General features: G+C 38.1%; 5 protein-coding genes across 12 annotated transcripts; 2 read left to right on the forward strand and 3 right to left on the reverse strand.

Annotated features, from left to right (window-relative positions):
* Positions 1-9,210: 9,210 nt before the first annotated feature.
* Positions 9,211-11,139, reverse strand: LOC148878406 (fasciclin-like arabinogalactan protein 7). The gene is made up of 2 exons (XM_088954232.1): positions 10,745-11,139; positions 9,211-10,253 (listed from the first exon to the last, which is right to left on the reverse strand). The coding sequence occupies exon 2, from the start codon at positions 10,188-10,190 to the stop codon at positions 9,420-9,422; it is 771 nt and encodes a 256-aa protein (XP_088810358.1). The 5' UTR covers positions 10,191-10,253; positions 10,745-11,139; the 3' UTR covers positions 9,211-9,419.
* Positions 11,140-17,386: 6,247 nt separating this feature from the next.
* LOC148878407 (rho GDP-dissociation inhibitor 1-like) lies at positions 17,387-21,649 on the reverse strand. 6 transcript variants are annotated; one of them, XM_088954250.1, is made up of 7 exons: positions 21,062-21,649; positions 20,935-20,976; positions 20,611-20,810; positions 20,439-20,505; positions 20,000-20,218; positions 19,732-19,856; positions 17,387-17,902 (listed from the first exon to the last, which is right to left on the reverse strand). In XM_088954250.1, the coding sequence occupies exons 3-7, from the start codon at positions 20,788-20,790 to the stop codon at positions 17,825-17,827; spliced, it is 669 nt and encodes a 222-aa protein (XP_088810376.1). In that variant the 5' UTR covers positions 20,791-20,810; positions 20,935-20,976; positions 21,062-21,649; the 3' UTR covers positions 17,387-17,824. The 6 variants fall into 6 exon arrangements, with proteins under 6 accessions (XP_088810376.1, XP_088810366.1, XP_088810379.1 ...); XM_088954240.1 differs by having other exon boundaries at positions 20,611-20,800; positions 21,062-21,628; XM_088954253.1 differs by having other exon boundaries at positions 20,611-20,819; positions 21,062-21,202.
* Positions 21,650-26,718: 5,069 nt separating this feature from the next.
* On the forward strand, positions 26,719-32,521 carry LOC148878408 (uncharacterized). Of its 2 annotated transcripts, none has more exons than XM_088954288.1 (6): positions 26,719-27,378; positions 29,114-29,225; positions 29,356-29,527; positions 29,610-29,800; positions 31,069-31,214; positions 32,175-32,521. In XM_088954288.1, exons 1-5 carry the CDS (start codon positions 26,942-26,944, stop codon positions 31,189-31,191), a joined length of 1,035 nt encoding a protein of 344 aa, XP_088810414.1. In that variant the 5' UTR covers positions 26,719-26,941; the 3' UTR covers positions 31,192-31,214; positions 32,175-32,521. The 2 variants fall into 2 exon arrangements, with proteins under 2 accessions (XP_088810414.1, XP_088810405.1); XM_088954279.1 differs by having other exon boundaries at positions 31,069-31,210.
* Positions 32,522-42,249: 9,728 nt separating this feature from the next.
* Positions 42,250-45,977, forward strand: LOC148878409 (uncharacterized). The gene is made up of 8 exons (XM_088954308.1): positions 42,250-42,565; positions 42,682-42,775; positions 43,433-43,552; positions 43,645-43,693; positions 44,056-44,155; positions 44,322-44,383; positions 44,540-44,598; positions 45,684-45,977. The coding sequence occupies exons 1-8, from the start codon at positions 42,414-42,416 to the stop codon at positions 45,786-45,788; spliced, it is 741 nt and encodes a 246-aa protein (XP_088810434.1). The 5' UTR covers positions 42,250-42,413; the 3' UTR covers positions 45,789-45,977.
* A 46-nt stretch (positions 45,978-46,023) lies between these two features.
* Positions 46,024-53,878, reverse strand: NHX3 (Na+/H+ (sodium hydrogen) exchanger 3). 2 transcript variants are annotated; one of them, XM_088954297.1, is made up of 14 exons: positions 53,475-53,878; positions 50,916-51,034; positions 50,711-50,808; positions 50,482-50,541; positions 50,317-50,363; positions 50,035-50,229; positions 49,389-49,435; positions 49,228-49,294; positions 48,425-48,525; positions 48,108-48,209; positions 47,307-47,448; positions 47,124-47,186; positions 46,910-46,993; positions 46,024-46,816 (listed from the first exon to the last, which is right to left on the reverse strand). In XM_088954297.1, the coding sequence occupies exons 1-14, from the start codon at positions 53,631-53,633 to the stop codon at positions 46,541-46,543; spliced, it is 1,560 nt and encodes a 519-aa protein (XP_088810423.1). In that variant the 5' UTR covers positions 53,634-53,878; the 3' UTR covers positions 46,024-46,540. The 2 variants fall into 2 exon arrangements, with proteins under 2 accessions (XP_088810423.1, XP_088810429.1); XM_088954303.1 differs by having other exon boundaries at positions 46,116-46,832.
* Positions 53,879-70,959: the final 17,081 nt, after the last annotated feature.

Below are 70,959 nucleotides of genomic sequence, written 5' to 3' on the forward strand. Positions count from 1 at the left end.
GAGTAGGCGTCCAGGAAGCTTAGCAACTCGTTTCCCGAGGTCACGTCCACTAGGCGGTCAATTCTGGGGAGGGGGAAGCAATCTTTCGGGCAAGCTCGGTTCAGGTCGGTATAGTCGATGCACATCCGCCACTTGCCGCTTGCCTTTTTTACCAACACCGGGTTGGCCACCCAGCTCGGGTAATGGACTTCCCTTATGAAGTTTGCTGCGAGGAGCTTCTCGACCTCCTCGTCAACCACTCTCCAGCGTTCTGGGGCTAAGTTGCGTTTCTTCTGTCTAACGGGTCTGACTACAGGGTCAGTATTAAGTTTGTGAGTTATCAGTCTGGGGCTAATGCCAGGCATGTCGGTCGCGGACCAGGCAAAAATATCTAAAATTTGAAGTAAAAAACTCACCAGTTCGGCTCGTAGGGGGTCTTCGATGGAAGCTCCAATGCTTAGTGTGAGAGTTGGGTCCGTAGCTGAAGTCGGGATTGCGACAGTTTCCTCCGTGGGCGAAGCTCGGTCCTCACCTTGCTCCACAGGCCGCTCCAGTTCGAGGTCGCCGACCGCCTTGGTTTTTCCCTTCAGGGCGGAAACATAACACTTGCGGGACTCGAGCTGGTCGCCCCGCGCTACCCCTACACCGAAGTCCGTAGGGAACTTCATGGCCAAATAGTAGGTGGAGACCGCCGCCCGTAGGATATGCGTGATCGGCCGCCCTATTATGGCATTGTATGGGGAGGGGGGCGCGACTACCAGGAAATCATGATTGAGTCTGACCGCACAAGGCCATGTGCCGACTTCCACAGGGACAATTACTTTTCCAAGGGGCCTGACTTCCTCTCCGCTGAAACCAACCAGGGGAGTGTTCGCGGGCTTCAGCTTGCTCCTCTGTAACTGCAGCTGGTCAAATGCTGATTTGAAGAGGATTTCCGCTGAGCTGCCCGAATCTACGAGTACGCGCCTGACCTTGAAGTCGCTGATCCTTAGTTTAATGACAAGCGCGTCATCATGGGGGTAGTGGACTCCTCACGCGTCGTCCTCCGTGAAAAAGATTGGTTCTTCGGTCTTTGGTCTCTTTGGGGGGTTTCGTTCTTCGAGGGCCGCTTCGTGAACTGAAGTCCGGGCTGCTGCCGAGGTACACCCCGCTACCACCGAACCTCCCACTATTACATGGATGGTTCCCTGAACTGGCCTCTCTTCCGGAGGCTGGTTCTGCAACGGTTCGGCAGGTCTGTTGCTAGACTCGGGGGCATCCTTTTCGTGCTCCCCTTGCTGAGCTGTTTTATTGTTATTGTTGTGCTGTACAAAGTTTCTCAAGTATCCGCGTCGGATGAGCCCCTCTATCTCGTCCCGGAGGTTATTACACTGTTCGGTGCTATGACCATGGTCTCTATGGAAACTACAATACAAATTCTTATTTCTCTCGTTCGGATTTCTCTTTAGGCGAGGTGGCCACTTAACGTACGGAGCGTCTTTGATCGTCATTAAGATCTCTGTCCGCCTCGTGTTTAACGGCGCGTAGTCCGTCCGAACTGCTAGGGGGCCCGGAATGATTGGTTCGGCTTTGGCTCCCGGGTCGGGTTTTTTCTATTCACCGAGTTGGAGAGCTCGCCTTCTCTCTTTCTTTTGTCGTTCCCGCCTTCGGTTCGTTGGTTGATTTCTTCCTCTGTCCTCATGAACTTATCCGCGAGTTTGAGAAATTCGGCCACGGTTGCGGGCTGGTTGGCCACCATGTGCCATTTGAATTCTTTGTGCATCACCCCTCTTTTGGCCGCCGCGAGCTGCACTACGGGGTCCAACCGCGGTATCTGCAAGCATGCTTCGTTGAATCGCTTGATGTAGCCCCGAATAGATTCTCCTTCTCTTTGGACTACTCCGAAAATGCTTTCCTCTGTTCTGGGGCACCGTTGGCTGGTGACGAAGTGTGTAGTGAAGACTTGCACGAACTGGGCCCAGCACTTTATCGACCCGGGGGCCAGGTTCTTGTACCAAGTGCGGGCTACCCCTCTGAGGGTGGTGGTAAAGGCCACGCACATGCCCGACTCACTGGCCCTGGCGAGGTGCATTTGCGACTAAAAGGCGTCAACGTGGTCGTTGGGGTCGAAGGACTCGTCGTACTTGTCCAGAGGTGGGAGCTTGAAGTCTCTGGGTAATGGGACCGCCAGGAGTTCCAATGCGAGGGGGGAAGGAACGGAGAGAGCCGGGGCAGCCCCTACCTCGTCCGAGCTCATGTCTTTGCCTCTGAATTCCGACAAGGCACGGGTAGTGGTTCGGCGACTTCGCCGGCGCCTTCGCCGTTGAGCAGGCCTTGTACTGGCACTGCTGGCCTCCGTGTTGCCGAGCTCGATGGGCCCGAAATGCTGGTAGTCTGCCGCCAGGGCGCTGAATCGGTTTTCGGTGAGCGGGAGCTCGGGCTCGGAGCGCCGGGGTGCCGACCTCGCGGGCGAGGTTCCCGACCCGCCCGCGGGTTGCGAGGCGGGGATGACATTTTTCTCTCTTCGACATGGGGACGAGGCCTGACTGTTGGGGTGGTTCTGGGGCCGGGAGGCCTTCTCCTGGTTGGGGCGCCCATCCTGCGGGGAGGCCTTGACCGGCCTCGGAGCGGGATGGCGAGGTGGAAGTAGTGGTTGGTTCAGTGGCAGTTGGGGGAACTGCTGTTGATAGTGATACTGGGAGATGTTGTGCAGCACTTGGTGCTGGTGAAGCTGGTGTTGCTGGAACTGTTGCATTTGGGCTTGCATTGCCCGCATGCACTGCATCAGGTCCTCCAACCGGTTTTGGCTAGCTGCCAGGGGGACGGCAGTTAGTTCAGTGAGGGTTGTCTCAATGGGGAGAGGAAAGGGGATGCTTGTGGTAGGAGGGTTTACGGGTGCCACTGCTTGTGGCGCGTTCAAGCTGGGGATCCCATCCGCCGAAAGGGAGATGGTGAACTGTCCAACGCACACTATGGGGACTTGAAGTTGCTCCCTGGCGGCGTTTGTCTCCGTGCCACGTCCAGTGTTGCTGGAGGAGGCCATGAGTGTTGGGTTTTTTGAAGAAAAGGGGTTATCGAAGTTTGGAGGGAGGCTTTTTGAAGCGTGTTCCCACAGACGGCGCCAATTGATAGAGCGCGATCCGGCCGGTCTTAGCTGTCCGCTGCTTTGCTTCCGAACGGGGTAGCAGGGAACCTGAAACTCAGGAGATGGAGAAACTCCGGGGGGAACCCGGTGTAGAGGCTCCGAAGCTCAAGTTAGAATCCTTCAAAAGCAAGGTAATACTAGATAGCGCAAAGTTTGCATACCTCCGTTGTCGGGGGGCAGGGGGCTCTTATAGTCACTTCGTGCACTCATCCCGGGGCCCTTGTCAGGTCAAGTATGATTACCCTTGTGCTTGTCAATTCGGTCGTCGTCCTTTCTGTTGAGACAGAACCGTCACTGCCTAACCGTCATCTAACCGGAGATGGCGGTGTCAGTGGCGGTGGCAGGTGGCCGTTTAGGGTGCTACCGCCAAACGTCAGATCTCAGTCAGACGTAGCGCCCTTGGGCACGAACTTCCTTAGTGTCAGGCGTGGTACGACTTGTTTGGTTTTGGTGTCAAGTGATGCGAAGTGCTGAGCGAGGCGGTCTTGAGCTCGGAGGTATCTATAGGGCAGGTCAGTTCGGCGAAGTGTATCCCGAGCTGTTACAAGGTGGGTCAGTTCAACGAAGTGTATCCCGAGTTGTTACAAGGTGGGTCAGTTCGGCGAAGTGTGTCCCGAGCTGTTACAAGGTGGGTCAGTTCGGCGAAGTGTATCCTGAGCTGTTACAAGGTCAGTTCGGCGAAGTGTATCCCGAGCCGTTACAAGGTGGGTCAGTTCGGGCCCCCGGTAGGGAGTTCAGTCCGCTCGTGTCCCCTTGTTCCCGCCTAGGCTTGGCCCCTTTTGCCGAGTTGTTGTTTCTGCCACGTGTCACGTAATAGAGAGGTCGGGCCAAATCTTCCTTCATCAGTTATAATTTTCAAAATACATAAATATTAATTTTAAAATATGGAATAAAATGTATGAAATTTTAATTATATAATTTTTAAACGTATAAAATGTATTTATGTTTTCAATATCTATATATTTGATACATAATTATATACATATTTACAGATAAAATATGTTTATTTTTTTGCTTTGAATTTCCTAAGCAAGAACTTCTTAAATACAAATTTCTATTTAGCTAATTTTTTACCATGTCATGTTTACATATCTCTATTTTCAGAGAAAAGAAACGATGAGAACACAACAACCATTTTATTATTTATGTAAATAAACTGAGAGGGTGTTGTACCACATGAATGTTGTTGTTTTCTTGCTTTTGAAATGGCCACATCAACAACAAAAAAAAAAAAAAAAAAAAAAAAAAAACAAAAAACAAAAAACATGTCCTTGAACTCTATTTTTATTTTGAAAAACAAAAATATATTGGTCTTGTAGAAAGAAACAATATTTAAAACAAAATATCAAATTTTAGGTATAAAATTATATGATTTATGGAATTTGACATTTATTATAATCAAGGTTCAAAGTATCAATACACCCTGATACGCTAGAAGGGGTGTATCAGTATTTTGTACCTAATGCATCACATTTTTTTATTTTTTCTTTCAAAATTTCAGAATAGATTTCTTTTAATATTATTTAAATATTAAAAAACATTTCTTAAAATACATAAAAAAACCATTTTGGGAGGTCACCCTACAATACGAAACACCTGATATGTGGTGTATTGTGTCAATACTTTGAACCTCGAATATAACTAGATCAAAACATGTTTTTCTATTTTTGGTTTTAACTTTTAAGAACCAATTTATTTTCTAATCAATTGGTTTTGTTTTGTTTTTTTAAATCACAACCAAGGTGCTATACGTACCGCATCATATTATTTTTTTTAGTTTTTTTTCTTTCAAAATTTCAGAATAAATTTCTTTTAATATTATTTAACTATTAGAAAATACTTTTTTGAAAAATACCTAAAAAAATCCGTTTCAGGATGTCATTGATAAAATCGTATCGATACCTTGAACCTCACTCACAACAAGAGAAACAATCCATTTACGAGTCATTTTCATCGCCCTTAGAATTGTGTCAGCCTTTTAAAACCACTCTTCTTCTCCCTTTGAATTCTTCTTGTGGTCTATGAGTCAATGCCGTTTGTTCTCTTTCTATTTTGATTATAATCGATCATCATTTTCATTTTCCCTTGTAATACCCAACAAAAGAAAAGGGAAAAGCCCATTGATGAAAGTAGTGGGAGAGTGGATCATGACTTAGATGTAAGAGGGGGCTGTTTGAGATTTTTATTTTTGATTGGGGGACTGTTTAGTAAAATGAAAAAAATGTGTTAAGAATGGGAAAAAAAACTTTTTTTTAGCTAATGCAACAAACTCTTCCTCTTTTCTCTTTTCAGACATAAGAGAACGTGAAGACAATCAATCATTGGAGAATTAAGGTATGGATTAATCTCATTCATTCTTTGGCATCAAAACACTTTTTAGGTTAGTTTTTTTCCCTTGAGTTATCATTTTTCATTTTCCCGTGTATTAAACTTAAAATTAGGATTTTTGCTAGATGATCATTTTTTTGGCCATTCTCCAACAAGGAAAATATTTTTAATAGAGACCTCATGACATTAGGATTCCAATTAATCCAACCTTGTGTCTATTAGATCTGTGGAAGGAAAGTTAAGTTAATTTTGGATTGGAACATAGTGAACGTTAGCCAACTTTAGGCTGCCAGAAAGTGGCATTATGGTGATGTATTTTGCTAAATTTTGGTTCTAAGTTGTAATTGTCAATGAGATCTTTGAAATAGTACATAGAACTCCTCATTTAGACTTTTGTACTAAAAGTTATTATTTTTTTTAAAGTTGGTATCCTAAATATATTAAATCTAGGAATCCGGAAAAATTTTAGCTACCATCCAATCTTAGGCCACTAGAAAGGGGTTATCTGATGATCTCTTTGACCATAGATGATGTTTAAATTGTAATAGGACGTGCGACCTTCATGACAATATATCACACTTGTGAAATGGTTATTTGAGTCAGAACGGAAGTTATGAGCTTTAAAAGCTAGGTCCAAAAACACAGTAAATCTGGAAATTCTGAGAATTTTGGTCGACAACCCAAGTTATTGTAAATCAATCATTTTGTGTTATTTCTAAATGGGACTCAATTCTAAATTTAATATGTTGTGAGAAGTTTATGTTGGAAGAATAAATTCTTAATTTAGGTGGTTGGGGTGTATGCTATAGATACCAGAATTTGGTTTTGTAAATATGCAAATTAAAAATTGGAAATCTGGAAGTCTCAAACCTAAGTTAGTAAACTATCTGAGGTTTAGGTAGACTAATACAATAAATTAGAAGCATTTACATAATAAATTTAGCAATATTAAAAATTATTCATTGATTTATAGGCTTTTGGACATACCGTGACTGACTTATATTGGTACTTTGGAATTGGTGTATTGAGTAATTACTTTCATCTTTTAGATATTTTTTCTTTCTTTTTGCATCAACTATCATTTGAATTAACAGATAATATTTGTTTATGTTTATTTAAATTAGGATCAAAGCATATTAGTATTACGAATTTAGAATATAAATGAAATATATTTTTTTTATTTGCTAACTATTGTATTACATTAATAACTATTTAAAACTTATTTGAATCCTTGTTACCCTTAAAAGAATTCATGTTTTTAACTCATTCTTTGTTTAGCTATATTATGTTGAATTCTTTTTGTGTGTAGATTAATGTATTTATTATATTCTAATAATATATGACTACGTTTTATACCCCGTCATTGGAGATGAATACATGGCATCTTGGACAAGTTCATTATGAATTTGGCCTCTCACCATAGGACATATATGTGGTCCCTTATCACTGCAGTGAAAGTTTGGTCCCAATGTACTGCTGAAAAGGCCTCTCACCATAGGATCTATCCTCACAATAAGTCTTCATTAGAATCAGCTAGACGAGTGCAGATCCCCTCCCATCTTAAAGTGGACCCCAATTTTATAGTGAGATGTGTAGATACAGATTATATTAAAAGAATGTTGAGAAGGTTTTTGTTGGAAGGAGATCTCAACTCCAACTAGACACTTTACCAATAGTCTAGGTGGCAACTGACCCTTAGTTGAGCATTTGGCTTTTGTTATGACATTGGGGCTAAAACCTCATATCACGGCCTTTGATGGATTGCTGTGGCCCCACCTTGACGCTATTTCATCTAATTCAAGGTGGGGCCACAGTGATACATGGAAGGCCATGATGCATCAAAGGCTAAACCCAAATTGTGGAAAACTGCAAAAGAGGATTGTTACTTGGCTAAACTTTGAAATTGGAGGTGTTGGGAGATTGACATCGAGGAACTGCACGGTGGGCTTTCACATGCACCCTGTGCTGTTCCCATCCAAAAGCCCCTTCTGGCGGATAGCAGTATAGCAATCTGCCTCCCTCCATTGTCTGCCAATTTAATTGCCGAAGTTGCATTACAGAACCAGATCACATATGCTATATTACTCTGCACGGAAAATTTTTTTAGGGAAAATGACAGTTCAGCCCAGGGTCAGAATGTATAGGCCCAAAGTGCAATTGGGGTAGATGCAGTGCAGCTTGGAATTGATGCAATTTACGGGCAGGTATTAGTGTATAGAGTGGAAGTATTTAACATTTTAAATAATTATACGTCTGCCTTAGAATTCATAAATCTATAATGGGCCTGTTTGTACTTTTTAGTTTTTTCTATTTATGCCCTGCCAACAGTACATTACTATGGCATATCTTACAATAGAAGATGGCGTGTGTGGTTGCAATTAAAAGTAGGTAAAGTGTGTATAAGCCCGTATTCTTGAAAAAATCTTTCTATGAAATAAAATGCGAAAATATTCTCAATGCAAGGCTATAAAAGCCGTTCAGACAGCCGTTGCACAAATAGGAAAAAATCTTTCTAGTAGGCAGGAAATCCGATTTGATGTTCTTATCTATGTTATGATCCATACTGGTTTCTTCACTCGTTCCATCCCATTATCATTTTGGGCTTTCATTCACTATTGACTTCCACCCTCACTGGTGTGGTTGATATGTTTAGGGCTGGCATCTCGATCTGACAACCCGCAAAACAAATGGTGGTTTTTCTATAATTACATTAAGATTCAAATCTGTTGAATTTCATAATAATGTCATATCTAAATTTTAATGAACCCTTTTGTCAGGTCCAAATTTTAAAAATTTCGGATTTGAATGAACCCTTTTCTCAGGTCCAAATTTTAAAAATTTCGGATTTGAATGAACCCTTTTGTCAGATTCAAATTTTAAAAATTTTGGATTTGAATGAACCCTTTTGTCAGATTCAAATTTTAAAAATGTTGTCTATTTAATGATCAGATCGGATGTAGATCTAATCCCATAAGATTACATTAAGATTCAAATCTGCTGAATTTCATAATAATATGTCATATAATTTACGAGTAATAAATCTATTATTTCCTATTTATACAAAATTAACTGATGTTTTTTTTATATTTTGACAAAATTAATGAAATATTAACTTTTACTTAAACAAAAAAGTGAAAAACACAAATCAGGGATCCCAGTGGCTGACAGCCTGACACCATCCCTCCTTATCCACAGTAATGGAATAGATCTCCGGGCTTCATCTATTAATCTATGGTTGGATACTATTGAGGCCGACAAGACCATCGGTAAACATGTCAACGGTTGTCGAGGGTTTGATGCCGTGGAGGCAATACAATTTTCCAAACTCTGAAAGGAGTGCCGTCTTCTGTTTACAATTTACAGACTTCTGTTTAGTCTTTTGATGGATCAGATTATCAATCAGAAATTCTGAATCGCTTCTCGATACACTTGTTTCTTCATCTTATTATAACTAATATGGAACACTGAATCTGTACCTACAACATTGCTAATCCCAAGGTGCTCTTGATCTAATGGTGGTCGAAATGCCAGAGACCGGCATACCAACTACCATGTGAACAGTGCAGTAGTGCAGAGGCACTACTGTGGTTGATATTCTTCGTTTTTTTTTTTTTTTTTGATATTCATCGTCTTAGTTTTGACTTTTGACTTTTGATTCAATTCAATGCTGGGAAGAAAGATAATCAGTTTTTAATTAAAAATCAATTACCAAAATTGATGAACAGAGGGAATGAAGAAGATGAACTTTAATCTGTAAGAAAACATGGTAACAGTATTCATTGAATGCAGGAGAAGAAATCACATCTTTAAACTGCTAAATTTCAAGTACATATTATGTTCAAAAAAATGGGCTCGAAATCAAAGCAATTGAGACAAAGATGAATACACAACACACACATTCTCTCTCTCTCTCTCTCTCTCTCTCTCAATCTCTCAATCTCTCAATATAATTTATAAATTTAAGCACTCCCACATAACAATTTCTCTCTCACCAGAATAAGATCAACCCACCCGACATTGCCAAAACCAAGTAATTCAAGACACCCCAGCTCATGATCCGATAAGAGGACGATTTGGTCGGTGAAGATTTGGGAGAAGACCCATCTCCGGTGAGGCTAGTTGGAGCATTTGCAACTGGAGCGATGTCAGGCATCGGCGCCGGAGCCGGTGCTGGAGGTGGAGGAGTGCCAAATATCGCTTCGGGAAGAAGTACCTTGTCGACCTGATACACTGCAACTGGATCTGTCGAATGTACACTGCTGGTCACCTTGGTGCTTGTCCATCCCGAGCCGATGTGAACGGTCCCTGAAACATCTGTGAAGTTGAGTGCGTACTGTCCACCTGCAAATGTGCTAACAGGGTTTGCCACGCTCAGGTTCTTGAAGTCCGCTAGGGCGTAGTATTTGGGTAAGGCGTGGAATAGGATTAGTGACTTCAGCTGTTCCTGAGTTAGATTTGTGAGAGATGGCTTCTTAAGAGATGAGAAAGCCTCATCTTTCGGTACAAAGATGGTTATTCCTTGTTCTGTATTGTTGGCTTGGTTCTGAAATGTTTGGATGACTTTGGTCGACTCCAGATAGTTAAGGAAGGTGTGGAATGGGCCGGCAACTGTCAGTAGATCGGTAAGATTGACGAAATCCGGTGCAGGTGCGGGTGCCGGTGTCGGCGACAGTAAAGGAGATCCAACAGCTTGAGCATTTGCAGAAGAACTCAACAACATTAGTACACCACTAACCATGAAAATCATTGTAATTTCCATTTCCGCTCTCCTTTTCGTTTTTCTCCTTTCTTCTTTTGTTATTCTATCTATCTCTCCAAATTCCTGTAGTAACCAAAACCAATCATCATCATGATCAGATCCCACTCTATCTACTCAAACCCATTAACTGGAAACACCCGACAACTAAAATGCATCGGGTGAGGATTACTACAACTCAACGGAAAAATGTCGATCAAAAAACAGTCAATGGGGCTTAAAGTTTATAGTTTTGTGTTTTTAGAAGAAGGGGAAATGTTTTCTAAGGATCAAAACCCCACTATTAAGGCCAGATGAAAGTCCATTTTAATGGGTTTTCTATGTTTTCTCTAACCATTCATCAAGTCTCTGAAAAAACAAAAGCTATGAAGGATGAAGATGAACGAACAATCAAAGAAAAAGGCAGATCTTGTTCAACTTCAACCAACAATAAGAAGAAAAAAAAAAACCACGGAGAAAGAGAAAACATTAACATAAACAAGCACAGATGAGCATCTAACAAAAACCTCAAAAAAGCTTTATAGATGCAATGAGAGATGAGATTAAAGTAGACAAACCTGACTAAGAGGAATTCAGAGAGAGGCAGGGCTGGAAATGCAGAACAGAGAGAAAATCTGGGGACTATATAAAGATGGGTTTGAAGAAGGGAAGTAATATAGAACTGGGAAGGCAGCTGGTGAGGATGGAGAAAAGGGTAGGTACGAATTACAGAGATCTGCCAGGTAAGTTTCTTGATGCATGGAGGGTGGACTTTATAAATCAAACAGCCCATGGAGGGTGGAAAGTTCAAAACAGCCCATGGAGGGTGGACTTTCTAAATCAAACTCCAACTAATCACTTCTTTTTACTTTGCCTAGCAGACCTTGCACTCTACCCTACATTCACCACTGTCAATATAAACGCATAATAAAACTTCTCATCTCACCAATCTCTCTCTCTCTCTCTCTCCAACTTCTCATCTCGACTTGTCATGTAGCCGTGTGCGTATCAAAAAAGTAGAAGAATTGATTGATCAATTCCACCGGTTGTTAGTTGGCCCATACTGTATCAGTGTGCGGCCACAGCTGTGTCAGAGGGGAGAGGCCCAATTACGAGCAGCCTTTGACCAGTTCCACAATTGCAGTATCTTGGCGATTTTGCTTGGGTCTGACTTCTGGTGCTAACAATTGTGTAAATCAATTCGTTCTCTTAATTAGGGCTGCAAACGGATCGAATTGAATCTCATGTAAGTAGATCCAAAACCGATCCATTTTATATTCAGGTTCAGTTCAGATCATATTCATCACATATCTTGCAAATTGGAATCGAATTGGGATTATAATCGGATACTGAGCAGTAAAAATAAATTAAACTAAAAAGAATCAAAATATTATATATTATTAATAAAATAAATTAAAAATGATTTTAATATTATTTTTATAAACGAAATAAATTGAAAATTATTTATATAAAACTTGAACCTATGACAATTTATTCAAAATACGACATTCAAATCAACTTTATTGATAGATATAATATGAACTTTAAAGATATATGAACATATATATTTAGATCTAATCGAATCATACTGTATTGGATTGGATAAAGATGGATTCATATTCAAACCAATTATAAACAAATCAAATTTGTATCAGCCTTAAATAGGATTGAATCCCAATATAGGCAATCAGATACTGTTTGTAGCCCTGTTCCTAACAAAGAGAGGCACGACTCAAAACACTTGCATGAAGAGATTCAAAACAGTTCTCAAGGTATATACTTGCCATGTTTCTAGAATCATGTGTCAATGGAATTAAAACCAATGTTCAGAGAAGGGAGAGGTTCGGAGGTTTATGGGTCAAAGGTCCAATCACGGTTAAATCAAAGATTAAACTGTGATGACGTGGTATATATATATATATATATATACATATATTTGTAGGTCATATAAATACTACAATAAATGTTGTGATGGTTTCATAAAACCAGGACTGGTTAACCAGTTTTCCAATTAAATTAGTCCAATTAGCTTGCTTTGACGGTTTTTCATGAGCTATGGTTTTCAGTGTATAATTGAACCAGCCAAAGGGCTGGTCACAATTTAACCAATTCAACCGGTATTGTGATAATAATATTATATTTTATAATAAAGAGTCCAGTGTAATAAAATCATGTTATAATGATATTTTGTATTACATGTGCACAAGAATACATAAAAATCATGTTATAATAATATTTTGTAATAAAGAGTCCAGTGTGGTGCATTTATGATTATTTGTTTGTTATGGTTAAATCAAGATTGCAAGCATCATATTAGAAATGTCACATTGATTTACTTACTTTTCATTAGTTTACATTTCACAAAATGTAATTACCATCAAGACTTTAACAACGTTAAAGATTTTAGTTGTAATTAAGGGTGTTCATTCAATCAGTTTGGTTTGGTTTGATTATAATAAAAAACCCAATCAATATTTTGGTTTAATCATTATCATGAACCCAATTGAATGAACTAGATGTTAGAACCTAACCAATATTTTGGTTCAGTTTTTAAATTAGTTTAGGCCCGTAAATTCACAAATGATGTAGATTTGTGTTTTTCATAAATGAAGAACCTAAGATTTCATGATAGCAAGAAATTTTTTTTTCTTTTCCAACTCACAATGGGAAAGCAAGAAGAAACAACATACGTGAACTAAATACACCGCTACTGGTTGCAAACTTTCAAGCTTCTTGCTAACAAATGCAATCACAATAGCAATCAATGGGCAAAATAGGCTTTGCCAATTGCCACTCCGGCAACTAGTAGTGTTGTGGATGCTGGTGGCAATGAGCAGGCAATAGCAGACAACAGTGGCAAAGAGCAATAGCATCAAAAGCAGACCTGCTCTTTCTCACTCAATCAGGCAGGGAGCAATGACATCTTTGTTTTCATATTTGTATTCGTACTCCTTCCAAAGTAATGATCCTTAGGCTCAGTTTGGAAGGAGTACAAATACAAATATGTAAAGTGCAAAATCTTACATTTTGTATGTATTTGTACTGTACATATTTGTATTTATACTCCTTCCAAACTAAGCCTTAGAGTTAATGGGTGTTAGATAGGTTCTCATCGACTTCAACATCCGAATAAGTCTTGGGCTCAAACAAATCAAGGCAGATACTTGTTTTGGTCTCAATGTGGTTATAAAACTTAAATCAAAGTATTATATCATATATCTTTTATCTTTACATCTTTACCCTTTTATCTCCATACACACATGCATATGCTCATAGGTGTCCCTAGCTTTTGGAATTTTCAATGCACAAGAAATGCTCATTCTCTAAAGTTTGAATTTGAAAACAAATAAAGACAAAATTGATATTTTACATTTTTATTTAATATTACTTATTTGATAAAAAGATACAAAAGTACTTTTGTTCAATAATTGGAAAACAAGATATAGCAAAAAATGTAATTTTACATTTTTCATTTAATGATTATCTATATCTATACTATTATTAAAGGTGTGAATAATGGTGTGGAACTTTTGTTTGACTAAGTTATCCCAATTTTTTAATTTGTTCATTGTCTAATTTTAAGGACAAAGATGTAATTTGAAAAATCACTTTTCTCATTCAAGTCCCTCTCATTAAGGCTAATATTTAACTATTAACTCCCATTAACATTCATTGAATCATTTTCTTTACTAGAATACCCCTATTTTTGAATTTGGTCTCTTTCTAATTGTGAGGGCACAAAATATAATTCAAACTACAACATTTTTTTTCATTCAATTCCCTCTCATTAACTTTTATCTTAGGATATTAACTCCCATTCTTTTATTGAATCTTATATTTAAGATATTATTTTTATAAAATAAAAACAAATAAGTTTTATCAATTAGATCTACATCCAATACTTTTAACGGTATAAAATACATGTTTTTTAAAAATTGACCCAAAAATGGAACCATTTTTTCATCGTGATGGCAAGTAAACAATTCAACCATTTGAGTAAAGTGGGCTAATTCATGATGTCATAATTAAATAAAAAGCTTTAAAACATAAATAAATAACAATTATAAAAAAACAGGCACATTTCCAATGATATATATATATAATTATTCTTATTGATGTTGGAATGAAATATAAAACTAAAACCAACCCAAAAATGAAATTATTTTCCTGGTGGCAAGTCAACAGTTTAACCTTTTTGGTCATATGTGTCAATCATTGATTTCATAATTAAATAATAAAAATTAAAAAATATAAAAAAGGATAGAAACTTTATAGAATGCATTTGGACACGTCTCTTATATTTTATATGAATCATATTAAAAATTAGACACGATAAATGATAATTGTTTTTAACTTTTTATTGATAATATAAATAAAATACAAAATTCACAATTAACCCAAAATGATTTTTTTTCCTTTTTGGTGGTAAATTAATTGAATGTTTCAGGTCAAATGTGTCAACTCATGAAGTTATAATTAAGTAATAAAATTTAAAAAATATAAAAACATAAAAAATATATAAATTATGTAGAAAACATCTGGACATATACCTATATTAATGAATCCTAACAAGTGTGAAAAAAGAATAATTTTTATAAATATAAAAATATAAAAAAAACGCATTATATACTACCATCATCATCACAAAATTTATACTAATATATCATACCAAACCAAATCGACTTATTCAATTTGATTTTTTGGTTCGGTGGCCAAATTTCAACACCTCTAGTTGTAACATGTCATTTTATCAATGGTTATCGTTTTTTTCTCCACAGTGAAGTGCAATTCATAAACCATAAAATTTGTCAATAATAAGATCCCCTTTTATCATTATCACTCCTTCCTTGCCCTGATGACCGGTTAGAGTTGGCCTAAGTTGGGCCAACCCAACCCAACATGCAGCCGATATCCCATAAGCCATGCATCCGAGCGGACCAAATTAAGTTGGACTGTTGGAGTAAACCCCATCTACGGTTTGGATGGTCTCCACTCCCGGCCATGTTCTGATAATTATGGAGACCTTTATAGGATCAGAGGTACGGTGAATCGGTGATTCGGTGATGCCCAAACCAAAATATCAGATGACATCTCGTGATAGTTCTCGTGAGAAAAAAGAAAAAAGAATCAATTTACTTATTTATTCTTAGTTTAGTGTTAGTGGGACCCCACACCCCTCTCATCTTTTATTTATTTATTTTTTTCTTGGTAATGGTAATGGGCTCCAACGTCCAACCAGCTTTAGCTGTTGCTCCCAGCCGACGCTACTCCATTAACTTCCCGAGTAAAAAAGGAGAATAAAAGGATTTGGAAAACATGCGCACACAGCCACACACAGACAACCCTCTCTCTTCCCAGCTCCCCTTTAAACAAAAAAGCAACTGTTTTTGTGTCGATGACACAACTGAAAATGATTTAAGAAGATGTAATCAGAAAGGAGCATTTATTTGGGTTTGTTTTCTTTCTCCTCTCTTGATTAATTACCTAAATTAATCGTGTAGCTAATAGATGTAGTAGGTAAGTTACAGGAATTGTGTTAACAAAGCATCTATTAAGATCAGATGTCTCCCACTGTCTGCTAGAAATATCCCAAGAGATTACCTCATTCACCTTGGCACGTTTTATTTTTTCTTTAATTTTTGGTAGATGCATCATTCATCATACATGTGACACCTTAGTGTAAACCCTTTTATTAAAATTCTGTCTGTCTTCAGACTCATATAGTTCTTTGTAGAAAATTCGAGAACCATAAGACTACTAATTAATGATAAAACATGCTTTTTAATTTAAATCTAGACTGTCGGCATGGCTAGTTTCTCCCAAATTGATAAAAAAGAATGAGTAAAATGCATTAGTTAGCTGTCTGTCTGTATTTCAGGGTTGTAACTTGTAAGCAATCCCAAATGGAATTGAATTAAAGCTAAGTTGAGTTGAGGTGGAGATCTTCTCCTACTCCCACTTTATGACGTTATACTGCACGCCACATACAGTCTACATACCATGGAGACATGGGCGAATGGACCATCTCTTGGAATCATTGTTGTCTTGTAATTAATTTCCTTTTTCTTTTTCTCCAGCAGTTGTTTGATTACTGTGGAGAAGAGAAATTAATTATCAGATTTTTGTAAATTCTAAGTTTGATCATCCAATTGAGATGGGCTATCCGCCACTGTGTTAATAATAGTTGGGAGGAAGTTTAAGGGTCATCTCCAAGAAGAAGTCAACATGGGGATGGGTGTTCACAAGGGGAATTTAGGATTGGATTGGACCAGCACATGTCATAGCTGTTCAACAGGGGCCCAGTACAATGGAAGGAACTTCCAACCCTGTCTTTGTGAGATCAAACCCGTCCAATAAAAGACCAACTTAACTAACCCATTAGTTGCTTAAAAAGAAGTTTTATTCTGCAGTCTGCACCAGCTCAAAGGTGTATAGGACAGAAGAGGTTCATTTCAGAGATTACTACCTTTTTCCACAAGAACTGATTTTGTAGGCCTTGCTCAACCACACTGTTAAGGGTTCTAAAGGAGGCATTGGAGGCAAAGAATGACTATGCATGGTTAAAGTTCTGAAAGGACTTTTGATGGGTGGAACTGAAAATAGAATAGCTGATATAGACCTTGGTTGAGATGAACTGATGGCTGATTTTCAGGAAAAAAAGAGAGAGAGAGTGAGAGAGTGAGAGATGAATTGGTGGCTGATGCTCATTCATTCTTTCTGGCTCTGCTTTGCTGGGGGGGTGAGGGTTAGGATGGGGTCCAATAACCACCAGTGGATGCAGTTGCTGCTTTACACTTCCCTCTGTAAAGCACTTCACATGCAAGGGTGGGACAATCAGATTGGCCTTTTGGCATGTGCCTCTCCTACAAATGGTTCTACAGTTCTAAGCCTAATACTAGGCCAATCATGATATGCCATGTCAGCTTCATTCATGGGTCCCACACATCAAGGTTACATTTGTTTAGAGGATTCAAACTCAGTCTGGCCCAAGCAGAGAACACCACTGTCAGGTGTTCCTTGGCCAACTTGTTTTTCTTTCCTAACGGAAGCTACTGGACTGGTTTATATCATATTCACATGATATTGATCATTCAGAAGTCATCAGATTCAGTATCTGTCAAAAAGAAATGCAGTTACATCTTTCGCATGCCTTTGAAAGGAAAATGTAAGGGGAGAAATGTGTAAAAAGGAAAAGCACAATAGCCATGCACGAGAAAAAGTAGAAAACAAAGTGAAAAAATTATGTCTCAGCTAGCTTTAACAGCTTTGTCATGACTCATATGAGTACTACTGCTGAACAGGGATAAGATATAGTTACCCAACGGACCAAATAACCATACTGCCTTCAATTTCTAACGTCCACTATACAAATGGTTAAAATGCTAATAACATAGAAATGCAGCTTCATAAACCCAGTCTGGGTTACCAGAATGCAGGAAAGAAAAAACAAAAACAAAAAGGAAAGGTAAATCTTTGACAGGCAACTCTCTTATTGAAGTGAAGCGCCCAAATTTGATTTCTTGCATTCTTTTCCCTCTTCTGCTTCATTATTCTGAAACCAGCCTCATGCAAGATTGCTAATTGTTTACCCCCTATCTGAATTAGAACGTAGTTGAATGAAGACAAATCTCTGAAAGAGATTATCAAAATACTCAGTTTTAAGTTGATGGCCACTCTCTCCGGATATCAAAGGTGTAAGTCAAATCCAAGTGGCATTTTTTGTCATCATCAACAAACTAAGACAGAACAAAGATGAAAAAGGCTGATCAGATAAAAATCATTATAATAACAATCAGAAGAGTTAGGATAAAGAGCAATGGCATTTAATGCATATATATAATTAAACACAGTATGCTTGACAGACTCCAAGATTACACCTACATTAGTCTTTTTGCATATGTGATCCTTCAACTAATTGATTAAATTGCTCAATTACTGCTTTCCTTTTTTGGATATGGAAAATGCATAGCCTCAGTGGTGATTTGTAACCTCACAAATCAATAGTTAAAAACCACACTACAGATTGAAAGAAAATACAAGGCCAATGATCAGGAAAAGAGTTTCATATTTGTGTTGGTTAGTTTGGGGCATGCCCATTGCTAAAGGGTGGTCGAAAAACTCAACTTTTAATTCATTAGTCAGTGTAGCACTCATACAGATCACTGACAAGTTATGGACTCCTATTTTGTTCTCAAGGATGTGAATAAGAACTTTTTCTATAAGGTTTATACTAAGAAAGGCAGATTCAAAATCTCATGGTAAACACAAGATGCAGGGGATTTTTTTTTTTAATCCATGAGTACATAAAAGCTGATATCATCCCATTTCACAAGCTGACAACCAAATTGGGGGGGAGGGTGGGGGCAAAGCACTTTTGATGTTTATGACTTGTGGACTATAAGCCATCAACTTTATGGCTGCAAAATAAATAGCTTAGTATTTGGAAGATTGCATGAATAGTGGCATATAGGGAGTAAGCTTTTGTTCATCATCTTTTTTTTTTCTTTCTTTTTGAAAACGGTAATGTATAATATTGTATTAAGTATCACTATAAACCCTTGTACAATGAGATTCTATACATTAGTTTATAGGGTATTAAGATCCAAAAAAGTCTATAGACAGAAAAAGGTAAGCATATCAGTCATTTCTTCCCAGAACCAAATGGAACCAACCTCAAACCTACCCTACCCAATAGGGTCCGGTTCCAAATTCTTGATTCTAGGGTCTAGGGGCTTACCCTATCCGAGCTGACCCACCCTGAGAACCGGCCTTAATTGGCCTTGGAACTGAACTTAGCTTTAAGTAATGTAAAAGGTAATATTTACAAAGTTTAGGTTATAAATAAGTTTTGAACTATATATTAATATATGATGATAATCTATAGATTAAATTATGGTATGTTTTTTCTTTTTCTTTTTTCTGTTAAGAATAGGTTCCATGGGTAGACCCTAGAGTTGACCCCAAAACTGATCTTGACAGGGTAGGTTCTAGGTTCTGCCTTGGAACCAAACCTAACAGACCACCCATGGTCACCCCTAACAAAAAAGATTGGCTGAACTCCCCACTGATAATCTTGCTAGCAGAGAGCCAGTTCTTGATGAGACAAAAAGCTTTTGTTCATCATTCATGCAGTGCTTTCCCTTTATGAAATGCATAGGTCAAGAAAATTTAAGAAATAATGAGTCAACAAAACCTTTCAAGTACTGTAATCCTAGAAATACCAAACAAGGTGCTTCACTAACCAGTCAGAAATGTAAGGCACATGGGTAGCTCGGTTGTGATTGAATTTCAATGGCAATTAATAATAGTGAACCCAAGTTAAAGCTTAAAACCTTAAACCCAACTGAAGGCGAGGTCATGATATAAACATTAATCACCATGATAATGATCGGATAAATGAGCATTGGATCTGATCATATGGCTGACTTCTGTGGACTATAATTTTATCAATGTCTCCTGTTCACATTAGTCCTGTATACAGTATGTTCAAACACGCCTGTACGATGAGTATATATATTACCTATGATAAGCTAATGGGAACAGAATGTCATCAGGTTGAATTTACCTTAGTTTTTGCAGAATATGATCCCCTAGCAAAAATTCCTGAAGGGGTGGTCTCTTCTGGCATCTCATGTGTGTAGGGCTCTGCCTGAGGACTGAATGTCCCAAGCATCTCTTTCACGCTGTCCACTGAAATACAACAGGAGAGATAAAACTGTGATACTTCTTCAATTCCATGGATAGAAACCTTATTCAATTTACCTCCAGATTGGTAATGAACCAGAATTATCTTCTGGTGGAGGAAGAGGTCGAGAGGAGGAAATAAAACATACCCCTGACACCAGCTTTCCAGACTGTATTTGAGTATCTTAGGCCGGAGACTAGGTTGTTGCTAACCATGAAGGAAAACTTCAGACGGTAACGGCTGCCTTCCTTGAGAGAAAACCATAAGCCCTTGGGATTTCCGGATTCAGGGAGAGGAAGAACAAGTTCATTTCTACCGGGGGACAGGATTGAAATGCTCATGATCTTAACATCTGGTTCCAGACTTTCTACAACAAAAGAAACCAAGCAAAATTGAAAACATAGTCACCCCAACTTAGTAGAAGATGAATATAGAAATCAGTTACAGGAACAAATGCAAAGAACTAATTCCAAGATATAGATGATCATCAATTAATGGTGAAAATCTCTCAAGATGAGAGAGAGAGAGAGAGAGAGAGTTCACAAATACAATTTAAATTCTCGTGGCCTTCAGATGAAAAAAAGTACCTCCAACAGCATTGATATCCACACTGCCAAGAAGCTGTTCCTTCCACCTTCGCAGGCTTTCATCTTCCTGAACCATCAAATACGACAAGCAACAAAGAAATATGAACTCAAATAGACAACATTACTGAAAAATAAAAAGACATGAAAGCGGAAGGCTTCAATAGAAAGAGACCTTATCCTTCTCAATCTGTTCTTTTAGTGTGAACTGAGGACCAACTTCTATCTTTGCTACTTCATCATCCTCATCCTCATCGGTTGCATAACCAGAAGCTTCAGCCTCTTGAGTCTTAGTTGCGGCTTCAGTCACTCCAGTCTTAGTTGCTTCTGGGAGTCCACTCTCCTTGTCACCCATGTTATTCGAACTTGAAGCAGCTCCAACGTCCAAAGACATCAACGAATCATGAACAGTGAGACAAACCGAAAAATCCCAGGACAAACCAAAATACGGTGAAAACCAACCATCAAAGGCCAAAGAGCCGAAAAAGAAAAAGAATACCGGCACGAGAGAGAAAATCAACCACCTCGCCTAGAAGTAGTTCTTCATGGGAAAAACAAAAGAAAAGAAATGTGAGAAAACCGTTGGAAAAGAAAACAAAACAGAGAAAACACCAAAAAAGAAAAACCTTTGTATAAGATAGGCCTCTGACAATGAACTCGAAAAGGCAACCGTACTGTCTAGTGTCCACCAAAACTCACGGCGACGGATAGACCTTCCAAGGAGTAGAAAGAACCCAACAAGCGAAAAGAAAAAGTAGAGAAGACCCACGCCCACGCACACGCCCACCAAGCAAGAAAAGACTCTGGAAATTCGGTATTTACTTCTCCAGCTGTGTGTAGGTTGATTGTTGAGGCTCTCGGTTCGTCTTGCATAGAGACGATGCTGGAGCGGAATGGGCCATTAAATAAAGTGAGAAATGGTCATGTGGTGATCCGAAATTCTGAATATATGAAGCTGCGGGGGAGGGGAAAGAGAGAGAGTATAGGCAATGGAGGCAGAGAGATCGTGTGGATCAATTTTGCACTTCCCTCCGCGCAGGCCGCGCGGTCCGTTTCAACCCCCCCCCTCCCCCCTACCAGAGTCCCGAACTTGCCTCTGTTCGGGTGGACAATAGCTACCCTTTGACCTCTTCTTAGGGATCTCTACGTTGTGATCATTTTGTATCAAACATGAAACATCCAACCATTTCCATCTGAAATAAAAGAACATGATTACTAATTAGTCCATAAGATAAAACAAAATAAATGGGACCTTTTTACTCATCCATAACCATAAACATGCATTAGAATTAGTAATAACTACACTTGTTTTAAGTGGGGCGTGGAGTCTTCCGAAGAATTTACTTTAGAGAGAGCTCCCCTTCATTGAATGAATCCCACTTTAAAATAACGAGATCGATGTTCATGGTTTTGTGTTATCACGAATCTGATGCACTTTTTTTTTTTCATACGCTCCCTACACTAATAAATCGTCTATCAGTGCGTGACAAGTGTTCTATTATATGCATGTAAAGACCTTTGTGAGAGTAACTGAATTTTAAGACTGTCACGAACTGATTGCTCAGTGTAGTAAATGCGAGTTGAAATCAGCTCTCCACTAGACTGCCCTCACAACGGTCTCACAGCACATTCCCGCCGTGTATTAGAAATATCTCTCATAATAGTATAAAAAATGATGATGTCCCAATATAAGGTGGGATGTGCTATGGGACGTTGTGGGGCTGATTTATTGATAATATAAAAAATGAGATGTTTTTAATACATGTGCTGTGAGACTTTGCGGGGGGCTGATTTGATCTCAAAAAATGTATGAGAAAAGTGTAATTGATCCCAACTCCACAGATAACTGAGATTTTTTGTGAAAAACAAAGAGATCCTTAATTTAGGTGAAAGAAGATAATTAATACAAGAAAACCATAGACAAGGCTTGAAACAAAATAACATGCAAAGGTTAAAGGCAAGGGCGAATAGGATTCCAGATTTCCAGCTTCTCATGACAAGAGCAGAAGTAAAAGTTAGGGCATCCTGTGATGGGTACGGCGGGCTGTAACCTGGTCTGGTTTGGCTTGCATCCAGCGTCAGCTACATCCAAATTTCATTTGATTATCAAAATACAAATACTAATTAATGTAATCCGGGTCTGTTTTACCATCTTTAAAATTTAAAAAGAAAACTAAAAATAAAAAACGCTCTTTGACTTATCCATATAAAATGAAGTGATATACGTGTGAAATAAATTCATATTGTACCTTGGCTCAGTGTTGAAAGAGTGCAACTACGAATACGTACGATACAAATACAAGGTTTATACTATACAAGTAGGGAATTTCCCTGTAGGATTAATCCTACTTTGGATATGTGGAAGGACCTTTTGCTTGATCAAGACCCACTGGACTGGCCACATGGACTTATCAGTCAAGAGTACATCAGCCATTTTCCCCACCTTGTATTGATTCTTATGATAAATATTAGCCATTCAAAGTGATAGTTTTTCAATACAGAACTTGTATAGGCCTTGTTTGGTTTATTGTTTTGGGCCTCATTCTTTTAGTATATGTTCGGTATAGATGCTGCATTTACAGTTGATGTGTGGTTTGAAGTACCATTTTGCCTTTATTTTTGTTTGGAATCGTTGCTGCTAGGTAGGACGTTTCCTGGAGCAACAACAATATTTTTTGTTTGGTACCATTGCTCTAGGAAAAATTTTCAACATTGGTACCCATTATCTAGTGCCACATCACTGCCCTGTTGGCAACAATGAGCTGCCACTCCAAGAAATGCCAAATTTGGTGTTGCTCCAAGCCATGGCTTCCCGATTTTTTAGGCATGGCTTGGAGCATCGTTTTTTATGGAAAAACGGTTCCAAAAAATGCCAATTTCTTGGAGCATCGTTTTTTCTGATGTGGTGTTGTTGCTCCAGGAAACGACAACGATGCCAAACAATCCCTTAATTTTTGTTGATTCTAGGTAAGAATGAGCAAGAATGAATAACATTAGAGTGTTTGGTCACAAAATTCTTGCCATGGGCTATATTCTCTTTAGAATGAAAAATCAACCCATAACACAAAAGTTGAGGTAGTCTGCACCATGAAAAATAATCATGCCCATTTTGGTCATTTTCATTATTCGAGGAAAATATGCCTACAAAATTGCTGCCATAGATGTTTACTAGCGCACTATCGTGCAAATACTTTTACAAAAGCACTTTCATAAAAGTACTTTTACACAAGCACTTTTGTGAAAGCATTTTATGAAAACACTTAATAAAAGTACTTTCATAAAAGTAGTTTTACGAAAGCATTTTTATAAAAACACTTTTACGAAAGCACTTTTATGAAAGTATTTTTTAAAAACACTTTTACGAAAGTACTTTTTATAAAAGCACTTTGATAAAAGTACTTTCATAAAAGTGCTTTTAAAAAAGTACTTTTGTATTTGTATTTACAAAAGTACTTTTATAAAAGCATTTTTATGAAAAAACTTTTATTAATGTATTTTTATGAAAGCACTTTTATATAGGACATTTGTCAGTCTGAAAAGAATTCATTTTTAGGAAAAAAGTGTTTGGTTCATAGTAGACTTGTTCATGGGCCAGTCCAGTTTGTTATTAAGTCGGGCTTGGTCATAATTTTAGGCCTACGGGCTTGGGCTCAGACCTGACTTTTTTTTTTGGGTTGGGCTTGGGCTTTTCTCAGAAAAGCCTGGCCCAAGCCCAACTTGATACTATGTATCAAATAATAAAAATATATTTTATTTAATAATATATATATATATATATATATATATATATATATATATATATAATCTTTTTTCTTTGTTCTTCTTCTCTTTTTTTCCAAGTAATAGTGAGATGTTTATTATTTTTGAGTTTTGAAGGTTTTTAATGTAAACAAAACACTTTTCTTGTCGGGCTTTGGGTTTTATATGAGGGTCGAGCTCGGGCTCAAGACTTAGGCCCGATAGTCAAGCCGGGCTCAGGCTCGAGCCTAAGTATGTTCTATTGATACATATACAAAGCCCAGCCCGGCCCATGAACAAATCTGGTTCATGATAATATTTTCTCATTCTACCTATTTTTATCATTCTTGTCCATTTTAGAATTTCATCTTAGATAAGAATGAGGAAAAAAAAAGAAAATTAAACCAATCATGGCCTAAAAGGCCTGCCTTTACAAATGTAGCAAAGTTTTTTTATTTTTTCCCTGAAAGAAGCCTTTACGCTAATTCATTGCACCAGAATCATTATCTAATACAGGCCTTAGAAAAAATAGGAGGGAAGGACCAAAACTAGGTCCTAAAAAATTGTACATCTAAATTTAGCAACAGAATGTGCTAATCTATTACCCATATGTGGATCGTAGGAGGCAACTATGTGTTGAAAATCAAGCGGAAGTTCCTTGGAACAAATGAAGTGGTTTGGTTATTAGTGTCATGGGCTAACTTGTGAGTTATCTCAATGGCTTTTATTTTTTGTATAACATTCTCCCCACAATTCCATTGATCAGCCCATTTTAAGGGGTGCTCTTTTGGTGGTTGTGTTTGTATTTCATTTGTTTCACAAATACAATCAGTAATTGGAAAACCATTTTCATTTTCTTGTTGGTTTTAGTATGAAAAATAGCTTTTTGAACATAACCATATCGTTCAAAAAGAAGACTAAATATACCCAAGCGATTCTCTATGCATTTTGGTCATATTGTTATTACTATATATATATATATATACATGTAAATATATATATATATATATATATATATACATGTAAATATATATATATATATATATATATATATATGCTAACATATTATATGTATTTTTACCTAATATATTATATTTTTAACATACTATTGTTATTCGTATATGACAAACAAACAGCAGTATGGTGAAAGTTGAATGACAGGAGATGAATTGCTAGTATACACGTGTATTTATTTATATTTTTCCTTATTTGACCATATAAATTGACGGTACTGTCGATGAAGGACATCTAGCATCTTTGCTTTCCCTTTTCTTTAGTGAAAAAGAAAAGATGAGGGGTCAATTTGGTTTATTGTCGGAATCCAAATCAGAATACAATATTCCCATTTGTTTGATTTAGACAAGAATTATAATAGGAATTGAAATTACCTGGAGTAAAATTTCTTTCCCAAGGGAGGAAGAGGGAATGGCCATTTTGCCATTCCACCATTGCTCAAATAGAAGAATGCCATTCCCCTAGAAATGGAAATGGGATTCCGACTCTCTTCACCTAAACAATTGACCATTCCAATTCTAATTCTAGACCCATATTCCCGTGAACCAAACACTCTAAATATAGGATATAGAAAATTTGAGAAAAACAAAGATAAATTTGTTTAATTTGTAACGAGAACAAATTTGCCTACTTTATGAGACCATCTCTCTAGATTTACTCTTAATAACATCAAACATCATTTATCACACTTAGAAATGTGTATTGTGTCCTCTTTGGTAATTTAGGAATTCTTTTTGGTCTCTCAGATTGGTCCATGACAGTGGCGAAGAGAGACACAGTAAGTAGTTAGCCAACCCTACTGAGCTCTATGCCCCATCATCATCTGTCCTGCCTAACAGACAACCACCACATGCTAATGCTACCGAACCTGTGCCCCTATCCTCTGGGAACAATGAGATATATATTGGGCCAATCATGATGTGCCACGTCAATTGATATATCCACGTGCGCAGAGCTGATGTGGTGTACAATGTATTGGCCCAATATTACGTGTAAAACCAACCGTAGACGATTTCAACGGGAAGGTGGAAAACTTCATACTTGTTCTTCAAATACATAGTCGGATTTAGATTCCATTTCCAAGACAATGAATACAGGACATTGATCTAAATTAATTAATACTTTTGTCTTTAGTCTTCACCCAAGAAAAGATCTAAATTTTTTTGAAAAAAAAAAGATTTAAATACTGAACAATAACACTAAAGGAGGGAACGCTCTTTTTTACGGTGGATAATAAAGCCACGTCTCTATTATTTCTACGGTAACATATAGATGACATGATTTTAATATTCAGGGTGAAAAGGAGCATTCCCTCCTTTTTTTAAAAGGAGAGGGAGTGAACTCAGGACTTGCAGTATTACGAGTGACAGTTGTTTGCAGTAGGGGTATCTTAGTAATTTAGAACCAATCGGTTTTGATTTCTCAGCGACAGGACAAGGTTGTTTGTATTGTTCTAAAAAGAAAGTACGTCATCAGCAACTACACTTACTTACAACCTTACCCCTCATTTTATCTCCCGAGATCCTTTATCGGTTTCGGATAAAGCAAGGGCATTGTAGTCATCCCACTTTGAGAAACTTCAAACATAACCAAAGGGGGTTTCTCGTCATTTCAATATATAAAGAAAGAGAGAGGGGCGAGAGAGAGAGAGAGAGGCGGAGAGAGAGAGAAAGGGGAGAGAGAGAGAGAGAGAGAGAGCAGGGCCTAGAGAGGGAACCGTTTTTTCTGTTATTATATGAAGTTTCAGCTCAGCAATGGTGTCGGACCAAGAAATAGCAAACGGGGTGGAGTCGCTTCTCCGTCAGTCTGACCCCAACGCCGTTACCTCCGTTAACGGTGTTGTTCAGCAGTTGGAGGCAAAGCTAGGGTTAGACCTCTCCCACAAGGCGGGATTCATCCGAGACCAGATCGACTTTCTCCTCCGATCACATAACCAGCCCCCTCCTCAACCCAAAGAACATTTTGCCCTCCAGCACCACCCTCAGTTTCACACCACGCACCCCCAAATTCCTCACCATTTCACCCTTAACCCCCACCGTCACGAGGAGCTCAACTTCCGATGTCGCCCTCCACCGCAGCCTCAGCCTCACCAGCAGCCGCAGTGCCCACCGCTGCCGCATCTTCCGGTGACCAAAGCCGATGCTTTTGTTCAGAACTCTGCAGCACCCGCCCCCGAAGTGCCAAAAGAAAGGTTCACTTTTTATCCTATTTTCTTTCCGAATTCTAGTTTTGTGTTTTTTTCCCGAATTTGACGGAGAAATGTTGGCTTTTAGTTTTTTCTGGCGCCCTTTCAATTTTAGAGTTTCTCTTCTCGGGTATTTTGAAATCTGAATTTACAAAATTTGTGCTGAAAAGTCAAAATGGGCCCATTATGTGAAATTAGGGTTTCTGAGCGTGTTCTTCACTTGTCTCCATATACAGTATATTCCTTTTGGTTTTAGGGACCCGAAGTGTTGTACCTTTGTTGGAATCTTCATCCTAGTGCTTATGGGTTGTTTTGTAAGAGTACTGGTTCTTCCAAGTCTCTATCTTCTTATTGTTACCTTGCCTCGTTTTCTCTGGTTTCTCATCTATTGTTTATCTAATTTCACTATTTTATCCTTTATTCTGTCATTTCACTTGTGCTATTTTGCTTCGAAATGCATTAGTTCCACGTATTATGATGACATTTCATGATAGGTAGAAATGTGCTTTAAAAGCTAAAGGCTCATGTTTAATACTTGGAAGAGTTTCATGTTTGCTTTCAATTTAATAAATGCTCACGTAAAGTGAAATTTCATAGGTAACCATTCTTTTAAGTGTAGTTACAACCTCGGTTATTTATGGAACTTTAGTCTTTTATAAGTTAATGTTGCCCTCCAAAGATGGGTACGGTCAATAGTGCTTGAACTTTTGTTCGCTCTGGAGTTTCACCTATCAACAAGTCAGCATTCAATATCTTGCTTCAAATTTCAAAACTTCAAGCGGATAGATATGTGCAACCAGATGCTTAGAAACCAAAATCTTTTGAATCTCAACGGTTAAATCAAGGCATTTGTCCTACATATTTGGTTTGGTAAAACTTTTCTAATCAAAGTGATCATATTTGCACTAAAACTTGAAGTATCAGACGTGATATAGCACCCTTGTATAAGTATATGGGTATCATAGGGTTGAACTCCACGAATGTGGACAATCTGATGTGTCAGATAACTATTCCTGGAATATTTTGTGGTTTTAATGCTATTGTCTGACTTCCAAAAAAAATGCCATTGTCTAGATATGCTTCTATGGGGGAAGTATGGCTGCTTGGAAAATAACAACAATAACAGCCTGGGCTGCTTTGAAGCTTCATGTGCATGACACATTAGCTTGGGTGTGGGGTAAAAGAGTAATTGCATCAATATTCTTTTAATTAAAAAGGCAAATAAAGAACTAAGTGGGTAACATGTCATGTGCAAGAAGCTTCAAAACAGCCCAGGCTGTTTTTTCCAAACAACCAAGATTTTCTCGTCATTCGTATTTTCATATTTCTAGTGTTGCTTTGTCTGGAGTCTGGACCATATATAGCTTGATTAGGATTGGAGGGTATCATGTTCACCTGCATGTGTCTGCTGTTTTTCATTAGAAGTTTAGTTGTTGCTTCAGTAGTTGTTAAGCCATAAAGTGTCAACATATTTCTTTTACACATATAATATTTTCTTTTTGTGTATTTTGTCTTGCCTATGCATGATTAGTTGCAAATTTCATGGGAAAATATGGTTCAAATAAATTATGAATTAATTGCAATGATACCTTACTCATGACAATTTGATTGCAGGTTTTGTTCATGGTTCTCCTTCCACATAGCCTATTTAACTCTTGTATTTGCTACTCTGCTACTCAATGGCCTTTATGTTCTTTTGCATCACCTCATGTATCTGTCTCCTTTATCACTTTATTTGCAGTGCTCCAAGCGGAGCAAAAAGAAGAGGTGGCCCAGGGGGTCTAAACAAAGTTTGTGGTGTTTCACCTGAGCTCCAGGCCATTGTTGGTGAGCCTGCCATGCCAAGGACCCAGGTTTTTAGTCCAAAACTAATCAGCTGCTTCTGTCAAACACTTCATTTATTATGTTTTTTTTTTTTTAATATATCAGCCTTTTCCTTAACATTACTAGAGGATCCTAATGGCACCAATTCTTTTGGTTCAGATTGTGAAACAGCTATGGGCTTACATAAGGAAACATAATCTCCAAGATCCAAGTAACAAGAGAAAAATAATTTGTGATGATGCTCTGCGTTTGGTGTTTGAGACAGACAGCACTGACATGTTCAAGATGAATAAACTTCTGGCAAAGCATATTATCCCTCTTGAACCTACAAGTATGCATGCCACTAGAGATGAAAATTCTTTAGCTCTTATTGGTAGCCTAAACCAAAATACATGTTTTCTTTATGATTGCAGAAGAGTCAGGCCAAGATTCTAAACGGATCAAGTTAGATGTTGAATCCACAACTGAAAGTGCTGAAACTGGTCAATCACTTGTTGTAATATCCGATGCACTTGCCAAGCTTTTTGGCACTGGAGAAAGGGAGATGATCCAAGCAGAGGCTTTAAGACGCCTTTGGGAGTACATAAAACTTAACCATCTGGAGGTGGGTTCTAGTGTTTCTAGGACCCGTAGTTTGTCTATGAGGTCAACCTATACTGCATTGGTTCCAAGAAATATATCCATGAAGGAACTTAGTTTTGCATCTTGCTTTCATTGTTACTTTTTTTTCCCAGCATGGTGCATATTTGTGTATAATTCAGTTTTGCGTGAAGGAGCTTTCCTCATTTTACTCCCATTGATCCCTTTTTTTTAATAAGTCTCCCACCCTTGTTCACCCACAACACCACACAGAAAGAGATGAGTAAGAAAACAAACAAACGAATAGATGTAAAGAAGGAAATGTAAAATCATTTCCATTGGCAGTTCTGGAATTGCAACACACCTTTAAGAATAATATTTTAAACACATCACATGGTAGTCTTCATGTTGGAATCCTTTATATCTATTTGTTTGTTCAGATAGTCTTCATGTTGCTAGAGTTCTCTTTATTTGTTAAATAATAGGGCCTTGGAATCCTCTATAAACAAATTTGATATAAACATCTGGCCATGCTTTTGTCTTTCTGCCAATAAGAAAACATATTATGTTTTAAGCACCTCCTTGCATACTGATAAAAAAAGAATCTCCTTGCCTCATAAGCTATGGTTTTTAGCCGAGTAGGAAGTATTGTGGTCTGAAGTGGTAGGTCTAATTAGTGACAAGATGAGAAAAAGCCAACCGAGATGGGTTAGTCGTAACATCATGTAAGTAGACAGCCAATGACTGCACTTATGAGAGAGCGGATGAAAGAAAATGTGGTTTGAAGTGGTATAAAATGATTTAAAAGCTTATAATTTGACTGAGAACATGCTCTTGATAGAGCACAACGGCAAGTGGGATTCATGCAGCTAGCCCCAAATAGTTGGGATTAAGGCTGAATTGCATTGAGTTGATTTGGGTAGGTGTTTTATGTGGTTCAGTTGCCAAAAATGCAGAATTCAATCCATTTATCAGTTTTTGAACCTCCACCATTATTTCAAACCTTTTGGAGCAAAAGCTGCATATCTTAGAAAGAAAACCATGTGTTATAATGATGACTATTAAAAAGCACATATTTTATGTCTAGTCTTCACTGAAAATTCTTGTGCATTTGTCAATCTTAAGTATATGTATCCTTGTTTTCTTCCTGTTTATTTGCAACTATATTAAGAATGATTTCTCAGATAACAACTTTTGCATCTGTTGTATATTATATTTCCATTTCACTCATCTTTTTCTTATATAAAAATGGTTGGTTTACATTGAAACTTATAGTCTGTGCACATCCTTTAGGATCCTCTAAATTCAATGGTGATATTATGTGATGCAAAACTTCAAGAGCTTTTTGGATGTGCAAGCCTTGCTGCAATGGGAATACCAGAGATGCTGGCACATCATCTTTTCAAGCGGTCATAACATCTGACAGTGTTGGCTGGTTGGTATAAACTCTTCAATTTGAAATATCCTTTCTCTAGTATTATTCAGACGATGTTTTATATAATCTGATGAATTTTATGATGCGAAAACTAATTGCTCCATATTATTGGCTTGAAGCCTGTGACCCATTCCTTTTAAAAAAAAGCCTCCTAATTCTTACTGGTTAACCATGAGGTTGAACCTAGGAAATGTGATGCAGTAAAACTAAAATTTTGATGTGCTGGAAAGTTATATGTTTCATGGTGGTTAAAATTCACAGTTTCTCTTGTACATTAAATGCATTTTTTATGGGTGGTTTCTTGGAGGAAAAGGAAGAAAAATGTCAAATGCTTATTATCAGGAGTTCTTCATGTTTTATCCTTTTTTTCCTGAGTATCTGTTGTTTCACTTAGACTTAACTCCTAAGTAACATCTGTTTTTTACTTGAATATATTTCTTTTGTCTTCTTTAGTCACTGTATATTTGGTGTTTGACTTGAAAACATGGCAGGGACATAGGGGTGGGTGTGGGATTGAGATATCCTAGTAAGCTCTCTAGCAACATTTCTCACTGGGCGGTGCATGATCGTATGTCCTTTGATTTGTTTTCCTATTGGATAAAAGCCCTTGCTTTTTTTTTTTTTCTCAGTGATTTGTACAACTGCTTTGAACCAATTATCCTTCTGTTCAAGTTAGATTGCAGAACTCCAATCTTCCCTCAATTTCCCCAGCAACAGTGTCACCACCATCTTTTATCATTTGTCAATTCATATCATCAGCTGTAGATTCCATGGCAATCAAATATAAATTAGTTTCTGGACTGATTATATTTTTTTAACCGATTGAATTATCTCACCAAAATTGTTTATGGTATTCGAGGTTTGTACTGCATTTGAAATGACCAAGTGAGATCTAATGTGCATCTATGTTGGGAATGATCCCACTAAAAGAACTGATGGGCTTGCTTTTTGCTTTTACTTGCAGATGCACAACTTCGATGCCATCTAGTCAGTAACTGACAGCATAGCAGATATTGGAAAAAGTCATTTTCTTTTTTGTGTGCTTTGATTGGTTAGGTGTTAATTCTGTTCACGCAACTTGTTTATTTTATGTGCAAAATGGAAATGTACTCTGGGCTAGTGGCAAGGAGTATGTTGAAGTTGATGACAAGGCCCTAGCTTTCAGGTTTTCTTTATTTAACATCATAAATTACAGCCTAATCTCTAACCACCTAAGAAATAGCAAAAAGATGGAAGCACAAGGGAAAGATGGAACTAATATTAACATCGTGTGAATGAATTTTTAGCATAATGTATACCATGTTGCATGAATTTGCTTACTTTCAATCTGGCTATTGATCCTCTAGTAGTCTAGTGGCAGCATCAGCATCTGTGAGGTTCCAAGTTCCAAACTGGCCATTGATGTTTAGGTTCAGTTTGGGGAAGAGTGTATACACAAATATGTACACTGCGAAACCTTGTATTTGCACTTTAGGCTGTGTTCGGTTGCAGTGCAAATGTAAAAAATGCAAATTCTTGTTTAATTTTGTTTTGGATTTTACTTTATTCTGCTTCATGTCTTAATTTACTTCATTTCTACAAAAATTTGAAACGATAATAGGTCAAAATTTACACTCAAATCATTTGCACCGCCATGGTTTTGCATCAGTGCAAATTTATTTGCATTGCAACCAAACACAGCCTTGCCCTCTGTAATTCAGACCTACCTGACTGTCAACTTGATTCCATGATCTCTCTTGGCTCCACTCCTGACTTCCTGAGTCTTGAGTCCTACTCAGCTAGGAGACACGAGACTCCGAGATTCCAAGTCTAGTAATTGACTCGAATTAACACTCCTCTCACTCTTCCCCAAGTAACGCACCGACTGTTTCAAAACTATTCATCGACTCTTTAGACGATTTTTTTCACTTTCCGACGAGCTTCTGTTAATAATATCTAGATTTACACCATTACAGAAAGCAAAAAAAGTGCATTGGATCTGCCATCGTTGCAATCTCTAAGTAGGCATTATGTGAGGACTGAAGACTGAAGATGCTTAGCTTGCTGATTGGGATCTGCCATCATTGCAACTGTGAATGATCAATCGCATGAAATGGAAGAAGGGTTTTGATTTTTTAGAGACTCCATTACGAGATTGAAGTATCTCTCTCCCTCTCTCTCCATTTTATAATCGAATCATCAATCTTCATCTTAAATTTCTTCTGCCGTTCTGCGCCTTCGTCTGCACTAGATCAAAACGTTAACATTGGTGCGCTGCTTATAATTTCATTCACAATCGTCTTTTGCTCTTGTTATCCAGCCCATTGCTGCATCACCTTGGACACCCATTGAATTGATGCATCAAGTTTAACCTTTATTACTGGTGAAGGTGGTGCTGGTGGGTTTCATTTTGTCCGTCTCCTGATCTTCCCATCGGCATGGGCCCATCCCATATTATGATTTAGTTCTGCAACAACTTTTTTTCTCTCCTTTTTTTTTGTTTTTGGAATGAAAATATGAAAACCTCATAAATAGTAATTTAGAACATGTAAATTATTTTTTAAATTGTTTTTCTTTCTCTCTTTCAAAACTCACCGCAAAATCTCTTTTTTTTTTATTTTTTGAATTTTTGAATCTTTTTAGTTTCATGTAATTAATTTAGAACATTCACCTCTCACATTTCCTTACCCCAACAATGTCAAAGTCGTGTAGAAAGTGAGGAATTTCTTCTTAAACTCTCTCTCCTTTTCTCCCTTACCCCTTCTCAGCTCTTTCATTAACTCTCTCGCCTTCCTCCTTTTTCCATGCCTAGACCGCCCATTTAGCCATATCAACAGCCTCTCAACCAATATCAAGGATTCACAATAGTGAAACAAATGAGAAATTGTAAAAAAACAAGTTATGTAGAGGTAAAGTATCCTTCTTCTTCTTCCCTCTCCCAAATGGCCAAATCTAGGTTCCTCCCTTTCTAATATGAAAGACCTTTCCCAAATAACAGTTATTTTCCCCTGCTTGGTACTTTCCTATTTGTTTTCGGAGTTGGAAGTAGATTATTTTTCACTCTGTTATATGTGTGTTAAGAGTATAACTAGCTACTTTAGTTTTTCACTCTGTTCCACGTTTGGCATGGCTATATTTAGTACGTTAGAAGTAGATTTGTTTTTCCTCTGTTGTACGTTTGTTTTTGGGTTTGAGCTTTCAGAAATAGATCTGTTTTTTGCTCTATTATACATTTGTTGAGTTTCAAATCGAGTATAAGTTGTGGTTTTGGAATTGGAATAGAGTGAGGGGAAAAAGGGGTGTCGTCATTGCAATTTTTTACCATCCTCACCCACCAAGATGACAATACATATGCTCAATGCTAGCCTATTAGTGCACTAAGCGTTTGTTTGAAACCATTGTCGTTGCTCCAGAAAATGGGGCCATATCAGTGCCATGTAGGAAAAAATGGAGCTCCAAGAAACAACTATCTGTTTGAAATCGTTTTTTTATTGAAAACGGTGCTCCAAGCCATGCCTTTCCGAACAACGCCAAATTTGGTGTTTCCTAGAACTGCAGCTCGTTGTTGCCACCAAGACAGTGATGTGGTATTAGATAATGGGTAGAAGTGCAGAAAACGTTTCTTGGAGCATTGTATCAAACAGAAAAAGTTGTTGTTGCTCCAGGAAATGTCCTACTTGATAGCAACGATTCCAAACAAAAAACAGGCACAATTTTTTAAGAAAATGATACTTTCAATCCACACATCAGCAGCACCGTTTTCTCAAAAAACAGTGTTGCATCCGCAGCATTGATGCCAAACATATACTAAAATTAGAAAAAAAAAGGTTACAGTATTCACTATCTCTAAACAAAAAGGGTGAATTAATCAATTAACTAAACCATAATGATAATTCAAAAAATTTATGGAAGGATAAATGAGAAATATGAGAAATCCGTATCCTAAGTCTTCCACTGATACAGTCCCAACCTTTACAGGAAACGAGGAAGTGAATATTACATAAACAAAATTTGGAACACAAAGATAAGAAAAATTCGAGTTTGGGATATATATATATATATATATATATATATATATATATTTCTTAAAGTACCCCTAGTTTTTCTAACAACGGACTAAATCTTCTTTACTGTTAGTATTCATTAATGAAATGATTAAAATGACTATTTTATCCATCATTGTTCTCTAAATTTTCAAAATAAAACTTTTAACACCATATTAAAAGTGAAAACTTCAGAAAAAACTCATCTAAAGATGTTAGAGACGATAAACCAATTTGAACAAAACTTGTCTCTTGTGACCGAGAAGCTTTAGAAGATGTCGAAAACGATGGGTAGAATGCGGGTTTCATCATCATAATCAGAAGCATTCAAATAATCATCACCAGCCACGTTGATTTGGTGAATTTTCTTTGATACATGAGCGGGGGAAGAAAAGGAAGAAAAGGAAGGCTCTCTCTATGGTTTCCAATTTTCTTTGACACATATTGATGGCAAAAAGTTCCTAATCAAATCAAATCCGGCAAGCCTGGTACAATATATACTGGGACTTTTCTTGTTGGTCTTTTTTTTTTTTTTAATTCTTCCATGAAATATCAGTTTAGTCCCTGCTCATGTCAGGTCAATACAAGGTGATTAATGAGAAGGGGATGCCACACCACCAGAGGCCTTTCATGAACGGGGCTGGTTATACATTCAGTTCCACGTAGAGTTTCAGATTTTTGGTGTTTTTTCCCTAAATTAGTGCCGCACCTTAGAGGCAGTTCCACTCATAAAGAGCAAACAGTCATTTGGTTGGGCATCTTCAACGTTGCAACTAATTAGAGGGCAGCCGACGAGGCTCAACTGCTCAACAACGTTACAGCTTTGAAATGGTTATGACGTTGCTTGCCAATGGAACATGTCTTCAGCTATAGGGCCAACTCTGTAGGTAGAGAAGGCAATTTTTCACCCAACCCTTTGAATCCACCTAATTCATCTAAATCGCCCACTTACTTATCGGATTGGAAATGAATTGATCACTCATTCAGTCAATTTAAATGGGTTGGATTGTGGATAACCATTGGGTTAATTACTACAGATATAAGTATTAATTTTTTGGTCATTTTTTTTTCGTTTGAATGAAATAATTTATAATTAATGTATTAATTTTCTATTAATTATTGAATAAAAATAGTTTTGTCTCAAATCAACGTAAATCCAAATCAATTTGACCTGAGTTCGGACCAACTCAACTTGGTCTAAATATGAACAGACTAGATCACCTCAGTTCAGTTCGTTTGGGTCGGCCAGCCCCAGTTTGAACCCGCCCCACCCCAGGACAAACCAATCTGGGTTGACCTGAATCCGGAACGAGTTCGGTTGGGATGGTTCAACCCAAGCCCAGCTTGGCCTGACCCAAAATCCATCCCACTTGCTTTGCTCAGATTGGATTGTTCGATCTAACTCGTATCTACACAACACAACCCGAATCTGGATCAATTCAGTCCCAAACCCATGCACAAACTTGATATGGGTCGGTCCAAGTTAATTCGCCATTAACTAAACCGGTTCGGTTTGGTCCAATCGAATTGATCCAGATCTAAATGGTTCAACCACCATTGATGTGATTAGCTCGAAGACAATCCAATTAGACAGATCAAATTGGTCTGACCAGTTTGAACCTAAGTGGTTTAGTCAAACCCAAAATCCAAATATAATCAAATAGCTTTGCCGCTTGTGTAAAAATAACATGCATGCAATGTGATTTTCACATTCACCACTTGTGTAAATAGCAATTACTATTATCACCAACTTATGACCAACTTACTTGTCAAGAGAGAATTAGTTTTTTGTTTTAAGTACATAAATATAAGATTAATAGGTTTGGGTGGGTTGAATTGGATTAAAGCGGATTTGGGTTAAACCCAACCCATTTAATTTTATATAACTGGGTCATTAATGGGTTGGTAGGTTAGATGGATTGAGTTATACCAAACCCAACCCAACCCGCCTAATTGCCACCGCTAACTCTACAAACCCTTGACCCCTGCAATGAATCTCTCTCTGTCGGGATTTTTCTTGAGCTAGGAAATTGAAAAGGTTATCTTTCTATAACCACCTTTATGTAATCACCTTTTTATTGATAGAGTGTTGTTAATGCCATTTATTCTTGCCGAGCGGGAGGCATAGGAGTTACTGGATCCGCGAAGAAGAATCTTGCCTGAAAACAAAGGAGTTGGGGTCGTTGGAGATTATAAAAACAGAGACAAAGACAAAGGCATAGATGGCGTCAATGGGATGTTTGATGAAAGTCCACGTTCCTTTCGAGTTGGCGGCAATTGTAGGTGGAAGCAATGAAGTGGACTTAGATAATTTTATCAAAAAAGATATTTTAGGAATTTCTAGAAAATATATCAATCATGTGATGTCACATGTAACAGACTGTGACCGAAAGTTAATGGGGAGGTTTTAGACAATTGTCAAAATCATATATATATACATATATATACCTATACTACTTTAAAAAGTACGAATAGCCCCTAAAAATTTCTAGAATTTTAGTTGGACAAATATTTGCCCCCTTGTGTTAATGCTTTTAGATTTGAATTTGATGACAAATTTGATATTTTGTTGATTGTTTTAAATGAATTACTTAAATGAATTGTACTGAAATTTCATGGAGTATTTAGTTGGATGTATTTATCTCTCTTTTAATTAATAATGAATTATAACTGAAATTTCATGGAGTGTATAGCTAGATGTGGATTTTGAGTGTGACTCCACAATTTTGATTATGGTTCTTGGGTTAGCTTTTCCATTGGCTTATAAGCAGTTTCTACCCAATCTCAAGATATTTGAAAGGGCCTCATCTGAAATATCTATTTCAAAAGTCAATTTTTTTTTTTCTAAAAAAATTGCCAAATAGGGTTTAAAATTGATTTATAAGATTATAGCCATCCCAATATCAACAACACAAAGAAAAATACTTGGGTGCTCCAATTATTCAAGGAATAATTGACAAGAAGGCTTTGAATAACATTACAACTAAAATAAAGAAGAAAATTTAGGGTTGGAAATTGAAAATTCTATTTAAAGATGAAGGACTAATCCTTATCAAATAAGTTTTGAATGTGGTTCTTTTATTTCAAGGTGCCAACTAGCCAGTTAGTAAGGTCTCTTGGTGGTTATAGCAAAGAGACTTGGAGTCAAATCCCAATCGCCAATGTTTTAAAAAACGATCCAAAATCGGAATCATTCTAACCAATGGTTTTCGGGTTGATGGTTCGATTATTCAGTTCGAATGGATGGCTCGTTTTGGCAAAATAAATTTAAAAATAAAGCATAATAATTAAAATTTAAAAATGACCAAAAACTATTGAATGGATTGACGGTTTGACCACCCAGGTCAACGGGTGGTTGATCGATTCAACAGTTGCCAGGGACCGGGTCTGGGGCGGAACTAGTTGCCTGGGCGATTCTCGGGCCAAACAGTCTGACCGTTCGGGTCAACAATGGTTCAAAAACCATGCCACCTGTGCCTAGGTTGGAGGTTATGGGTTTGGGGAATGGGCCACCCCCCGTTGTGTAGCCCCATGGAGCAAAAAAAAAAAAAAAAGAAAAAAAAAGAAAATGTAAATCATCTATTTCAAATGATGTTCAAATGAACATACCCTCAAAAAGATTGATAAAATTCAAAGTCAATTCTTTTGAGGCCCAAGAGAAGGCAAATGAGTAATTGTAGGAAAAGAAAAGGCTTTACAAAGTAATGGCACTTTTATTTTTGGAAAAATCACTAAAAAGCCTTGGAGTTTCTGGAAAATCTATTATTTCCCCTTTGTGTTAATGCTTTCATATTTGAATTTGAGAGCAAATAAAGTATTTTGTTGATTGTTTAAAATGAGATCAGAATATGACAAATTGAACCCTCCATTGTTAACTTCTTGTTGAATTGTATAAGAGGACAATAATGAAATTATTTTATGCTTCTTAAATAACTATATAACATGTCTGGTTTTTTTTTTATAACTCACAATGTGTCTAAATAGACATTTATAAATCACAAAACTTAATAAGTTGTAATTAAAATTGCATGGAATATTTAGACAATTTTAACTACTCTAAACACTTGGAGTTACATGTTGGTTTGTAGATGAATTACAAATAACTTGGTCTCTCTTTCTCTCTCTCTATTATGAAGATATAAATTGTAAATTGAATGCTATTTTTCATTTCATTCTATTTTCTCTCATTAAGTCTCATATTTAAGGTTAACTTGTATTCTCTCTCATTGAATCATATGTTTAATGTATTCTTGTTTCTCATCATTAAATTTTATTAATTAAATTTGTGAATAACAATTTTAATAGTATAAAAACTTATATATCCAAAATCGATTTGGAAACAAAACTGATTTTTAGGTATGATAAATGAGAATCTTTATGAATAATAGAAATTGTATATAAAATTTAAAACTGCCTTAGCAATGAAACCACTATCATGTTTGTTAAATAATGGAAACCACTATTCTATCACTCTATTAAACAAACCAAATGATTCAATGGTTTGATTAGTTAGATTACCATGTTATTGGCGAAGTCAATGATTTTTTTATAGATAAGCAATTTAGTGGTAAATGAACCTTAAGTCCTGGTCAATTAACTATTCAATTAGTTTGATTGGTTTAATTAGCACAATAAATTGAAAATATTGATACAAGTTATAGAGTAAGAAAGTTTGACACAAATCTTTAGATTGAAAGGCAATAAATGACCAATATATATATATATTGTTATTGTTGTTGTCATTTGAAATTGCCACGTGCAAATCATGTGCATATACACACATCTATTCTATATATATATATATAAAGCAACTCAGTCCACGTGGACTTCACTCCACATTTCAAAACTCATCCCAAAATCCACTTTCTAATTGTCTATATTTTTCGAATTTTTAATTTTTTAGTTCCATGTAATTAATCCATTCGATAGATTTTCCTACTACACAAATAAAGAGTCCAGTTCGAAACAAACAGATTCTAAGTCGTAATTTATTCCAAAATACGATTCTTAGAATCAAACTTAAAATCTTCTCTCTGCGACCGAGTTTAAAGATTTCAACTGAATCAGTCTCTCTGCTACAACACAACAAATTGATTCCAAGCAAGAGCAGAGCATCGACCTTTACACCTGAAATTTGGCTTCTCTAACATCGTTGTATTCCGAGAATATTAATTGAATCCAGTCTCTCCGATCACCACCTTTTTCATAACTACTTACGCTAAACCATTATAAGGCATCGACTTCAAGGACCAAAACAGGGGAGCTTTTTACCCCAAAACATTACCAAACAGATCGGGTTTGCTGAGATATTGGCCATCGACGTCGTTCCGGCGATTGAACTCTATTTTTTGACGTGAAATCCCACTGGAGATAACCCTGTTATTCATCGACATTAAGGACCAAAACAGGGGAGATTTAAAAGTCACCACCCCTGTTATGGGTCAATTTTGGCAGAAACAATGACCGCCGGCATCACTCCGGCGACCGAACATCATTTTTGGACGTGAAATCCCATCGGAGGTAGCCCTGTTATTCATCAAGGACCAAAGCAGGGGAGATTTAAAAACCACCGCCCCTGCTATGGGTTAGTTTTGCTAGAAACATTGGAAATAGCCCCTGTATCGCACTGTGGTCGCCACCACTGTAGCGATAACTGGATGAAGGAGGTGTTTTGGGTCGGGATATCTGGATATTCTGAGCCAAATTCGGTCAATATCTGTTTTGGGTCGGTTAGATGGATATTTCTACCCGGAATCATTCGATCCAGATGTGTTTTGGGTCAGTTATCTGGATATTCTGACCTGGATTCGATCCAAGGCCATATTTTGTTTTGTTTTCATATGGTTAAACTAGGTATTCCGACTTTGATTTACCCAAATCCATTAATTAGAAGAATTCAAAACCAATAATTATTTACCTCATAAACTATTTATTTTCATTATTATTTTCGAAAATGATGTAATATTCATTTTGTAAATTATTTAAATATTTAATAATGATTTTGGAAATTATTTACATAATGTTCCATGTTAATTATTTAAAAAATAATTATTGACATAATATTCTAGCTCACTTATTTAATAAATAATTATTAAATAAATATTAATATAATAAATGGATTTCGGAAATATATTAAAATATTCGATACTTTTCAATTGAATAACAAAATAAGTTCTATTATTTTGAATTAGAAAATTAGAAAATTATAATAAATTATTATATTATTAAATTAGAATAAATTATTATTATTTTTTTTAAATTTCAATACTTTTCAGTAATTATTGAATGGCAAAATAAATTCCTTTTTTTAATTAGAAAATTAGAAAATCATAATACATTATTATATTACTTTTCAGAAATTAGAAAATTATTTTCCAGAGAAATGATTAAATTGGAATAAATTATTAAATTATTTTTTAGAACAAAATGCTATTCAAACAATTTGTGTAATTATTGTTGTTTTTGTTCTTATTAGTTTAATTATAAATAGTTTAAATATTATTAGAAATTTAATAATAATTTTTATAAATTATTTGTGTATTTATAAGTAGCATAATTGTAATTAGTAAGAGAACCAATAATGTTTAAATTAGAAATTTACTTAAATTACTAAATTTACTTACATTATTGAATTAGAAAATTACTTAAATTACTGAAACAAAAATTAGTGAACTTCTTAAAATTACTCATTTAGTAAAGTTAGTTAACAATAAAATTAATAATCACTTAAACTACTAGAAATTAGTATATTAGTAAAACGTTAATAATTAGTAAAATTTATGGTAAATATTAAATTAGTAAAGTTATCATAAATTATTAAATTAGAAAATTAGTAAATTAATAATTTAAAAAAAACTAATAATGTTATCATAAATTACTAGAATAGAACTAGAAAGTTAGTAAAATTATTTAACAATTTACTAATAAATTTTCTATTTTAAGTAAATAAGTAAAATTAGTAAATTAGAAAAATTAGAAAATTGATTATTCAAATTGGGGTAAACCTTAATTAGAAATATTATAAGTTGATGTTCTTAGCCATAAAAAAAACCAAAACCCGTGCTTCGCATCATCGCATAGTTCCTACTAGTATATACATATATATAGAGAGAGAGAGGACCCGGTGATTCGTTTCGATTTCAAGTTCGAGTTCCATATCGAGTTCGAGCTACTCTACTCCAATGGCGGAAGATCTCGTCTTGGACACGGCAATCAGAGATTGGGTTTTGATCCCTCTCTCTGTCGTCATGGTTCTGATTGGAATTCTTCGCTACTTCGTCTCCAAGCTTATGCGATCTTATCAGTTGCCTGATGCCAAGGTCGTCAAAGAAGGGTAAATAATACTTATAGAACAATCATAATCAGACGATAATCCCCGTTTTTCTTTTCATTCTTTTTTCTCACCTAAAGAGTTTTGATTTTGACTTTAGGGTTTGTCTATGATTTCAGACAGGTCGTTATTAGGGCCAGGAATTTACGAGCAGCTGCAAATTTTATACCACTGAAGTCGTTTCGTGCTCGAAGGGCGTATTTCAGTAATGAGGTTCACTTTCTTCAGTCCTTGTCTGTAAATTTTATACCGCTAATTTCGATGACCAATTCAGCAATTCTGTTCTTGTACTTTATCAATCCTATAAAATGTTTATTATTTTATTCAAGCGTTTCATTTCCTGCTTATTTGTTTGATGCGTTTTTATTCTATCATGGTTGATATCTCTTTTTAGTAGTAAATTCAGCTGAAACTTCTTTTTCTCCTGCCTAGCATGGACACTCCTTTTTTCACTTGTTCCTTTCCGGGGCTTTCTTTTCTAAGTAGTCGTCCTCCATGGTTTATACATTTTCAGTCTGGTAAACATGGCACCTCACTTTTCTATGTTTACAAGCATTCCAGTGAAGGCACCATTTTAAATGAAAGTTTATGCGTTCAGCTGGTATACTCTACTCTGAACCATGGGGCACAACCTAATTAATTGTCCTTGACCCTGACCATGGAAATATTGTCTGGAGTTGCAAACTATCCAGAGACACAACTTATGTCAAATTTCAAGTACTGTAAAAAGAACAAAACTAAATGACTTCATAACCCTTGATTTTCATGTGCACCACGACAGAATTGGTTTGTTAAATTTATCCATTTTCAAGTTCTGGTGCGATATGCTGCATCCATCATTGCTTGAAATTATTCGGTTTGACATTGCAGGAGAATGGTCTGTTATATGTACCCAAGGGCCAGGTGCCAAATGCACAAGCACAAATGTTCTCTGATCCTAACATGGCCATGGATATGATGAAGAAAAACCTTTCAATGATAATACCCCAGGTATTGCAATCTGTGGAACCTATCCTGGTTATCATGATTGTTAAGATTGGATAACTTACCCAACTTTTGCTACTTTGTCCTTTAATGTTCAGACTCTTACTTTTGCGTGGGTCAACTTTTTCTTCTCTGGATTTGTAGCAGGTATATTTCTTCATTATACTTTAGCTTCTTCCATTTTGAGATGTCAATCTTTCTTTTGAAATGCAATCTCTTACTTTTTCTTTCTTATTTCTTCTTTTCTATATCAAAATCATAAGTATAGGCAGTTATGCAAATTTATGTAGTTTCTGTTATTGCTCCATTTGCCTTCATTGCTTCTCTATACCTTGTACTTTCTCTTAAACCATTAGTTTAACCATTCCATGATTTGGTTACTTTTCTCTTACCAGCAATTTCTTCCTGGTGCATCTGTTCTATAATCTTCTCTTCCATGTACCTTTATGCATTTCCTGTTATGGATGTTATTGTAAGGGTCTGGCCTCATTTATCCTTTCCTTTTGCAGCAAAGATACCCTTTCCACTGACTCAGAGATTTAGATCAATGTTACAAAATGGAATTGACCTCAGCACAGTTGATGTTAGCTATGTCAGCAGCCGTTCATGGTACCTTTATTTTTTCTTAACTAGAAGATCACTTTAGTTCCTTAAACAATATATTACTTTAAATTTTATACTTGTTCTATGATTTTTTTTCCACTGAATCACTTTAGGATGTTGAGATTGTAAATGATTAAGCATTTTTTATGGTTCACCATTATGTTTTCATCAGGTACTTTCTCAATTTATTTGGGCTAAGAGGTCTATTCAGCCTCATTTTGGGAGAAGAAAATGGTAAGCACTAATGTTGTAATAGGTCTGACATATTTCTTTGTTTTTTTTCCCCACTTACCTGGAGAAATAAAACATAAATTTGTTTATGGGTAATGTTCAACTCCACGATGAGCATTTTTAGATGTTACAGAAACTGATATATATTCACTTATGCAGCTACTGATGACACACAGAGAATGATGCAAATGAGTGGATTTGGATTTGACCCTACAAAGGTATGTGCTTTTATTTGTCCTTTTTTATGGTGGTTAACCTAAGAAATTCTAACATTATTGATTGATGCCAAGTGCCAACACCTATACTTCACCAGTTGCCAAAAAAAACAATAGTATTATATTTCCTATATTATACATAGTTTTAAGTAGCAGTAAGCAGTTTTGATTTCATACTTAAGATTCCTTATTGGAAAAAGGAAAACAGAACATTTAACTATGTAATTAGAGATATGATTTAATATTTCATGATGTGGATCTGTTTATATTCAAATTGAAGGGATATGATGACCACAATCTGTCTTTCATCCATATAGCTTAAGATGTAGTTTGGTAGTATATTCAGTTTGAGGCATTGGGAATTTGGCTGACCAAGATATCCTAATTGTTAATACTTTAACATCACAATATTGATGAATATAGTGTCCATTGGGGAGGGCTTTCACGGAGCAGCTTTTGGCTTTGCAAGGTGGGCTCTGCATGGAAAGCCTAGAAGCTATGTTTGGTGAAAAATCAAGAAAGCCCGAATACACTTTCATTCAGCCAAGAAATTGACCTTTGGGTGAAACTGGTTTAGTAACTTCAAAGTGGCTTATTGAAATCAGCTCAATCAAAGCTGAAGTCCTCCCAAAGGGGCCCATAGTTTTGGTATTTTGAGGCTTTGAACAAGATGTGTCCAACATTGCGAAAGAGATAAAATTACCTCTTTGTAGTGACTATGTATTGAACACAAAAAGAAAGGAAGAAAAAAAGAACGAAGCTATTTGGTTTCTTAGTCATTTGGAATATCACTATTTTGCATTACTATTTTTTGGTACCACCGAATATTGTGTGTAATGTGGTTTAATTTTGAGTTTTTATTGACCGTTTAAATTCCCTCAATTTATGGGCCACTATTTTCATTATAAATTTGATTTTCTGTTCAAATAATTTAGAACCCCCATTTCACTTGCTCTAGGACTGGAAAAGCTTTCAATTGGAAAACATTTACAATCACCCGTTTCAATATCTGTTATCCCATTTAACCCTTACTTTGCTTTGCCTAAAACTAATGTTCTTGTGATTTTTTTTACTATTGTACTTCTCAGAGCTTGAGTGCAGAGAAAGACAGTCTAGACATAGTTCAACATGAGTGGGCTCTCCCAAAGTTCGAGCGGCGTGCTGAAGAGGTCTTGAGAAGATTTGTCAGCTGAGCAGTGCTACATTAACTTGTTGCCTGCTCAAGAGGGATATAGTCTATTATTCCCTTCGTTTTCTTGGTTAAGTTCCCAAAAAATTGATGGATGTTGTTATACTTCTAGAACTGTTACAGGAAAGCAAACTGATCATTCTCACTCGAATCCTCTTTGGTTAAATTAATATTAACAATCATGTTATTCCAATGTATTCTTTTCATCCTGCGTTTGTATCGGAACTAGCTTTGATTCATTTATTTTCCACCGAAGAAAGCATGGAATTTTGATATTTTCATTGTATTTGCGGTTGACAGTTTGGTTTTAAGCAGAGCATTGACCAATCTCTTCCCCGGAAACAAGTTATTTTCACCTTCTTCAGTCCACCCAACAACTGCGTGCATTCCATAACCATAATCCATAATCCATCCATCGAAATATCTAATACTTGAAAAAAAAAGTAGTGAATGCCTGCCTGCCTAAATGCTGAAATCTGCTGCCCATAACATAAGCCATAGAGGAAAGGCCAAGGATGAGTGACATTATTTGGAAGACTGGTTAACCTTGGAATTTTCACAATGGCAATCCATTCTTGGTCTACGATGGTTCTCCAACTAGTGCCACTAACTTGTTTATGCTTCGGGTCCCTTAAGGATCGATGATGGTGCCCATCATACATACCAAGACTCTGGTTTTCTCTACACACACAATGCATGGAGTGATCTCTCAAGCCCAGGAAGTCAAGTCTTCCTTCCATAATGCAAATGCAATGCTCAACAGGGCCCACCAAAAATTGGTCTCATGTAGGAATCATCAAACTTCCTCCAGTAACGGTGTATGGTGTAAACTGGCCTTTCAATGAGCATGGACAAGCTATCCTTTGCACGGACAATGTTGGTTGTTGCAGATTCTTCAAAAGAAAGCATTGGGAGGTTGGCAGCATCTTCTTTAGGAGAGTCATTCTGTCGACGTTCTGGGCGTTGGTTCTTGTCCATTGCACGGTGAGGAAGCAGAACTTTTATTAGTGGCTTTGTGAGGAAACCAAACACCTGTGGTATGATTTGTCTAATTAAGTTGGTTAACATATCTTCCAATCAGAAGTTGATTAAACACTACAAGGAATTTATAAATTGCATACTCACCAGCGTGCTAAAGAGAACAACAATAACAGTGTAGGTGATCATGGTGGCATAAACCGGAACCCGAGTAACACCGGAGTATGTAAACTTCATAAGATGGTAGAAAAGAAATAGAACATAATAACTAGTTAGATCATATAAGGATGCTACATTTTATCTGATCAATCAAATAATGAGTAATGAAGTGTGTGACATATTGTCTCAGAACAATGCAGACCTGATTGAAAGCCAGAGCAATAGAGACAGCTCCTCTCATTAGCCCAGCCCACCAGATTATAACCTAGATAAAATTGAAAACAATAAAGTTAAATGCTTTTTGATCACGAAATGGTTCTGATTTCTGTCACTACAACTCATAAGATCATTGATTAGTAAAATATGGAAAGAAGGAAATACACACCTGGTGTTTGAATGTAATTAGCACCCTCTCAGTTTTTGAGTTCATGTAATTGGATAATGCAGAGAGAGGAAATACAAATGCAGCACGCCCAAGTAATATTAGTAAGATAATAGTACTGTAGATCCCCATTGACGTCCCAAAGCTACAATCAAGAGAAAATTTGTGAAGGTAAAGAGAAAAACAGAAACAGGATCAACTGTTTGAATGGATTTTTGAGTATCACACATTAAGTCATACTTTTATAGGGTCTAAAAAATGATCAATCAGATTGTGTCATCTAAAGAATCAGAGGAGAAAGCCATATGGCACCAGAACCTATCAACCTGTTACTAATTGTAGAAAGATTTCAGAGAACTGCCACAGTCACTGTGTTTTGAAGGCTGTAAGGGACTTATATATTGGATTTACCTTGAGAGGCTCAATGACACTTATTTAGGGTGGTTTAGCTGAACGGTAAGACTCCAAAAGAAATTATTAATCTCTGTTATTGCCTCGTTATTCTAATTTAGTTTTTTAGAATCATGTTGAGGCTGAATTTCTCCAAAAGATACTGAGGGGTTCAGGAGCAACTGACCTCTCTCTATCTAATTGTTACAAGTAAAATACGAATGAGTGGGTTGTATGCTTCATGCATTTGGAGGTTCTGTGGCCATGCCTTATACTTTTTTCCTTGTGAAATGGAATTGGTCCATTTGCCGAACTATGTCTAATAGAGGTCATCCCAGTCATCTGGTTAATTTATTATTTTTCCAAATTATGAATAAAATGAAAGCATACTTAAAGGGAAAAAAAAAAGTGTACCTAGTCTTGCTCATTTTCCATTTCTCAATGTCAAGAGCATCCATTCCAACATAAAGAAAGATGAATGTTTCTGCAATGAAGGACAATGCTGCAAATATATGCCTGAAAAAGTAGATATCATAATAAGTTTTACCAATCATCTCTGAAGTGAAGTAGCTTGAACATCAAAATTTTGGTTAATGAAAAATAACAAAATCAACAGGAACCAGCCACCAAGATTGACCAAATGTCTTAGAAGAACTAGAACACTGTATTAAATCTCTCTGAGTTCCTGAAGCCCACATGATATAGAAAGCTGACTATCTCTTCATACTTGCCTGGTTGTGATTCTTGAATTTTCACTGACATTATGCCATGCATAATGTGACATGACAATACCACAGAAGAAGACTGTGAGAATCCCACTGAGGTGCAAGAGCTGCACATGGAAAATACAATTAAGATGAACAATGTGATGACATGTGCCTAAGATGCACACACACAAGATTGACAATGCTGTATTTGCTTATTCAAGTGTAGGATACCACTGAACACTAATTTTAGTTCTAAATTAGTTGATAAAGAAAAGCACAACCTCCTTGCTCATCCACCCTCAGTTAAGAGACACATACAGGGATTGGGCATCCCAGCAAAAACTAGCAAGATAGGAAACCATCAAATTGGAAAGTTCAGCCCAATCAGAAAAGAATAACTGTTTGATCAGTCTGACATTTTTTAAGTCATCAATGACTAAACATTTTACATGAAGCTTCATTTATGCCTGCACATTGCAGAAGGATGAAAAAGCATGAAATTTATCTTTCCTGCATGATCAAACTTCACTTCCATCAACAAAGGTTCTTTCCCAGCTTGGAAAGCCAAGGTGTTTCACTATCAAGACGTGATGCAATGACTTAAATTCTTTCCACTTATTTTTCCCTCTCCCACCTGAGCATGTGCCGGGGGAGGGGGGATTTGTGAGCATAAATGTTTGCCTCATCCCATGATATCAAGGAGACCAAAATGTGAAATGAACATTTTTAAGGTAAAATTAGGATATTAACTTCAAGATTAAAAGTTATGCATGAGTGATGATATATAAGTTTTATTAGACGATTTTACTCCTACATCAGATGTTTACCTCAGACAGCATGTAGGACAGATACGCCATTAAAATCATTAGAGCAATTTCACGATCAGTTGAGTGTCTGCAAATAACAGATGGCATCTGAATAGTCACCTTAATAACAGAGGAAATAGAAGGATTTCTGTATCAGCATAAAAGCTACAAAGATCACTTACCTACCAAAATACAAGGCTTTAAGAGTATATGCAGTCAACAGTCCAGCCTACAAAAAGAGACAAACATATATATCAACATAAGAAAAGACAAAGAAAAGATGGCTTCGAAGATATTCTTCCAAAAAAACGTTCCAATCTGTAACTCACAATATCAAATATGGACCTCGCAAAACCAATATCACAATCATATGTCTACATGTAGATAATTTGCTAAAAAACTAAAATTAAAGCATTACTAGCACATTAATAGTATTTATAACAAGAAATAACCTTGCTTAGATGGTCTCTAGATACTCTTACTAATGTACCAATCCAAAGAAAGGGTCCTTGGTGGTGGTGTTTGATGAATGCTGAAGAAAATTCTACAAGAAATCTAGAAATATTTCTTATCCAAACATAACAGGGGATTTCTAGGCCATAGGGGGGGACCAAGGCTCTATGCAATTTTATGGATGACATTCATAATGTAGATACAGTAGACAGTACTTATTGTGCAAATAGATAATACAAAATGAAGGGTTCTGTTCAAAAAGTGGATATTTAGACATGGTACCTTAATTGTGCAAGTCTTAGCTAGAATGCCACAATAATAGGAAATGGGCTATATGAGAGAGAGGGAGAGAGAGGTTATGGAATCTTGACTTACAACAACTCCAAGAGCAGTGCTTGTAAAAAATAAATACAGGAAGTCTTTGAGGACATTGGCTGCTGCCCAACCTTTAAGCCTAGAAACATTGAGCTTTTTAACTGTATTAAAGAGAACAATTGATGTTGCGTCATTCACCACTCCTTCCCCAAAGACTAGGCTGTAAAGCAGAGGTGTCTCATCTTGATGCAGGACCTATGTGAAAATTTAGAAAGTGATAGGATCCATGTTAGATGCCTGAAATATGATAGCATTTAAAATGAAATGGCAGTAAGATCAAACCTGCAGTGTACAGACAGTATCAGTTGCTGAGAAGATTGTTCCAATTGCTGAACCCAGATAACAAATTAAAAATTCAATTGCAATGTGTACTTTACGAACAATCAAATTGGTGGGAATGACATGCCATAACATATTTAGGTAAGATAAAAAGGATGATAATGATACCAATATAGTCTTGTGCTTGTAGACCAACAAAACCGATCTTTGGAAACAAGAACCAACTACCTAGATTGACAGTAAGAAGTGGCAGTTTAGAAAACATCAAACGAACACTCATGAAATAAAACAGTCATACTTAGACAAGTCTTCAACAATCAAAAATAACTGTGGTTAAATGTATTAATTTTGGAACCGAAAAGATGATGATCACAGTATTGAAGGAGTGGACTATTACCAGCTGCAATAATGGCTGAAGAAATAAAAACGCCTACAACCCCAAATAGCATAATGGTTAAAAAGTTATGGAAAAACTGCTTCTTCTTGACTTGAAATCTGTAGAAATACTAAACCCAAATGAGTTTTCCATGCATTAGGAGAAGATTATTAATAGAAGGTCTTCTTATTTTGGGAACAGAAAATGTTAGTGGTTTTTTTCTTACCCAGCATTGAAGATTATGGGTGGCAGGAGATATATGAAGAACAACTCCTCATTAAATATCAGGATGTGAGAACTTCTGCCCTTACTCCAGAGCAAGATTATGGTTGCAGCTATGCATCCCTAAATTAAAAGACAAAACCAAAGAGGACATAAGGGCCGGGGAAAGCCCATGGTGAACATCAGGATAAACCTTTTATATGCAAATAGAACAGTATGTATTAGCATGCTCCCAAAAGAACAATCTAATTTATTTCTTTTTGGAAGATTTAGGCATGTGACCAATATCTATGGCCGCCTTGGCAATTAAGTAGATGATAGAAAGGAAAGATCTAAACTAAAGGCACAATAAATAACAAGAAAACCCAGGCAGGGTTTATTAAACTAATTTTTGCTTTTGCTTTTTTCTTTTTGGAGGGAGGACAGAAAATAAAATTTAGTTGAGGGTAAACCAAAAAACATAAACTTTGAGGTGATGACCAATGTGCCTCAAGGATCTTCATGACTTAGAATATTTTTTTCATGGTTAGAAGTAGGCAGCATACAAGTTACTTCTGCTTGACCAAACAAAAATCCATTTTAGAAAAGTGTAATCAGAATGTTATCCATTTTGGAAATTCCATAAAGTTTTGGGAACAAATTTGGTTAGGGAATGCCCCGTTGAAGGACCAATTTCCATCTTTATATGCCCTCTCTACTTTGAAAAAATGAGCCTATCTCTTCCTTCCTTGTCCAATCTTCTTCCAACTTTGGGTTCGGTTGGAATCTGGGGTTAAGAAAGGCTGTTAGAGATGCTGACCTGAACAACATTTCGTCTCTCCTTGGTCTCCTTGAGTTTATTTTCTTGGATCCCACAAAGGAGGACACCAGAATTTGGATACCCAACCCCCCAATCTTGTTCTCTTTTGCTTCTTTCTTCAAAACCTTGACTGAGCCGACCAGCTCCTTGGACCCTCCTTTCCCTATCAAAGAGATTTGGGGTAAGCCAATTCCTCCTAGGGTTGAGAGTTTTTGTTGGGAAACGCTTCTGGAAAGAGTCAACACTAGTGATCTGCTTCAAAAAAAGAGACCCAAGACATGCTTATCTCCACACTGGTATGTTTTCTGTAAAGCCGATGGGGAAACTGGTTTCCATATGTTGGTCTCTTGCCAGTATGCAAGAGTGATTTGGGAATGGGCACTTTTCCTTTTTGGTTGCAGTTGGCTCCCTCCTATGAACTTGCAAATGTTATTTTCTTCTTCCTTCTTCAAGTGGCAGTGGAAAAAAGTAGGACTATGTGGAAATGCCCAAGGGTTGCAGTATGCTGGTCTTTGTGGGAGGAAAGGAATTCAAGGATTTTTTCTAGAAAATAAAGGAGGGCTGAAGACCTGATAGACCCGATCCATTTCAAGGTAATACAGTGGTTGAAATTCTCAGAGCTATTTAGAGATTTCACTATGGATGACTTGCTTAGAAAATGGGGTGAGATTGCTAAATGTAAACAGGTCAAAACAGGCCTGAGACTATCATGGATTCGCCCACCATCTGGCTTCATAAAACTAAACTTTGATGGGAGTAGCATAGGGAATCCGAGACTCTCAGGTATTGGGGGCATGTTTAGGGATGAGAATGGAACTGTCTTATCTCTATTCTCAGGCCCAATAGGAACGGGGGACTCTCTCAGAGCTGAGATCTGCACAGCTATGGAAGGTGTCCAAAAAGCGAAGTAGATGAATATCAGAAGACTCGTTTGAAGGGGATTGCGAGGTGGTAGTAGGGTGGCTGAAAGAAGATAAGGCTGGTCTATGGGGGTATAGAAATGAAAAGAAAAAATTTAAGTGACTAGTCAAGGACATGGAAGTGAAGTTCAGTTTCTGCTAATTAACTCATTTGCTGATGAGTTAGCAAAGAGTGAGGTGGGATCAAATCCTACCTTCAGTTTCTGCTAATTAACTTATTTTGGGCTCATGTAATTTCATACTGTATGGGGCTTTGGCCTCAGTAGGGGGAGTTAATAATTTTTATCTCCCTGATTGTACTATATTTACAGTCTAATTAAAGAAAATGCTTAATTAATGAAAATGTTGTTATTGATCCAAAAAAAAGAAGTTATCCATTTTGGAATCATCACCACTCAAAGTGCATAAGAAGTGCAATCAAAACATTAGATTGCATTATTTATATTCATTGTTCTGCTGCTGCTGATAGCGGAGACATGGGATCAAATCCTACCTTCAGTAGTGTTGGGAGGTGGGCTACCCCCGCCGGAGCCGGAGGGTTGTGTGGCCTAAATATAGCTCTACTTGAGCAGAGATGCCTCTGCTACCAGACACCTAATCTGTCTGTGAAAGGAAACTACAGCACCTTTGACATGCAAGAGCTTGGTTGTGAAGTTAAATTGTCTTAGGAAAAAAGAACAAATAATTGAGGAAGAAATTTAGCTTGCTTATTAAAGAACTATATGTTGAGTAAACTCGGCAAGAATTACGAGAAAAGAAATCTTCATCTTGATATCTCACATATACAAATAGTTAAGGAAGAAATCATGCAGAAAAAAGAAGAGAGTAATCGTGGTTTACTTACTATGAGAATAGCGGTGATGGACTCGTTCACCCATCGATTTTCCTCGAGCAAGTGGCCGATAACTATGCAAAGGCAGAGCACTGCAACGAACACCGATATGGAAACGACATGAGCATGACCGTCGGCGTCGGTGAGGTTTTCGAAGAGAGAAGGACCCATGAGTAACTCTGCATGAGAGAGAGAGAGAGGAAGAAAGGAAGAAAATGCAAGATGAGACAAAAATCTCTCTCTTTCTCGCTGTGAGTAGGCAATGAGAGGATAGTTTGACACCTACAGAAGCACGATGTGGTTGAGAGAGAGAGAGTAGAGGAGCATGCAGAAGAGGACGATGTTTTGGATGGAGAAGGAAAACCTGGAGATAGACGGCGTTGCCAAGTGTCGTGGAACGTTCCATAGCGAGCAATGCTGGCATCACGGGTCCTATACTACACATGACGAAAATAGCAAATCGATGGAAAGAGGAAACAAAATGAAGTGGAGTTTAGTTGATAATACAGAGAAAACTTTGGCGGTTGGGCGTAAGCATAAGAACCAACAACAGCGATGTAATTAAACAGCCAAACTTCTTTTTCAGGCCTACGTTAATACGAAACTATACAAGGGTAAATGGGTTATGGATGTTACTGAAAACTCATAGTTCAAAGAGAGAAAATAGCTATAAGATGGATCCTGAAACATGCAGAAATAATATTAATTGGAATTCAAGACAAATTAAGGTACTGATGATATGACCGGTCGAGCCAGAACTGGTAATTTCGGTACCAGTAGTGGTGTATTATTGTGGTTTAATAATCGATCAGAAAAAGTAGTAAAGTAGTGGAGGCCAATAGCCATCTGATCCGAAGACCCACTTTGGCACTCGGAGAAACATTAACATGCATGGAACTGGATGCCCCGTTCAGAAAAGATGCATGCATATGCATCAGCTGTTGGTACTTGATACCACTCAATTCTCAATAGTCAGGTCAGAGAGCTTTGTTCGATTGGTGGCGTACCTTGTGGTTGCTTTGTCTTTATTAACCAAATTAATTGGTCAGGACCCGTGCATTGTACTGGCTTTATTTATAAGCAAAACCGATGATGGAGTTTTATGACGTTTTCAATTAAGTGGTGTTTATTTAATTTCAATTCAAGTATTATTTTGTGGAGTTATGACTAGTTTATTCAATTATAATTTAAGTTGTATTTTAGTGAACTCTAGATAAATTGTAAAAGAACTTTTTTTTGTTAATTTTTATTAGTTTATTATTATTTTTGTATTATTTCCTGGTAAAATTATAAAAAAAAAAAACATCATCTTCAAACAATTCTATAAACCACCCTTGTGTTTGCATCCTAACAAAGACCTCTCCTATAGTTTTGAGAAAAAAAAAAAGTGCAAATACCACCTTTCCCTTGGCTTTTCGATAACAAAGACATTGAAGTATTATCATTGTTAATGCACTATCATTCATAATTTAAAGTTTTGACCTTACCCTTTACTAATTTATTTGTTCAGATAACTTTCAAAGAAAAACTCTCCTTACTTTTCTTGGACAAAATAAAGTAAAAAGGCCGAAGTGAAGTAGAACTAATGCATTACATCAACATTTTTTATTTGGAATGCTAACGAAAGGAAGGCATTTGCATCTTTTTTCAAAAACAATAGGGGAGATTTTGTTAAGGTCAAAACATTGGGGAGCTTCATAGGATTGTTAGAAAACCCAAAGAGGTTTTTATAATTTTCCTTTATTAAAATGGAATTTAAATTGATTTTAAAATAATTAAACTATATTTAAAAGTAATATTTTTATTAATTTTTAAAATTAGTAGAAATTGAATTTATTTAAGTATATTAAGTTTTTATTAAATTTAAATTCCTTATGAAATTTATATAATTTTTTTTAGTGGAACTTAAGTTGGTTTTAAATTAATAAAATTTAATTATAAAACCAATAATTGTTTGATAATTTTGTATTAGATTTATATTAGTTTTTTATTTATCTTATTCCTTTTATTAATTAAATTCTTTTTATTATATTAATAAAAATTATTTTTATCTATAACAATAATTAATAATTATTTTTATTTTATTTAAGTAAATTACTAAATTATTTTTATTATGGTTGATTAATTAATCTTTACTAATAATTACAATTTAATGCAAATATAATTAATGTGTTGTATGCAATTAAAATGAATATCAATGGCATGAGTCATTGAAGGAGAGAGTTAACAGCATAACTAATGATGTATTTATAAGGAGTGTCAAAAGTCTTAAAGGTGATTAGTTATTTGAATTATTTTGTTTAATTAAAAAATAAAAAAAGATAATTGTCTTTAGGAAGAAATCGGGAAGCAGGAAAGTTATATAGATGAGTTCATATCACCTCTATTAGGCATGGTTTTCAAAACCGGACCAGACCGGACGGTTGGACCAAAAAATTGGGAACCGGTCACATGATCAGTTCAGTTTTACCCTAGAACCGTTATTTCCCAAAAAACCGTTGATTTGGTCAGCAAAATGCTAACTCGGGCAGTCAAACCGTTCGAACCATCCAACGGTTTAGCCATTTTTAAATTTTTGTAATTTTTTTGTCAGAACGGGTCATCCGTTTAGTTCAAACGGTCAAACCGTTCGGCCCGAGTATCGAACCCCTAACCAGTTTGTTGTCCGGTTCGATTTTAAAAATCTTGCTACGGGGATGCAGATCTGAGTTACCTAGATTTTATCTCTTCCATCTCTCTCTTCATTTCTCCTCACCCTTTGCCAAGACAATGATATAAATTGATTGGTTGGTTTTGGCCAAGTCCATCTCTTGATTGGTTGGTTCAGTTCTACTACTACAACAATGATGCTACATTTGTGCATCAGAAACATCTCCCTATGAATTATAACATATTAAGTATGGGAGATGTTCCCAATGTATGGCTGTAGTGTCTTGTGGATATAAGGTTGTATTTGGTTTGAAGGAAAAAAGTAAGGAAAGGAAAGGTGGGGAAACCTTTACAAACTTTGTATTAATTTCTTTACGTTTTCCATCCTTTCCCTGCTTTTTCTTTCAAACCAAACAAGTCTAAGCAGATTGGGACTCAATTCTTGAGTACCTGGATTCTTAAGCTGGACTATTAAAATCAAAACACTTGTATAAACATTCAGGTTCAGTTTGGAAGGAATAAATACAATTATATAGAGTGCAAAACCTTGTATTTTGTATTATTTTACTTGCATTTATACAGTACAAGTTTGCATTTATACTCCTTCCAAACTGAGCCTCAATTATATATATATAACCAAAAAGAACACAAAGAAGAAAGCCTAGCGGGACTATCACAGATTCACCATATGCAGAGGTTCATTTACATATTGAACTGAACATTTCATAGATCTAGCTTGATTAATTAGCTATGAGGATCCGTTTGGACCAAGAGAACGCATATTCTTGGACTTTGAATTTTTGTAGCATTAATTCGGCATCTACAAAAAGCACAGATCTGAGGGGGATTGCCCAGAACTTGGCCCAGTGTCGTTGCCAGACAAGGCTCTCCCTCGGCTGCCCCAAAAAAAAACACTAAAAAGTGAGAATATAGAGATACCAATAATATTGGATCCCAAGAACCATCCACACATAGTATGTGTACCGGTTGCTATCGAACCGAATCGAAGAAACTGAACTAAAAAAATCCAGTTTATCAAATCAATCGGTCAATTCAATAAAACCCACCTCTAAAAGCCGGAAGTTGTTGCACTTCACTTCAGAATTCCCAAATGGTCACTTAATTATAATCCCTCCTGTTGATGTGCAATTTGGTCGGTCCTAGCTGCCGGTTACCTCGTTTCTGACGAGATCAGAGGTGTCTGAAACAATGAAGAAAATGGAGACTTCCGGGGAGGAACCCAGCTGGAACACTCCGAAGCTCAAGTTAGTGCTCTTTTAGAAGGCAAGGGAAATGAGAAATTCTAAGACCAGAAAACGCAAGAATCACATACCCTCTTCTTTGTGAGATGAGGGCCTTTTATAATCACCCTATGTGCTCACTTTCATGCCTCTGCCAGTTCGGGCATCATTACCTTTGCCAGAACGGGTCACTTCCTTCTGTCAACTGCCAGTTTGGGTGTCATAACCTCCACTGCCAGTTGCCAGTTCGGGTGTCATAACCTCCACTGCCAATTGCTAGGGCTGCCTCTGTCCGTCTGGGATGGCAGTGGTAGGTGGCCGTTGGATGGTGGCTGTCATGTGTCAGTCCTCTGATCGTTCAGGTGCGCCGCCTCCATGTACGGTCTCCTAGGCATCAGGTACTGTTGCTCAGTCAGGCAATTTGGAGTCGAAGTGATCTTTATATGTGAAGTCTCGAGTTCGGACAAGAGTATGGCCTGAACTGCCCCTAGGTGGGTAGTTCGGGTTTTATGCCTTTGGTGCTTGTGAGGCTCAGGACCTCGAAGGGAGAGCTCGGGACACTTTAGTTCAGAGCTCGGTTTGCAGGTTCCTTTGAGGGAGCTCGGCTCTCTTTAGTTCGGAGCTCAGGTTGTGGGTTCCTTCGAGGGAGCTCGACTCTTTAGTTCGGAGCTCGGGTTTTGGGTTCCTTCGAGGGAGCTCAACTCTTTAGTTCGGAGCTCGGGTTGTGGGCCTGCTGTCGTGCCGAGCTGGTGTTTCTGTCAGGTCACTCTCGATTGCTTCCACATGTCACATGGTCGAGGGGTCGGGTCAAATCTTCCTCCATCAATTGCCTCTCACTCCCCGTGCTCAGTGTCTTGACCTGACGTGAGGAGTTCACGAGATGATAAGTGGAATTTCCCTGGGACACTTTGGCCTTGATCAGGAATGCGTGATCCGGTCTACTTGTGTTCTCGGCTCAACCGGGGTTGGCTTGGCTTGACCAGGGGTCAGTCCCGGGCTATGTGTGGCTCATGCACACCAACGATTTTCAAATTTTCAAATTTTTGAACGTGCACGCCAAACAATTTCGAATTTTTGAACGTGTGCGCCAAAGTGTCTTTTCGTCGAGGAGTGCGCGGCTGACTTTGCGGGGAGCCGTTGAATGGTTTCGATCTTGGCCGTTGATGCGCGGGTACAATGGCTTTAAATCGTGGGGGACCCCCAATCACTTTCCTCTGTTATCCTTCAGCGTTTGTTCCTTGAGCTCGTGTCCAATCCGGCCAGCTCGCGTCACTCATTCGTAGTTCGGTCACTCATCTGTAGTTCGATAGATTTTCCTGGTTAGTCCTCAACCTTTGTTTTCGATGTCTAGTTTTAGTAGCACGGATAGCCCTCTAGGGGGGGCAAATGCTGGTTCTACGAATCGAGCTGCTGCCCCCGATGGTCTTAGTGAGTCCGAGGCGGGGCCCGAGGTAGAGCTCGAGGAAGAGTTCGAGTTTGAGCCCATATACCGAGTCACATCGGCTAGTTTGGCATCCACCTCCCGCCGAGATCGGGTGCCAGATAAGTTCAGACCTTCCACTATGACGCCTGAAAGGCTTTGGTCCCTTATTGTCTAGTACAACCTGCCCGGGGAGTATACTTACTTCGTACCTTCGGGTGACTTTCCTTGGGAACACGGTCCGGATGAGATCGTGATATTCTGGGAGCATCTTGTTGCCAGGCTGCACCTTCCCTTTCATCCTCTTATCGTCGAAGTCATGAACCTCTTCGGCGTTACTATAGGTCAGCTTCATCCGAACTTTGTTCGTAACCTTGTTGGGACTATCTCCCTATGTTGTGAGAACTGCCTTCCTTTAGACCTGGAAGTCTTTTCAGCTATCCTCATGCTCAAAAAACAGGCGGGTCCCCTGCCTAGGCGTAGGAGGGCGCACTACTTGTCACTCGCCCGAGTTTCAAGCTTTTACACGACCTTCCAAACAAGGTCCCGGCATGGAAGCGAGACTACTTCATGGTTTGAAGTGCTACAGGGTGGTCGTTTCCTACTGAGTGGGGTTTGGCCGCTCCTGATCCTAGTGTCGTATTAGATGAAGGCACGGTGAAGGGCCTCTAGGATTGGGCCCAGCAAGGGCTCAAATGCGAAGCCTATCTGACGAAGGATAAACTCATTCAGGCCGGCCTGAGTTCGGGTAGGTTTCTCGCTCATAAAGATGCTATTGTTTTTGCTTTTATTCCCGTCTTCTGACGTCGAGCTCCTTTTTGCAAGTGTTATGGAGGCAGACAAGACTCAAGGTGCGAACTTGTTTGCTGGCATGAAGCGGAAGAAGTGAGATGCTAAGCGAGTTCGCGACGATCCTTCCCAGGTGGCAGAGCCCGAGGTACCAAGGATGGAGCCTCCTGAGGAGCCTGAGGTGCCCCCTTCAGTTCAGGAGGCGGCAGGGACTCCCTATGCTCGGGCTGCACTTTCGGGCTCGGGGATCCACGGTGGGATTGGGATCGTGCTGACCCCGGGCTACGCTCTCCGAAAAAAGCAAGGCCGCCACTTGTCCTGAGGAAGTCGCGCAGTGGGCTGATCTCCCTACCAATCTCATCAGTGCTTGGGCTGCAACTCACGCCATCTGGTAAGTCGGAGTGGTTTTTTTTTTTTTTGTGGAGCTGATTTGTCCTCGTTCTGGCAGGTGAACTCCTCTATCCACGCCTTGGCGATGCAGGCGAAAAGACACTGGAGACGAGCCGAAGCTGCCGAGGCTAAGCTATCGAGGTCTCAAAGAGACAAAGAGGCCTTAGGAATGGTGGTGAGGCATATGGCCGATCTGAAGTTGGATCTGGAGCACCAGGTCGAGTACCTTCAGGAAGACATTTCTCAAGCTGTTGAGGAGGCAAAGGCAAAAGCCATTGAGGACTATATCGCCTCGCCACGCTTTGACGACATGATGGTGGACTCGTACAAATGGGGTTTCAAGTTGAGTCGATGGATGATAAGGAACACGTACCCCGACCTCGATACTAGTGCCATAACCACCTCGTGCATCACTGAGGAGATGGCTTTCGCAACTGATGACGATGCGGATTCCGAAGATGAAGCGGGTCCTTCAGGTGTTGTCGAAGTCCCTTCTAAAGGCGAGGAAGATTGACCTCTGGGCTTGTGAGCTCGTTTGTATTTTTTTTTAAACATTGTAAAGCAAACATTTAGCAATGAAGTATTTTTTTCCTGTTCAAATATGTTATGCAAGTACTCCATTTTCCGAAGTGACTATACTCGAGCTGCTAGACGTGCCCCAAGGCGAGTTAACATAGTAAAGCTATGTGTCCGATCTATTCTCCGCCCCAGATTACTTTCGTCGATGATGTGCCGAGGTCATCTTTAGCTCGGTATTCTGCCCCTTTTGGTGTCGAGGTCCTTGTTAGCTCGGCATTCTAGGCCTTAGGGTGCCGAGGTTTTTGCTAGCTCGGCAGTGGCTCATGGCCTGCTTAGTTTGTTAACTTATAAGTAAAATCATCTTAATTTGATGATGTTCCATGCCCAGGGTATTTGTTTACCTTCCAGGGTCTTGATCTCATACGCTCCCCTGAGTACTCTCTTCACTCGGTAGGGTCCTTCCCAGTTCGGCCCGAGTTTGCCAATGCCGGGCTCAGGTACCATGATTTTTTGGAGGACTAGGTCACCAACGCGAAAGTTTCATTTCTTAACTCTGGCGTTGTAGTACCGAGCTACCCTTTGCTGGTATGTTGCGGTTCTGATGTATGCGAGGTCCCTCACCTCATCAAGTAGGTCGAGGTTGGTACGTAGCTCGTCATTATTAGTATTGTTGTTGTATGCTTCCAACCGAAGTGAGGGGATCTCGATTTCGGCTGGGATGACTGCCTTCGTGTCGTAGGTGAGGTTGAAGGGAGTTTCTCCAGTGGCGGTCTTCTTTGTAGTTCGGTAAGCCCATAGGACACTGGGTAGCTCGTCCGCCCATAGTTCTTTAGCTCGATCTAGCCTGGCTTTTAGTCCGTGGAGGATAGTTATGTTCGTGACTTCTGCCTGACCGTTTGCTTGTGGGTGAGCCACCGATGTAAAGTTTTGCCGGATCCCCATGCCTTGGCAATTGGCACCACTCTTGGAATTTGATGTCTTCGAACTGCTTACTGTTGTCGGAGATCAACACCCGAGGTAGCCCGAAGCGGCACACTATGTTCTTCCAGAAGAAGTTCTGGACATTCCGAGCTGTGATAGTTACGAGAGTTTCAGCTTCAACCCACTTGGTGAAGTAGTCTATTGCCACTACTAGGAACTTCCTCCCTCTTGTTGCCGGCGGGAATGACCCGAGTAGGTCGATACTCCATTGTGCAAAGGGCCATGGGCTGGTGAGGTACTTGAGGTCGACGACGGGTTGATGGTGAATATTGGTGTGCTTTTGGAACTTCTCGCACTTCCTAATTAACCCGATGGTGTCTGCTTTCATTGTTGGCCAATAGTACCCCTGTCGTAGTGTCTTCTGACCGACGACCCTGCCCCCCAAGTGTCCGCCACATAGGCCTTCATGAATGTCACGGAGTACGAGCTCAATTTCGGGAGGTCACAAGCAGCGCAGGTAGGGGAGCATGTAGGATCTTTGGTACAATCATCCGTCTATCATGACGTACTTGGCTGCCTAACGCTCTACCCTCCTGGCGGCGTTGCGTTCCGTGGGGAGGGTTCCATGTAGCAGGAAGCTCGCGAGTGGATCAATCCAGCTCGGTTCTGCTTGGGCGACAGGAGCGACCTCCTCTGCCCCCCAGAGAATGCTAGGCCGAGGTAACTCCTCTATGTACACAGTTCTCATGGTGTTGTTGCTGGTGCTGGCTAGCCGGGACAGAGTGTCGGCCTTAGTGTTCTCTGACCTCAAGATTTTCTTGATGAAGTGTGACTGGAAGCTAAGCAGTGCCTCTCTTACCTTTGCCAAGTAGGTGATCATAGCCGGCTCACGGGCTTCGTATTCCCCAGTGACTTGGTTGACCACGAGCTGGGAATCGCTGCAGATAACTATGTATTTTGCCTTCACCTCTTGCGCCTGAGCTAGCCCTGCTATCAATGCCTCGTATTTCGCCTCATTGTTGGATGCCGCGAACTCAAAGCGTAGTGCGTACTCCAGTTTTGTGCCACTCGGACTGCGGAGAACTACACCGACTCCACTGCCTTGTTAGTTTGAGGAGCCATTTACGTGAAGGATCCAAGGCTCTTCATCCCAACCAGGAGAGATACTGAACTGGGTGCGACCTCATGGGGCTTGGACTCAGCCGGCTTGGGAGCACTGAGCTCACCCGAACTGGGAGCCCTGTGCTCAACCGGGCCAAGGTCCTCGGAGCAGAATGTGCATTCTACAACAAAATCCACCAAGGCTAGGGCTTTAATGGCGGTTCGGGGCTTGTACTGGAGGTCGTACTCACTGAGTTCGATGACCCACTTTGTCAATCATCCAAAGACCTCGGGCCTGAGTAATACTTTCCATAGGGGTTTTTCGGTGAGGACGGTGATGGTATGAGCTTGGAAATACGAGCAGAGTTTACAAGCCGCAATGACTAATGCATAGGCCAACTTTTCTATCTCTGGATATCTCATTTTTGCTCCCTACAGTATCTTACTAACATAGTAGATGGGTCATTGGACCCGATCTGCTTCCTTTATTAGTATCGAACTGACCACTTCGTCGTTTGCTGAAGGTTATAGTTCTAAAACATCGCCCTTTTCGGGCTGGGTCAACACCGGGATGTTGGCGAGGTACTTCTTGAGCTCGTCAAATGTGAGCCGGCAGTTCGGGTTCCACTAGAACCCTTTGCCTTTTACTGCCTTGAAGAAGGCAAGCAACGGTCTGTTAACTTAGATATGAAGCGACTTAGAGCGACTATCTTGCCATTTAGCCTCTGAACCTCTTTTACTTTTCGGGGTGGTCTCATATCTAGGATGGCCTTTATTTTGTCCGGGTTAGCCTCAATACCATGCCGGTTGATGATGTACCCTAGGAACTTACCCGAGGTGACACCGAAGACACACTTGTTTGGGTTTAGTTTCATGCTAAATTGACGCAAAATTTAGAAGACAGAGTGCAAGTCTTGTATTAATTCATGCAAAAACTTTGTCTTGACGACCATGTCGTCTACATAACATTCTATCTTCATGCTAATTAAGGGCTGAAACAGCTTATTCACGAGTCTTTGGAAGGTCGCCCCAGCATTTTTCAGTCCGAAGGGAATGACCTTGTAGCAGTATAGGTCGAACTCGATTATGAAGATGATTTTTTCCTCGTCAGACGGGTCCATCCTGATTTGGTTGTAGCTCGAGTAGGCATCCAGGAAACTTAGCAACTCATGTCCCGAGGCCACATCCACTAGGCGGTCAATCTTGGGGAGGGGGAAGCAATCTTTCGGGCAAGCTCGGTGTAGTTGACGCACATGCGCCACTTGCCGTTTGCCTTTTTTACCAGAACTGGGTTGGCTACCCAGCTCAGGTAATGAACTTCCCTTATGAAGTCTGCTGTGAGGAGTTTCTCGACCTCCTCATCGACCGCCCTCCAGCGTTCTGGGGCTAAGTTGCGTTTCTTCTGTCTAACGGGTCTGACTACAAGGTCAGTACTAAGCTTGTGAGTTATGAGCATAGGGTCAATGCCGGACATTTCTGCCGCGGACCAAGCGAAAACATCTAAGTTATTGAGTAAGAAGCGTACCAGTTCGGATCGTAGGGGTTCTTCAAGGGATGCTCCGACCTGAAAGTCTGGCGGGGTCCTTTGCCGAGACAGAAATGGGAACAATTTCCTCTGTTGGTGCAACTCGCTCCTCCTTCTGTTTCGTAGGTCGCTCCAGTTCGAGGTCGCTGGTTATCTTGGCCCTTTCCTTGAGGGTGGCAACATAGCAGTTGTGGGACTCGAGCTGGTCGCCCCGCACTAACCCGAAGCCGAAGTCCGTTGGGAAATTCATGGCCAAATAGTAAGTGGACACCACGGCTTTTAAAGCGTGGGTGATCGGCCGACCTACTATGGCATTGTAGGGGGAGGGGGTTGCGACCACCAGAAAATCATGACTGATTCTTACCGTGTTAGGCCACGTGCTGACTTCCATAGGTACTATGACCTTTCCCAGGGGTCTGACCTCTTCTCCGCTGAAGCCTACCAGTGGGGTGTTCGCGGGCTTTAAGTCACTCTCTTGGAACTGGAGCTTGTCGAAGGCCGCTTTAAAGAGGATGTCTGCCGAACTGCCGAAGTCAATGAGTACCCGTCAGACTTCGAAGTCGTTGATCTTCATCTTTATAACAAGTGCGTCATCGTGGGGGTAGTGGACCTTGCGCACATCATCTTCGGTGAAGAATATAGGGTCTTCCATCCTAGGCTGCTTCGGGGGATTTTGTTCTTCTCTGGCGGCTTCCCGGGTTGACGCGCAAGCTGCTACCGAGCTGCACCCTGCCACGACCACATGGATCGTTCCCCGAACTGGTCTTTCTTCCGGGGGTTGCTTCTGTGGTTCCGCTGGCCGACTACTGGACTCGGGAGCTTCTTTGTTGTGCTCTCCCTACTAACTTGGCTTATTACTATTATTATTATTAGTGTTGTACAAAATTTCGTAGATATCCGCGATGGATGAGTTCCTCTATCTCGTCGCGGAGATTATTACAATGCTCGGTGCTATGACCATGGTCCCTATGGAAGCTGCAGTACAAGTTTTTAAGATCTTGGCCCACTTCGCGTTTAAGGGTGTGTAGTCCGTCCGAGCTGCTAAGGGAGCTCGGAACGGCTGGCTCAGCTTCGTCTCCCAAGCTAGGTCTTTCCTTCTTCTATCATCTGGTTGGAGGGCTCGCCTTCCCTCTTGCTTTTCTCGATCCCGCTCTAGTCCTTTGGTTCTCCTCCTCTGTTCTCATGAATTTGTCCACGAGCTTGAGGAATTCAGCCACAGTCGCGGACTGGACTACCATGTGCCACTTGAACTCCTTGTGTGTCACTCCTCTCTTGGCTGCTGCGAGCTGCACTGTGGGTTCCAGTCGCGGTATCTGCAAGCATGCGTCATTGAACCGCTTGATGTAGCCCTGGATGGACTCTCCTTCTCTCTGGACTACTCTGAAGATGCTCTCCTCGGCTCTAGGGCACCATTTGCTGGTAACGAAGTGCGCGGTGAAGACCTACGCAAACTGGGTCCAGCTTCTTATTGACCCGGGTCTATAATCTCCACTGCCAATTGCCAGTTCGGGTGTCATAATCTCCACTACCAGTTGCCAGGGCCGCCTCTGTCCATCTGGGATGGTGGTGGCAGGTGGCCGTTGGATGGCGGCTGTCATGTGTCAGTCCTCTGATCGGTCAGGTGCACCGCCTCCATGTACGGTCTCCTGGGCATCAGGTATTGTTGCTCAATCAGGCGATTTGGAGCTGAAGTGATCTTTTAATGTGAAGTCTCGAGTTTGGACAGGAGTATGGCCCGAACTGCCCCTGGGTGGGTAGTTCGGGTTTTCTACCTTTGGTGCTTGTGAGGCTCAGGACCTCAAAGGGAGAGCTCGAGACTCTTTAGTTCGGAGCTTGGTTTGCAAGTTCCTTCGAGGGAGCTCGACTCTCTTTAGTTCGAAGCTCGGGTTGTGGGTTCCTTCGAGGGAGCTTGGCTCTTTAGTTCGGAGCTCGAGTTGTGGGCCTGCTGCCGTGCCGAGCTGGCATTTCTGCCAGGTCACTCTCGGTTGCTTCCACGTGTCGCATGGCCGAGGGGTCGGGTCAAATCTTCCTCCATCACCTCGCATAGGCATCGATTGGTATTGGCATTAGCAACAACTAGAGGAAGAAAGAAGCATTATTCAAATAACCAAACCAAATGTAAGATATGTACCAAAGCAAAGAACCATATTCAAATAACCAACCCCCCTATATTGGCACTTATGTTACTTTATGACGTCATCAACCATAAAATGAGTGGCTGAAATATTTGTGCTCCAACACACACTATAATTCTAAAAATTAATTTTATTTCCTATTATTGATTTTCACATGTTGGAAAACAGTTAAGGTGGCATTGGAAGTGTGTAAATTTTGTGGACAGAACTGTTTTGGTTCTATCCACGATAAGATATGGTGTTCTGCTATGTGTGGATGGGGATAAAACAACATGGATAGGGATGTGCCACACCCCAATTTATTGTCCACAATATTTTCTCGTGGAAGGTCCATAGTATAGTGTTGACAGTTTGTGAAATATTTCAGTGTAAAGTACTTGCATTACATTGGACCAATTACTCTCATTTTATTTAATCTTTTAATAATTTTTAAATTTTTTATTTTTAATATTTTATTAATAAAATAATAATTTTAATGTTACTTGTACCACAAGTTGGACGGTTCTCTTTCTCAACACTTTTTTCATTATTTAAGTATTAAATTTTTAATATTTTTTATCAATAAAATAATATTTAAAATATTAATTTTTTATTTTTTTAATATTTAAAATAATATTTTTTAATTATTTAAAGAATGCAATTGTTGTCTACATATTGATGCCTTTGTTTCATTTTATTTACCATATAAAATACAAAAATTAGGCATTTATGATCAACTGCTTAGATCTCCCATAAAATGTATATGAGATACATGGAATCAAAAGATATGGTGTGGACCAATCCACACCCACCAATTTCTCATCCACAATACAGAACACCCCCTAAGTTAAAGGATATACAATTCTTGCTATACATTTTGAAAAGTTGTTCCCATGTTTAACAATTTTCATATTTGTACCTGTGTACCATTTATAAAATGAGGATGGTGACAATGTTTCGTCAAAAAGGCTGATTTTCACTTTCCATTTTTAGCTTTTATTATGTTTTTTTTTCTCAATTTTATTTAATTATTGGTTAACATTTGTAATTGGATAAAGAAAATAAATTAATAATAATAGTAATAGTAAAACCATTGTCACACCTATTCCCCTTTTCCCCTTAGGCCTTATATGATATTCTTCTAAAGCACCTACCTGACAAACCTCTTCACTGATTAGAGCCAACACGTGTCAAATATTGGATGGTATGCCCAAACCACAAATTCGAATTGAAGGGAGGAATGGATTTTTTCGACCTCTTAGTTTTCATCATGGAACAATCAATTAGATGATTAAGTGAAGTTTTTTTTCTCCTTGTTTTTTCAGGTATTTTTCCCATTTTCCCTCTCTGTTAACGTAATAAGTTGTATTTGATTAGGAAATGCTTTCAAGTTCATTATATTGATTCATTTTAGGGTGTTTTTTCTTTATGATCATCAGGCCAATACAATAATTTGACACCCTACCAACGTAATACCACAAGGGGTTTGGTACTTGGTAGGATCATAGGGGTTTGGAATGTGTTTTGTTAGTAGGAGATCCAAACTCTTCTATATAAATCAGATGGATGTTCGATTCAAATCAGGATCAATCTATATCCAAACGCCAGCTGTTAGATATGCAAATAACGACCCCACCATTAACATGCAGAATAATAGGTACAAAAAAGCCAAATGTCATTGTTCACACATGAAGCGAAGACATAAATTCTAAAACCCCAATTTACCATCAACTTTCTACTATATCCAACTTTACCCTCAACTTTCTACTTTTTTTCCCATTATATATATTGTCATTGAAAAATATTTATGAAAAACATAAAATGAAGAAAATAATATAAATTATAAAAAATAAAGAAATATATATAATTTACAAAAAAAAATAGAAAATTGTAGAAATTTCTAAACCATACTAAAAAAAATGGGAATGTTGCAATTGGTTTGGTCAAAACACACTGCTTTTACTTTCTCACTTTACCCTCAACTTTCTATTTTCCCCATTGTATACGTCATTGCAAAATAATTATGAAAAAACACATAAAATTAAAAAATAGTATAAATTACAAAAAAAAACAAAGAAACACAAAGAAAATTTACAAAAAATATAGAAAATCATAAAAATTGAAAAAAAAAACATAAATGACAAAAAAACAAAGAAAAACCTTAAATTATAGAAAATGAAAAAATATGTAGAATAAAATAAAAATTTATATCTGCTACCATATATAAAAATGACAATGATTTAGTTAGTGTGGTCAAAAGACCCTGATTTTCATACTAATTCTACCCCTTAGTTTTTTTTGTTAATCCAACATATCCCAATTCTATATGAGGGTGCATGGTAGTTGTTGGCAATAAAAAAGCCATTGTCTTTTCTAAAAACCTATTAGCTACGTTAGGTACTTAGGTTTGGGTTGAGCTTCAACCTAACCCACCTAACCCATCAACCCATTAATGACCCATTTTGGATTCAACCCAAACCCACCATAACCCAACACAACCTGCCCAACCCATTAATTTTTCATATAATAACAAAAATTCTAGAAAAAAATAACTATAAAAAATTACATAATATATGAATAAATATACAAAATGTAGAAAATAAAATAAATTAAAGAAAAAATAAAAATTTCAAAATAATTATGAAAAACATAGAAAATAATAAAAACTACAAAAAAACCAAGAAATACATAGAAAAATTACAAAAAAAAAAACAAAATGAAAATACAAAAAATTCATTCCATGGGACCTAAACATGTTTGTCAATTAGGCCCAGGTCTTATAAGGGCATTTAGCACTGGGACTGATATCTTATCATGTGTGTAGTTGTTAAGTAGGGCCTGCAGCTCATGTCCTCAGTCGTATGCAACACTGTGACATATTACGAATTGTTCAATTGTTTTATTCTTCGACAAATGTGCGAAAGTGCTCAACATGCCAAGAAGGTGTTTGCATACATGTTACTTTAGTGGTTGGTTGACAAATTTTGTTTCCAACTAATTTCTTCATCTCCTCTTAGTTAAAAAGTAAGAAGGAAATATTTTTAGGCTTAAATGTAAGTTATTTAATAGTCATCTTAGATAATGACTTCTACTATTCAATGGTTACTTGAGTAAATTAACATAATAGCTTTGTTTACTTTTAACCAATGTTTAAAATTTCGATACGATACGCCCGATACAGGGCATATCGTATCGTATCTTTGAAAAACTGATAGTGGATACGCATGGAAAATGGGTATTTTGCCTTTTTTCATGCATATCAGACCCGTATCAGGGGAGCATCGGTAGCGTATCAAGAAAAAGATACGGCCAAAAACTAAAAAAAAAAATTAAAGGGGGAAAGCAAGCTTCTTTTCCCTAAAATAAGCCTTCTTTCACCCCCAAATTAAATGGGCATTTCGCCTTTTATAAAGATTTTTCAAATTTTGAAAAAATATGAAAAAAAATAGGTAAAATTTTTCAATCTTGTATAATATCTTGTGATTCCTTTTTTTTTAATGTTTAAATTTATGTTGACCTACATTTCTTACATCCAAAATCACAATTTTTTGTGCTATTAAGATGGTCCAAAGTATCAATATGCCCCTATGTATCGACAAGGGCGTATAGTACTAAAAAAATACCCGTTCAATGGTTTTTTCTAGTTTTTTTTCAAAATTTTATTTTTAGAGATGTTTTTAATGTTTTTTTATTGGACTCCTAACGATGCGGGCCAAGGATCTCGGAGGTGTTTCGTGAGACCCATGGTAGTTCATCTATATAAGAGCACCAACCCCTATAACCCAGGTACATGCGACTTAGTGCATTCTAGCTCTTTTATTATCAAACCATTAGCTCACAACATCACAGTTACTAACTTAAGCATCAGAGTGACCATGCCAGGTTAGCGACCCCGAGTTCTCTGATCCTACTTGTCTTGTAGTTCGACCAGCCACCTAAGCAATCGACGTCCGAGCTGCTGTCCAACTAGGAGCAACCAGATCGCACACCATCAAGTGCCATCTCCTATTTTCCATAAATTTTGCATTTCATTGGGATGAACTGTATCTATATATAATGTTGTTGAATGTAACTTTATGATTGATTTGGTGCATTAATGTTTTAATCTGATGCATTTGCAACCAACGTTATATGCATATTATAAAATTAAGATTTTGGCATTTTGTGAGGATAGTCTTTTTTATGTGTTATATAATTGTCTTATGACTTGAATGATAATGTGAATTTTTATCTATGCCCGAAATATAAAAGCATAGTCAAACATCACATCAATATCAAATACCCTGTGCATCGGATGGGCCATTCCACTAGTTTTCTAGAATATGTAAAATAAATATTTTCCAACACTTAAGCAACTAATTAAAAGACCAATCTCAATGACAAAAAAGCTTCTATTATGTGTAGCTTAAACTTTAAATCCATATGGTCTTGCACATGGTTTTTGATGTTGACCCAAACAGTCGAACCTTGACTTGGAAACTAGTGGCTAAAGTAGTTTTGGTTCCAAATCAAATTTTAAAATATTGGTTTTGCAAAATTTTTGAGATATATATATATATATATATATACTCCCTATTCTCCTTGGTATTTTAATTTGAATTTTTGTTTTTACTACTCTTTTATTACTCTCTTATTTAATCTAATCAGCATTTGATATACATACACACTACATGGACAATTAAACCCAAGTGTTAATTAAAAAATCTCACTACTATACCAGTTTAAGACTACATTAAAATGGCATGATTTTTAATATTTAATATTTGGGTAAATTGTTAAAACCTCCGCTGAAGTTTCTGGTTGTTGTTGAAACCTCCCCTAAAGTTTG

Source organism: Nelumbo lutea, chromosome 1 (assembly GCF_056320005.1).
Source record: "Nelumbo lutea isolate HS-2025 chromosome 1, American lotus-T2T, whole genome shotgun sequence".
NCBI classification, from domain to species: Eukaryota; Viridiplantae; Streptophyta; class Magnoliopsida; order Proteales; family Nelumbonaceae; genus Nelumbo; species Nelumbo lutea.

Excerpts from the sequence above, each read along its gene's own strand:
- LOC148878406 (XM_088954232.1), bottom strand. The coding sequence starts at position 10,190 with ATGGAAATTACAATGATTTTCATGGTTAGTGGTGTACTAATGTTGTTG.
- LOC148878408 (XM_088954288.1), top strand. The coding sequence starts at position 26,942 with ATGGTGTCGGACCAAGAAATAGCAAACGGGGTGGAGTCGCTTCTCCGT. Across the intron at positions 27,379-29,113 it reads CCCGAAGTGCCAAAAGAAAG|TGCTCCAAGCGGAGCAAAAA; the intron begins GTTCACTTTTTA and ends CTTTATTTGCAG. Across the intron at positions 29,226-29,355 it reads CTGCCATGCCAAGGACCCAG|ATTGTGAAACAGCTATGGGC; the intron begins GTTTTTAGTCCA and ends CTTTTGGTTCAG.
- NHX3 (XM_088954297.1), bottom strand. The coding sequence starts at position 53,633 with ATGGGTCCTTCTCTCTTCGAAAACCTCACCGACGCCGACGGTCATGCT. Across the intron at positions 50,542-50,710 it reads TTCAGCCATTATTGCAGCTG|GTAGTTGGTTCTTGTTTCCA; the intron begins GTAATAGTCCAC and ends CTGTCAATCTAG. Across the intron at positions 47,449-48,107 it reads TGGAAAATGAGCAAGACTAG|CTTTGGGACGTCAATGGGGA; the intron begins GTACACTTTTTT and ends TCTTGATTGTAG.
- LOC148878407 (XM_088954237.1), bottom strand. The coding sequence starts at position 20,829 with ATGTCTTTGGACGTTGGAGCTGCTTCAAGTTCGAATAACATGGGTGAC. Across the intron at positions 20,219-20,438 it reads GGATATCAATGCTGTTGGAG|AAAGTCTGGAACCAGATGTT; the intron begins GTACTTTTTTTC and ends CTTTTGTTGTAG. Across the intron at positions 17,903-19,731 it reads CATATTCTGCAAAAACTAAG|TTTGTTGATGATGACAAAAA; the intron begins GTAAATTCAACC and ends GTTCTGTCTTAG.
- LOC148878409 (XM_088954308.1), top strand. The coding sequence starts at position 42,414 with ATGGCGGAAGATCTCGTCTTGGACACGGCAATCAGAGATTGGGTTTTG. Across the intron at positions 42,566-42,681 it reads GCCAAGGTCGTCAAAGAAGG|ACAGGTCGTTATTAGGGCCA; the intron begins GTAAATAATACT and ends CTATGATTTCAG. Across the intron at positions 44,599-45,683 it reads TTGGATTTGACCCTACAAAG|AGCTTGAGTGCAGAGAAAGA; the intron begins GTATGTGCTTTT and ends TGTACTTCTCAG.